General features: G+C 32.7%; 4 protein-coding genes and 1 long non-coding RNA gene across 10 annotated transcripts; 2 read left to right on the top strand and 3 right to left on the bottom strand.

Moving 5' to 3' along the window:
• The first annotated feature begins 8933 nt into the window (after window positions 1–8933).
• LOC130497730 (secreted RxLR effector protein 161-like) lies at window positions 8934–9698 on the top strand. Its single transcript, XM_056990795.1, has one exon. The coding sequence runs from the start codon at window positions 8934–8936 to the stop codon at window positions 9696–9698; it is 765 nt and encodes a 254-aa protein (XP_056846775.1).
• Window positions 9699–15725: 6027 nt separating this feature from the next.
• LOC130496381 (uncharacterized) lies at window positions 15726–18274 on the bottom strand. Of its 6 annotated transcripts, none has more exons than XR_008935489.1 (4): window positions 17834–18274; window positions 17587–17698; window positions 17434–17497; window positions 15726–16804 (listed from the first exon to the last, which is right to left on the bottom strand). It is a non-coding gene; the product is annotated as an uncharacterized LOC130496381 (long non-coding RNA). The 6 variants fall into 6 exon arrangements; XR_008935494.1 differs by having other exon boundaries at window positions 15726–16175; window positions 16282–16804; window positions 17587–18270; XR_008935493.1 differs by having other exon boundaries at window positions 15726–16172; window positions 16282–16804; window positions 17587–18270.
• A 3375-nt stretch (window positions 18275–21649) lies between these two features.
• LOC108857560 (AP2-like ethylene-responsive transcription factor PLT2) lies at window positions 21650–24658 on the bottom strand. The gene is made up of 8 exons (XM_018631552.2): window positions 24491–24658; window positions 23834–24281; window positions 23651–23733; window positions 23490–23498; window positions 23321–23409; window positions 23145–23218; window positions 22892–23019; window positions 21650–22671 (listed from the first exon to the last, which is right to left on the bottom strand). Exons 1-8 carry the CDS (start codon window positions 24627–24629, stop codon window positions 21941–21943), a joined length of 1701 nt encoding a protein of 566 aa, XP_018487054.2. The 5' UTR covers window positions 24630–24658; the 3' UTR covers window positions 21650–21940.
• Window positions 24659–41803: 17145 nt separating this feature from the next.
• LOC108834014 (uncharacterized) lies at window positions 41804–42756 on the bottom strand. Its single transcript, XM_018607378.2, has 2 exons — window positions 42630–42756; window positions 41804–42372 (listed from the first exon to the last, which is right to left on the bottom strand). Exons 1-2 carry the CDS (start codon window positions 42726–42728, stop codon window positions 41908–41910), a joined length of 564 nt encoding a protein of 187 aa, XP_018462880.2. The 5' UTR covers window positions 42729–42756; the 3' UTR covers window positions 41804–41907.
• A 16348-nt stretch (window positions 42757–59104) lies between these two features.
• On the top strand, window positions 59105–60533 carry LOC108829367 (serine/threonine-protein kinase UCN). The gene is given in 2 exon segments (XM_018603060.2): window positions 59105–59194; window positions 59196–60533. Coding segments are annotated over 2 exon segments (1230 nt in total). The 5' UTR covers window positions 59105–59119; the 3' UTR covers window positions 60351–60533.
• Window positions 60534–68048: the final 7515 nt, after the last annotated feature.

Here is a 68048-nt window from a genome sequence, read left to right as displayed (position 1 = left end):
CCATCATCCATTTCCATGGAACTTCCATGAAAACAGTTTCTGCACTGCATCCACCTTCAAGGCTGTTCATGCTTTGGAGTGGAGTCCGGCCTTCTCCATTCTCTTCTGTCCATTGCGTGTGTTACCATGATGTGTAGAGGAAGCCTAGGGTGTGTTCATCCATGATCAAACACCACCCAAGGGTCGTGCATCACATCCCACTTCAGTACCCATGAAACTGCCTTTCTACACACCACTGCCCTTAAGGCTGCTCTTGGACTTTGAGAGTGAATCCGGTCATCTCCCTTCTTCCCTGGCTATTTGGATGTGTAGTAGGATGTAGAGGAAGCCTATGGCGTGGCAAACCACAATCAACACACCAGAGGGTCGTTCTCAACTCCCCTCTTGATTGCCATCAAAACTGCCTCTTTGCTGCCTTCAAGCCTCTCTTGGTCTTGGATTGTGTAATCCGACCATCTCTCTGTTTTTCTCTGTTTTTCTTTGTGTTTCAGGAAGAAGAATGAAGTCCTGACGTGCCTGCAAAGGCACGGACTTGCCTTATATATAGAAGAATGGGCAGTTACCTTTCTAAAGGTTGCACCTTTTCGGTATTAATTCTGTCCATTGATTTAATCAATGGTACAGATTGCACCCATTCGCCTATGGCAGTTACCAGACGTCCTTGACATGTCTAACTGCTCCTAGACATGTCACACACAAGCCTTAGCTGGTTGCCCAAGCCCCTGGTCCAACCACAAGTGCCCACCGGCTCACCGGCACACCCGGGTGGTCCACATGGTCCGACCACTGTCCGGACCTGGCCCAACTGCCCAAGACTTGAACACTCAGTCTAGCTGAGTTGAGCTGATCCCCAGCTGACCCAGCTGAGTGAGCTAGTTCATCCAGCTCAGGGAGCTGACACACTCTTCAGTGAGCTACACTGAGCTTCACTACACTTCATCTAGCTGGTCGAGCTTGCTCACTGCATCGCCCAGCTGCCATACACTTTGTACAGCTCCTTTATACTTGTCTCCTTCTTGGTTTAGCTATATCTTAGCTTCCTGATGCCCTTAACCTTACTTCCAGGCCATGATACCCTTGTGTTTAGGTCACATGAGCTGACTGGTGCGTCTCCTTGCACCATGGTCGATCCTAAGGATCATATCTAGGATCAGGGACATGACAAGTCTCCCCCACTTAGAATGGATTCGTCCTCGAATCCAGTGGTGCTGTCATCTTGCTTGATGCCAAAGGTTCCACCGAACTCTTTTGCATCATCATCCTTGTTCCTTTTCACTGATCACCTTTTTGATCAATGTATGAACAAGTCTTCCCACTTGGACGGAACTCACTTGATTCCGAACCAAGTGGTCTTCTCCTTTTACAGATCACACCATAACAGACTTGTGTCACTGAACTCAACTTTCCAAGTTGCAGTCTACTATACACCAAGTCAATTATTCTCTGAGTCTAGTCCATGACTAGATCATTTTTAGTCCTTAAGAACTTACTGCATACTCGAGTCTTAGTAGATTTACCCAATCTCCAAGACACTCGATGTATCAGTCAAGTCTTTAAAGAACTCGATCACATTCCGGTCCTGTCCACTCCGGGACTCCACCGTTTCATTCAACCATAGGTCAATCTCCGACTTGGTTGTCCTGCGACTTTTGTCCCTCACTGGACTTGGTCGACTTCATTCCAACCCTAGGTCAATCTCCGACTTGGTTGTGCTGCGACCCTCGTCCTTTACTGGACTTAGTCGACTTCAGCTCGGCCATCTCGGCAGGAGCCATGCAGTATGGGTTCTTTGACATTGGGGCCGTCCCTGGTTCCAGTTCTATTATGAACGGGTCAGCCCTATCAGGGGGAATGCCCTGTAGCGCCCGAAACACATCCTCGAACTCACTGACCAGCGGTATCCCGTCCGGGCCACCAACCCCTACGACCTCCTTAGTGCTGGTTGTGGCCAACTAGGCTCAACAACCCCGCTCAAGCATCCTTTCTGCACGGACTGCTGATAACACTAAGCATCCAGAGGCCGGATTAATACCTTGGTACTTGATCGGGGGTCCACACCCACTCTCAAACTGCATCCTCTCATGATGACAGTCCAAGGTGGCCCGATTCTTGCCAAGCCAGTCCATGCCTATGATCACCTCGTGATTCTTAAGGTGGACTACAATCAGATCCGCAGGCATTACCCTGTCTGTGATCAACAATCAGATCCGCATGCATTACCCTGTCTGTGATCAACAATCAGATCCGCAGGCATTACCCTGTCTGTGATCAATACCAGGATGTCTCTAACTAGACAATCCCATGTTCCCATCTGGAACAAACCCTTTCCGATCAATCCTGGACTCACAAACCTATGTGTAGCTCCAGTATCGGAAAGTACATGTGTTTCCACACCACTGATCATTAAGTACCTAGATGAGTAAGACATCGGTTTGATCACACATTTGGAAAACGTCCCATACCATTCTCCAAAGTGTCACACTTCTGTGAATGTCCCATACCATTCACAAGAGTGTTTATAATATACCTCAATCCCCATCATACTAAGCCACTTAACATCATATACCCAATCCATCCAAATTGATCTAAGGAATCCTACCTTGGCTTATACTGAGTCCCAGCTGATCCATATGATCTCAAGCCACTCGTATACTAGCCATGTAACATTTCCCTTAAACCAACTTGAACCTCGCAAATGCTCACTTGTTTTGAATGGCCACCAAGGATAACACTTACCCCCAAAGAGTGCTGCACGTTTCTTTCAACCTAAGCCACTCTCAGGTTCATGTTACTTCCCTGGTCCAGGTCATCCATAACAGATCTTGCATTGCATCGATCCGTCCACTCCGTCTATTATTTCAAGATAACTGGATCAACCAACCTTCTGTTTCAGGATCTTGCCCTTGGAGAATGCATCTTGGCCAAGCCGGTTCACCTTGGAACTTTCCCGTTCACAAGCATGATACCCTATCTTGCCTCAGCTCCCTCTTGGCTCACCTAGTAAGGTTCCATGGTCGTCTCAGTTTCCAGAAATAATTTTGGTTTGGAACATACTACCTTTGAGCAGTGAGTTGAGCTGAAGTTACAACCAAATCAGAACCTCCACTCATCTGCCTCAAAAGGATCCACACTACCTGAGAAATACTTAATTCTCATCTGAGCTATGTGCTCCAGCACCCTCAGGTAGTCCACTAACCAAGCTGCCCTAGCTGGTGAATCAATCTAGACCACCTCAGCAACTGGCCCAGCTTGATCATTAGCTGCCAAAACAGCTGCCCAATCAACCGGTTAGTCCGCTCATTGTTTGCAACAATTGTTTGGATCAGCCCGGTTCACATCACAAGAGGATTCAGCTTCCCCTTCCAGCTGCAGCTCAGCTCTCCCCCACTAGAACCTCAGTAGGGTTGAGCGGACTTTACAGTCAATCCAGCTTCATTGTTAACTTCCTCCAGCTGAGTCAACAATAAAACTGGTGGATTAATCACATCAGCATCTACTTGTCCGGATGTGTGGGTGAACAACCACAACCCAACGATCCTAGAATCAAGCATGCTCTGATACCAACTTGTAAGACCCGAACCCGGCCGGCTAGGCCGCGGTCGATGCCTCACGTCGCTCGGTCCATACCCTGACCGAACCACTCAATTTTTCGATCTTTATCTATACTTTCGCCTAAGGGCGAAGTCTATCTTAGACCTTAGCTTAAGACTACCTTAGTCCTTCCCTAGCTTAGATCCTTTCAACTTATGCACAGCGGAATATTATCTATCAACCATTGGTATAAAACCAATCTAACACTTGTCAGGTCGAATCACCTTAGCCATGATCAGTAGACACAACTACTACCAGCTCCAAGGTTGATCCTGAACCTAATCCAAGTCATACAATATCCGAGGTTCTGTTCCCCAAACCATTCTATCTAGATCTATGCAAGAATTGCTAGATCATACCTTTGCCACATCCACGGAGCTTGTTAGCTCATTGCCTCAGCTATCCCCAGGTGTGTAAACTAGCTTGTCCAGCTCAGCTGAGCTGAACCACTTCACTTGAGGTTCACTCTCTCCCCGCTGATCGAGCTTCAAGGCAGCTTCGCCCAGCTCCTTGTCTACTCGTCCATCTCTCCTGTGTCTGCATAAAACCCTTCCCTTGGTTACTTAGTCATTCAACCAGCCATCCCCACTGACCAAGTACCTTTGGGAAGTCTTCAGCTACAAAAACAACCTCAAGCAAACATGCTCCAAAAACTAATTAAAATCATGATAATTCATGATAATTCATAACTAAGAGAATGGTCAAGTCAGATTTCTCAGAACTGGCCTCGATCATACTGATCTCGCCCATGAACAGCCCATATGGCCATAACTGACCACCTCTAAATCAATGAGATAAAACTAATCTTTCACCATGATAAATACCCATTAAGAGATATTTAAAGTCGGATCCTAACAATTCCCTCAGGAACTATCAGATCTCCACTTACCTGCCCAACCAAGGCCATGGAGAGATTTCTCTGAATCGGCCACTCCATGGTTCAGTACCTCCATGTCTGAACATCATAGAATAAGATTAACAATGCCCACCAGTTCCTGAGTCAATCAACCAACCACCCCACATGACTCAGAACTGATGAGTCTTCACACATACCTAACCGGCCATGGAACCATGTCCCAATGAACCTGGTCAGTCTTGCTCTTCTTCATGGCTCTCAGCCAATCCTGTACCAACCCAAGGTTGATACCTATCATACCATATGATTCCATTACCTCATTGCCACGGCCTGAAGCCATTGGTAATGCAAAACCATAGATCAGGTTCACTCATGAACCACCATGAATCACTAGTTGCTGTTATAGCATCTAATTACCATCCCATATGGATGAATTAGTTCAACTATGATCCGCCCCTTTCTCCAGGGTCCTGTATCCCTACAATACATCACAATATATGGTCTCCAAGGGCGTGCCACACTTGGCCTCATATGCACCTCAAGAGACACCAACATAAACCACAAAGTAATCATATGTACATGTTACCTTAGACTTGATCTTACTAGATCTTGCGCTTCCTGTATCATGTCTGGCCATGCTCCTCCATTGCACGCCTCTATCAAGTATTATCATATACCTCCAGTATTGATAAGAACCAATCATGGGTCGCACCCATCATCCATTCCATGGAACTCCCATGAAAACAGTTTCTGCACTGCATCCACCTTCAAGGCTGTTCATGCCTTTGGAGTGGAGTCCGGCCTTCTCCATTCTCTTCTGTCCATTTGCGTGTGTTACCATGATGTAGAGGAAGCCTAGGGTGTGTTCATCCATGATCAAACACCACCCAAGGGTCGTGCATCACATCCCACTTCAGTACCCATGAAACTGCCTTTCTACACACCACTGCCCTTAAGGCTGCTCTTGGACTTTGAGAGTGAATCCGGTCATCTCCCTTCTTCCCTGGCTATTTGGATGTGTAGTAAGGATGTAGAGGAAGCCTATGGCGTGGCAAACCACAATCAAAACACACCAGAGGGTCGTTCTCAACTCCCCTCTTGATTGCCATCAAAACTGCCTCTTTGCTGCCTTCAAGCCTCTCTTGGTCTTGGATTGTGTAATCCGACCATCTCTCTGTTTTTCTCTGTTTTTCTTTGTGTTTCAGGAAGAAGAATGAAGTCCTGACGTGCCTGCAAAGGCACGGACTTGCCTGATATATATAGAAGAATGGGGCAGTTACCTTTCTAAAGGTTGCACCTTTTCGGTATTAATTCTGTCCATTGATTTAATCAATGGTACAGATTGCACCCATTCGCCTATGGCAGTTACCAGACGTCCTTGACATGTCTAACTGCTCCTAGACATGTCACACACAAGCCTTAGCTGGTTGCCCAAGCCCCTGGTCCAACCACAAGTGCCCACCGGCTCACCGGCACACCCGGGTGGTCCACATGGTCCGACCACTGTCCGGACCTGGCCCAACTGCCCAAGACTTGAACACTCAGTCTAGCTGAGTTGAGCTGATCCCCAGCTGACCCAGCTGAGTGAGCTAGTTCATCCAGCTCAGGGAGCTGACACACTCTTCAGTGAGCTACACTGAGCTTCACTACACTTCATCTAGCTGGTCGAGCTTGCTCACTGCATCGCCCAGCTGCCATACACTTTGTACAGCTCCTTTATACTTGTCTCCTTCTTGGTTTAGCTATATCTTAGCTTCCTGATGCCCTTAACCTTACTTCCAGGCCATGATACCCTTGTGTTTAGGTCAGATGAGCTGACTGGTGCGTCTCCTTGCACCATGGTCGATCCTAAGGATCATATCTAGGATCAGGGACATGACAGTCTAAATCTAGGCCAAGGAATCAACCCAAAGCTAGAGAGTGTTGGGTATGTGGGAAGGAAGGACACTTCAAGAAAGATTGTCCTGAAAGGAAGAATGGGAGAGCAACTGATTCTGCAAATGTTGCTCAGGAAAAGGAGTTTCCTATGATCTTGACAGCAAGTGAAAAGGACCCCAAGAGTGAGTGGGTCATGGATTCTGGTTGTACATTCCACATTACACCAGATAGAGATGCCTTATTTGATTTCAAGGAGTTTGAAGGTGGAAAAGTATTGATGGGAAACAATACTTCAAGTGAAGTCAAAGGTATTGGCAAGCTGAAGATCATAAACTCAGAAGGAGCTACAGTTATCTTGACTGAGGTGAGATATATGCCAACCATGAGCAGGAATCTCATCTCTTATGGCCAGTTAGAAAAGAGCGGTTGCAAGTATGAAGGGGAAGACTTCATGGTTACTTTCTACAAGAATGGTCAAAAGGTGATTTCTGGGAAATATCAAGATGGGCTGTATTATCTGCAAGGATCAGTGGTAAAGGGAGAAGCGTCTGTAGTCAGAGCTGAAGTGAACTTGACGAACAGATGGCACTCAAGGTTAGGACACATGAGTCTGAAGAACATGAATCTTCTGGTCAAAGGAGGTTATCTAGACTCAAAAGAGGTCCACACATTAGATTTCTGTGAGGAGTGTGTACTTGGAAAGTCCCACAAGCAAAGCTTTCCAGAGGGGAAACACACTACTAAAGGTATTCTTGAATACATTCACAGTGATCTATGGGGTTCATTTTTGAATGAACCAACTCTGTCGGGATGTAGATACTTTCTTACATTCATCGATGATTACTCAAGGAAGGTCTGGATCAGATTCTTAAGGAGTAAAGATGAGGTGTTTGAGAATTTTTCAGAGTGGAAGACACTTGTGGAAAATCAAACAAAGAAGAAGATCAAGTGTATAAGGACAGATAATGGATTGGAGTTCTGCAACAATCTGATGGATAAGCTTTGTCAAGACTCAGGGATTAAACGGCACAGGACTTGCGTTTATACTCCACAGCAAAATAGAGTGGCTGAGAGGATGAACATGACAATAGCGGATAAGATCAGGTGTATGTTGGCAGAAACCGGGTTAGAGAAGAAGTTCTGGGCTGAGGCAGCGTCGACTGCGGTTTATCTGATAAACAGGTCTCCTAGTGCATCTTTGAGGTTTCAGATTCCAGAGGAAGCGTGGTCAGGATCAAAGGTTGATTACAGTCATCTCAGGCGGTTTGGTTGTGTTGCTTATGTACACAGAACAGAGGACAAGCTAAGTTCAAGAGCTGTTAAAGGATTCTTCATGGGTTATCCACAGGGTACTAAAGGTTACAGGGTGTGGTTACAAGATGAGGAAAGGAGTACTATCAGCAGGAATGTAGTCTTTGATGAGGAGAAGCTGTATAAAGATCGAGATCAGAAGGAAGCGACTAAATCTAAGAAGAAGAAGAAAGTCACTTTTAGCACTGATCTGATCCAAGGACCGAGTACAACTGGTTCAATTCAAGAGTCTACCGGTCAAGGTGGAGAGGCTTCAGGAAGTGGGGATTCTACTGGTCAAGGTGGAGATACTTCGGGAAGTTCACAATCAGAAACTGAATCAGAAGAAGAAGAGGAATCTGAGGAAGAAGAGGAGGAAAATCAGAGCCACGTGGAGTCTTTTGATGATTATCTGTTGGCAAGAGACAGAGAAAGGAGAGTCATCAGACCACCATCGAGATTTGAGGGATCTGATTTTGTAGCTTATGCTTTAGCAACAGCAGAAAGCTTGGAGATAGATGAACCAAAGTCACTAGCAGAAACTAGGAGAAGTAGAGACTGGGATAAATGGTACAAGTCTATGGGAGAGGAGAAGCAATCTCTGGATGAGAATGATACTTTTGATCTCGTCCCAAGGCCAGAAAACCAGAGGATAATCGGGTGTAAATGGATTCACAAGATTAAAGAAGGTATTCCAGGAGTGGAAGATCGCATGGTATAAGTCGAGACTTGTTGCTAAAGGGTATACACAAATTGAGGGAGTGGATTACAATGAGATATTTTCTCCGGTAGTCAAGCATGCTTCTATTCGAATCATGTTATCAATTGTGGTGAACTTCGATCTGGAGTTGGAGCAACTGGATGTCAAGACTGCTATCTTACACGGTACACTTGATGAAGTCATCTACATGGAGCAGCCGGAAGGTTTCATAGAGAAAGGAGATGAAGACAAGGTTTGTCTTCTGAAGAAATCTCTCTATGGTTTAAAGCAGTCACCTAGGCAGTGGAACAAAAAGTTTGATGATTTTATGAAGTCTCAAAAGTTCTGGAGGTGCAGGAAGGATCCATGTGTTTACACTAAGGGATCAAGTATTGATGATATGGTATATCTCTTACTATATGTTGATGACATGCTTATAGCAGCAAAGGATATGGAGAAGATCAAAGCGCTGAAAGCAAGTTTGAAGAAAAAGTTTGAGATGAAGGATCTAGGGCCAGCATCTAGAATCCTCGGGATTGATATCATCAGGGATAGAAAGAAGGGTACTCTGAAGCTATCACAGGAAAGTATCTTAAGCAGGTGTTGAGAACTTTTAACATGGAGGATTGCAGGGCTGTTGTAACTCCATCTAATGCACAGTTCAAGCTTAAGAGTTTGACTCCTGAGGAGTTGGTTGAGGAGACACAGTTGATGAGTTCAGTTCCTTATGCAAGTGCAGTGGGAAGTCTGATGTATGGTATGATTGGTACTCGTCCAGATTTAGCGTATGCGGTCGGTTTGGTCAGTAGATTCATGGCAAATCCAGGAAGATGTCATTGGTCTGCGGTTAAGTGGATTTTGAGATATCTTAAGGGAGCTTCAGATGTGTGTCTAAACTTCAAGAATTCAGACAAGTTTGAGATTGAAGGGTTTTGTGATTCAGATTACTCTGCAGATCTTGACAGGAGAAGGTCAATATCGGGTTATGTCTTCAAGGTTGGTGGTAATACTGTGAGTTGGAGGTCTACTCTTCAGCATGTTGTGGCTCTTTCAACTACTGAGGCAGAGTACATGGCACTCACAGAGGCAGCTAGAGAGGGAATTTGGTTGAAGATTTTCTGCAGTGAATTGGGGTTTAAGTCAGAGAGTTTCAAGTTGAATTGTGACTCGCAGAGTGCAATCTGTTTGGCGAAGAATCCAGTTCATCATGACAGGACCAAGCACTTTGAGAATAAAGTGCATTTCATCAGGGACAAGGTGGAGGATGGTTCAGCTAAGGTGCAGAAGATTCATACTTCTCTAAATCCTGCGGATATGTTGACAAAGAGTTTACCACGCAACAGCTTTGAGAGGTGCCTGGTGACACTTAATGTCACCAACTGAGTTGAGACAGCGGAAGCGCGAGATGGTTTGTCGGTTATCACCTCGCAGAAGCAAGAAGTTCAGATGGTCAAATCTGGGAAATCGACAAAGGGTTCAGATGGTCAATTCTGAAAAGGAAGTGAAGGGCAGTTTCAATAAGTTGAACAAGAGGTTGTGTCGAAAGTCTTCCTAGCAGTGTGTTAGGCGGCGTGTTCCATTATTACTGATGGCGGTACATGTTGAGTTCAAGGATTGATCTGTTAGTGCTGTGGGTCGCCGGTAAAGGTGACAGGACTGCTTATTTCTGGTGGTGGAGCTGGAAGGGTTGCAGGAATGATTCACTAGTTTGAGACTATGACGGAAGTCTCAGGTTCATCTTACGTTGAGGTAAATCGACATAGAGATGGTTATTTCAGTTACAGATTCGCAAGCACAAGTGACCAAAAGCTCAAGGTGGAGATTGTTGTATTATGGTCTGCACAAGACTTGATAATAAAGCACAAGACTTGAGAATTGGGCACAAGACTTGAGAAGCTGATTGTGAGCAATTTGGTCATGATTAGTTGGGCCTTATTATGGTCGAAATCCCATTAGTGATTAGGTTTAGGGAGACACTTATATAGTCTCTAAACCTAATTTCTTGCCACTCTAACACTCATTTGTCTAAAGGAGAGATTAGCAAAGGAGAGAGGCAAGAAGCAAGAGCAAAGAGAGAGTTTGAAGGAGTATCTACAAGGAGAAGGCAAGGGAGATCCGATCAAGAGTCTCAGGCTGTTTCTTCTCCAAGGAGAGTGGATTTTTCATCTCTTATACACACAGGTTCAGTGAGCTTAAATCTTTAGCTCATTGTTGTGTTGTCTCTAGGTGAATAGAGAGACACAAAGGTTGTTGTGTAAAGAAAGCTCTTGTAAACACTTGATACTAGTGAATCGTTGAGAGTGCCGTCCTCTCCCCAGATGTACCGAAAGGGAACTGGGTCAAAAAATCTCTTGTGTCTTTAACAACCTCAAACAAAAACAAGAAGTGTGCTAGATTAAATTAGTCAAGCGAGATATAAACAGGTCAATTGGTTTAAGGAATTATCTCAACACATATACTCAAACTGGCTAATATTACTCAATGCAGCTAACATGTTTGATACATATTTAATATTTTTGTTACACCTATAATCACTAAATAATTTCAACGCCAATGTTCGTTGGAGCCTCAAATTCTCCTCTCTGTCTATCTAGTGCCAGACTCTGGCATGAAACTCAACTCTCCAAATAAACACACCGTTCATTCTAGCCAGATTTTGTTTTTTTTTTTTTTTAAAAAAAGACTATACTTAAGAAAAGAACTTTACTACCAGATAACTGATCTAAAAATTATCTAGAAAAATTGATAACACCACCATGAGAAGAATTCACAGGAGCACTAGCCAAATTACAAAAACAGAAAACACATGTCATCCTAATTAAGTATTTATCTCAATGGAAAAAAGCACAACAGAAGAAAAAGAAATTGTAGCTTTATGGAACGCCTAAGAAAAACACAGATTTAGTAAACCATCAACAACTTCTGAACAAGCAAACAGTAGACAATCTTTTGACATCCGCTTCTGTCAGACATTCATACAAATTGTTTCTACTGTTTACTGTCTATAAAACACAAAAAAAAATCTTAACCAAATCTTTATAATATCTTCAGAATCTTTCCCCCAGCTATAAACCTAGGTCTATAAACAATCGTTCAAGAAGATTAGGAACACTAAGGTAAATTGCTCTACTACAAAAAAAAACTAAAGCCCACTATTTGTCTTCTCTTTGGTATTTTGCTAATTTCCACATTCTTTTAGATTTTTGCCTAAATTGCTCTTCTCTTTTTATTTATGAGTAGTATGATTTGGTTATGTGTAGTTATATGAAGTTTTTTCTTAAATACTTATGATTGTCCTTCAGTGTAGGTACTAGGTACTATGTTAGGCTCGATGAAGACTCACAATCTACCTTGTTCCGGTTCTGATTTCCAATGTGATAACTAGATAATCTGGTTAACCCTCTCCAGAAACTCCCAAAAATGTATTAATATAGGAAAGAACTAGTTTTCTTCAATAATATAGGAATACATTCTCCACTTTCCAAACTTATTTAAAGATTTAGAAGTCGATTAATGAGAGAGTTGAGAGAAAAAATATTGTAACTTTGTTTAAAGCTTTTGGGACCTATGAAGATGAACAAACCAAAGCATTTACAATCAAAACACAAAATCCAACAAAAGCAAGCTTCTATCATTTACATGTATGGAAATTACCAGTCAATGAAACTTCATTCTCGTAGCAGTCTGTCTCCTCAACCGCTCAGTCTAACTCCGCCGTATCATAACCACCACAACCACCATCTCCGTTAACCTTTTAAATATTTCCTCACCATGTAATCTCATTTGGTTTGTAAGATTTCATATATGAAATAAGTTTTACCGAAAAAAATCCTCAAAAAGTAAAATCATAAAAGAAAAGTTATTGTCTTGCTCTCTCATGTATCACCAAATGGGATTTTTTCCACACATTCTAGAGCTAATCTCGCCAAATGCAGTTTCACCATACATTATATCACCCACAATAAAAGAGAATGAAAGTTTTGGTTCCGACACATAAATCAAACAATTGCTACACAAAAGTGCCCAAATCCTGAACCCATAAAGTGATATGTCATTTCTTGAACCATTTAACATGTTCTTGGAGTATTTCCAGGTTAAATATAACTTTAATTTTGAGAAAATTGGATTTGTTAGTGATTTTGAAACAGTTTTGGTATCTCTATATAATCAGGACGCCAAAATGAGCAAGAGATCATTTTCTTTTGAAATATGGAGACTAATGAGAAGTTGAATGTATCACGGGTCCGTGAGATGGACAATAAGACCAACAAAGATTTTAAATATGTGTATTTTTGCTTAAAACATCAACAATATATTCTATAAGATGTATTTTGACCCAAAAAAAAATTCTACAACATGTGTATTAGTTATGTCTTTAAGGATATCTGTTTCTACAACCCTGATCTGTCTCCAAAAGATGAAGATGAAATACTCACTGACTATGGAAGAGTTTTAATGTGGAGGAACAATTGTGCTTTCAATCTCTTTGCTCCCAAAAAAGCTTTAAAAGACGTTACAAACATCCTCCTTGCTGCACGCAATAGCCCAAATAATAGTGAGAATATTCTCAAGCTTGGTAGTCTAGGAACACTCTAGAGGCGAGTACAAGATGCATCCAAGCACTTAGAAGAAGCCAGTGACTTAAGATCAATGATCGCGAAAAATATCGAGAAGCTTTATGGATATGATGATACCGGAGACATTACTGACTATGAGAAAGCTTCATCATGGGAGAAAGAGTGTATGGTGGAAGTACATCTGGTAAGGTTAGTTTTAAACCAGGTGGAAATTTTCCTTTTTGGTGATGCATGAGAAGCAAAATCTACAAACAAATCATGTTTCTCTTCTCGTTTTACTTTTTATTGATTATATATATTTTTTTGGTAATTTCCCTATATGTAAACGAAACTTTATACACAATTTACAATACACAATTTTCTCTCATTAATTTACTTCTAATCTTTAAGAAGTTGTAAAAGTAACTGGTGAATCCTCGTTGATTGTATTTTTTTGGTAATTTCTCTACATGTAATCGAAACTTTATACACAAGTTACAATATATTTTCTCTCATTCATTGACTTCTAATCTTTAAGACGTTGTGAAAGTAGCTAGTGAGTCCTCATTGATTGTTTTTATTTTGTAATTTCTCTACATGTAAACGAAGCTTTATACACAATTACAATATTTTTTTCTCTCATTAATTTACTTCTAATCTTTAAGAACTTGTGAAAGTAGCTAGTGACTCCTCATTGATTGTATTTTTTTTGGTAAATTCCCTACATGTAAACGAAGATTTATACACAAGTTACAATATATTTTCTCTCATTAATTGACTTATAATCTTTAAGAAGTTGTGAAAGTAGCTAGTGAGTCCTCATTGATTGTTTTTTTTTGGTAATTTCCCTACATGTAAACGAAGCATTATACACAAATTACAATATATTTTTTTCTTATTAATTGACTTCTAATATGTAAGAAGTTGTGAAAGTAGTTAGTGAGTCCTCATTGATTGTATTTTTTTGGTAATTTCCCTACATGTAAACGAAGCTTTATACAAAATTTACAATATATTTTCTATCATTAATGGACTTCTAATCTGTAAGAAGTGGGGAAAGTAGCTAGTGAGTCCTCATTGATCGTTTTTTTTTTGTCATTTCCCTACATGTAAACGAAACTTTATATACAATTTACAATATATTTTCTCTCATTAATTGTCTTCTAATCATTAAGAAGTTGTGAAAGTAGCTAGTTAGTTCTCATTGATTTTTTTTGTGGTAATTTCCATACATATAAATGAAGCTTTATTCACAAGTTACAATATTTTCTCTCTCATTAATTGAATTTTAATCTTTAAAAAGTTGTGAAAGTAGCTAGTGAGTCCTCGTTGATTGTATCTTTTTGATAATTTTCCTACATGTAAACGAAGACACAAGTTACAATATTTTTTCTCTCACTAATTAACTTCTAATCTTTAAGAAGTTGTGAAAGTAGCTAATGAGTCCTCGTTAATTATTACTAGAGTCTCTTTCCGCGCTACGCGCGGATTACATGTTATAAAAATTTTATATAATGATTTTATTTGTCTTATTGATATTTACTTTTTGGATTTACATTTTGTTCTAAAACAATTTCTTAAGCCAGTTTCAAAAATATGTAATCTCATTTAATAGTTTTTGTTATTGTTCTTTTTAAGATGCTGTGATTGGTAGACTTTTAACGATTTTTTTACTGTTGTGACAAACTCCAGAAAAAAATAAGATTGGTTGTTTCTATAAATATGAAATTTCATCATTTTAAACTGATTAGTTTTACGAATGATTTTCATGTAATTCTTTTTCTGTTTTAAATCATACTATTATAGTTTATACATATTTTATTTAAATATTAGATGCATCAAGTAATTTTAGAAAATTAAGTCATATATATTTGTCACTCCTTTTTGGAGAAAATATTTTGTCACTCTATATTTAATATTATTAATTATTATTAATTATACTTTGTTAGTGATTTTATATTTAAACAAACAAAATTTTTATACATAAAATATGTTTATATTTGAAATATGTATATGAATATATAAATTTTAATATGATACTTGATTTTAATAGTTTTTAGTATTTTACATAATGTATTATAAATTTTTAAAATAAAGTTAAAGTAATATTTATATTTATATTTACAATTGAAATATTCTATAAATAAGTTCCATTTTTCATTATATTAATTATAAATATTTTATATTTTTATTACCACAACACATTCTAAATTTTAAATCGTGTGCTGACTAAAAATCAAACTAAATATATTATTTTGCTAAAAATGTTTCTATACTTCATACCTAATCTATTTTAGTTTTTCATTCAACTTTTTCATGTTTTTATATTTATTTATATTTATTTTATTCAAATTTATATTAAATAAATGTAATAGTAAGATAAATTATATATATTAAATGATTTTAGTTTATTATTTATTTTAAAATTTGATGATGGACAAAAGAAAACTAATTATATAATAGATCCATGCATTTTCTAAAAGTAAATGAAAAAACAAATTATAATATAAGTATGAAATTATAAATTCGATAACTGCTAGCGATTAGCTTAATACATTCGAAAAAACAACATCAACAATAATACCATCAGGCATCAGCCAACATGATCACAATTTACATGTTCGTATAGAGATGATAGAAGTTGAAAGTGAAAGGAGATGTCTAAGCATACACACAGAAAATTAGTGTACAACACATGTACTCTCGCCATCAGATTCTGGTTCTGTCGTTGACGTTGTAACCCCGTTCTTGATCTCCATGATTCTGCTTCTCCCTCTTTTCCTCTTTTTATGTGTTGGGACTAAACCAACAAAACAAATGAACTGAATCAAACCCAAGCGGAAAGTAAAATGTCTACCAAACTGAAACCAAACCAGCTGTAAAGTTTTCTACGCTTTGTTCAAACAAACACAGAAGTAATGATTCTCACCTCCAACCTGAGAGATCTTTCAAATACATACTAAAAACAAACAAAACCGTGTAATAAATTGTTTCGAATAAGAAAGTTCTAAAGATTATACAAAATAACAAAAATTCACACCAAACAGTTGATAATGTTTGACATTGTTTTTGTTGAACCATGAGATTCTAAACGGGGACTCCATTTTTGGCCTGGTTTCTTTCTATTGTTTTTCATTCTCTAATCTTCGCTAAAATCTTCTCCACTTTCATCATACATGCTTCTAGAGTCAATGCTAGGTCCTCTATTGCAGTATTTATTTGCTTCAAACTTTCATCATCATCATCCTTCTCATTGGATCTCTCGTTTTCTCCACCTTCATGGTGAAAACACTCTGCTTTCCTGCTTTCATCAGCAAATATAGAATTTTTTTTCTCAGCCTTAATTTCATTTATATCAACCTAATAAGCACAGTTTTGACTTGTCTCAAATGGTGGTACAACAATGTCACCTACTCAATTAGCACCGAATGGAGGATCTGAAGGGTAGTTTTCCTGTTTCTTCTTTGTCTTCACTCCTTTGCTTTATTTCTTGTGGTAAAATCTGAATCATTTTTTTTGCCTCAAGTCTGTATATTTTTCCAAGTGATTCAGAAAAATCTCCTCAGCCTTGCTTTCTCTCTTTTTTTTTTGTCACTGTTCTTAACCTTTTTCTAGATCTTAACATTTGAGCTGCGGTAATTTCTCAAAATGATCCATACAACTATCATTATCATTGGCATGGCTCGCCTGTCTCCCAAATGCTTTTGAAACAACTCATTAAGTGGCAGCACCTCTCTTGAAGCTGATCGACCAATACGTAAGACAAACATACTTTTTAGGAATAACACAAACCTAAACATTTTGTCATCAGCTGTAAAGGAACTCGAACTTGTCTGCTAACGTCACCATTCTTAGTCTTGTTGGTGGCATCAACACCGACTGCCCAAATAGTCGAAGTTGTCGTCTTAAAACCAAGTTTTGAAGTTCCAGGTCCTGAAAATATTGTATGCAAGGAACCAAGTAAGTTCTATATGATTTTTGTTAAAACAAAGTCCATGAGAAAGATAACCATCCTACCGTTAATGAGATTCCAACCAAAAACATTCACCAAAGACTTTCTCAGATAATTAGAGACAGTCCACTAAAAAGTTTGATATTAAACTCTGCGAAACACTTTGTCCACTCATTCATACACATGGACATGCATACTGTTAAGCACTACGAAAAATAGCTCAAAATTCAGTGTTTTCTTATGTGATCAACTCATTTAACGATTAAAATTCAACAACTCTTAATGGAGTATGACACATGACATCAAAGAACATGATCATTTGATAAGCAACTTATAAAAATGCACAATAGTGTTGATGAAAACACCTCTTAGTCTTTGAGCTCTCGAGCAACATAAAGGATCAATTAGCCAGTCACTCATATGTTCATGTCGCTTACTGATTTTAATAGGACAAATAATCACACATCCAATGACCAAATTGAGTGTTTGAAAAAAAGAGACTACATTTCAGTTTGTTTGATGTCTCCTCATTGAGAAGAAAGAACAACAGAGCTTTTGAAGAGGAATCACAAATGTAGACCATGAATCACACATGAATGGAAGGGCTTACGATGGCAAGTCATTGAGGTTCAAGGAGTTGTCCTTGCATGAGCATAACAATACCGGCTTGGCCTCTGCATCACGCAACGTAGTGTTACAAATTAAACCGAGAATGTATGAACAATTGTTGATATAAACTAAAGGCTCTAGAATAAAGAGCTACCTCCCATCGTATCGACAAACCCCTAAAAAAAATCTTCTGGAGCTTCCATCACAGTTAACAAACATTAAAATGCCAATGACCCTGAGCCACCTCCACACAGCGTCTCATCCTCCTTCACCACCGATGAGTTCATGGAAAAGCCACCCAAGATAAAGTGTATAGAGAATATGATTAGAAGAGATAAATCATCACAAAAACTCTGTCTTTGAACGTTGATGAAAATCAAAATATATACAGAAGAACTTACTAAGAGAGATGAAGAAGAAGCTTATAAAGAAGAAGAAGGCTTCATGCTCTTCTTCTTGGAATCAGAAGATATGTACTTGGATTTAAAAGAGTCCATGGAAACGATGGTTGAGCACCAGATTCATCATCTGTGGAGAAGAGTTGTAGTCGTTGATGATCCAGTGGAGAAGCAAGCCGGAGGGGATCGGTTCCTCCGGGGCAAAATACAACACGGTTCCTTCCACCACCGTCGAGTGTTGGGTTGAAGTAATTCTCCACAAATAAATGGTATCCATTGATAGATGGGGAGAAGAGAGGGAGGTAAAACGAAACAATAAGGAGGAGAGGACCAAGCGGTAATGGAGTTACAGAGCAATCAGATTGAAGAAGAAGTGGAAGAGACGAAAGATGAACTCTCTACGCTTTAGGGTTAGAAGAGACTGGGATTGTCTTGGGCCAGTTTCGAACTTCACTCAGACCAAAGAGAAAATGACGTGGCAAAAATGTTGTTTCTCATTGGTTGATTATTTTTATTGATGTGGCATAGCTCAGAGGGCTTTATATGCCCCTTTTAGTATAGTTTTGATTTTGATTTTTTTGATTTTGATTTTTTTTGATAATATTCCTACATGTAAACGAAGTTTTATACACAAGTTACAATATTTTTCGTCTCATTAATTGACTTATAATCTTTAAGTTGTTGTGAAAGTAGCTGGTGAATTCTCGTTGATTTTTTTTTTTTTTGGTAATTTCCCTACATGTTAAAGTTCATGTCTACAAAGAAATAAATGAAAATGAATTAGAGCCTGACCAAATAACTCCACCGAAGGAAAAAGCATAAACTTATAATAAAAAAGTTTCATATAGCTAAAGACACGAACGTGATATGATACAGACACCAAGGAGTACTCATAACCGAACCATAGTGCTCATATGAGAGAGAAACACATCAAAGCACACTTTTTCTGCCTGCAAACACAAGACAATAGAAAGTTTCACACCAGAAATACTGCAGAGAGAATAGAAGAAGCTAAAGATCAACACAAGCTTCCTTTCTTCAACCATATATGACATGAGAGACACCTTGAACCAGACGCATACATGAAGAAAGTTTCAGATCTTGTCACGCTTATCTGCCCTCATAACTGGGTTGCTTTAGCTATAGCTTCTTGTGCAGCAACATGGTAATTGATAGAGCAGTTATGTACGTCTGCATAGCGGTGTGTCTTGCAGAAAAGATCACCACAGCGACATTTATATCCAGTCAAACCAACCCGTTTATTGCAACTAGTAGATGGTCCTTCCTTTGGTTTTGCTGCAGCTTCTTCTGGTGCTACTACTTCTTGCAACAGCTTGTACAGAGGATGGCTGAACATAGACAAGCCATTGGCTCGACAGATTTAGTTTCAGCATCAAGCATTTCCTTCATGATGTTGCTGGGTGATCCAGTCCATTTCTGCCCTTAATAAAGTCATCCTTTGCTTCAGTAACATAGAAAGAAGACAGAGTTCTTGACAATTAACAACTGAATTCAATCATTTTTACAGACGTCAGACACAAATAGGCACAACCCTTAACCATAAGCAAACGAAACATATTGTTTTCAATAAAGACTGTAGTCTACCAACATACCATATACATTGTCTTATAACCTATAACCAAACTTTTGATGGAGCCCTTTCAGTGATTCAAAATCTCAAACTCGGAGAAGGAAGAAAGCAGAAGCAAACCTAGAACTGATTTTCTGCTCACACCAAAACCTAAAACACACAAACAGATGCAACTTGTGCTTAAAACCATAAGCTATCCAGCCAGGCTGCAAACCTAAGCTAACTAGCAGCAAATTCCAATAAAACACATCTGATATTACGCAAATATGAGTAGACGAATCATTTGTAGACAGCAGCGAACCTAAACTCACTTCTATCCAACACAACTTTCTTTACAGAAAAATGAAATGAGCCTTTCATATCAGCATCTAGATAAGAACTTACATCACAAATCACTTTCATGTTCCCAAAACGTAGTTAAGATTATTTCCATGCAACACCACCATCAATCTTAGAAATGAATTGTTAGAAATGAGCCATTCATATCAGCACAAGGCTAGGAACTTTCAACGAAAATCACTTCTTCAATTTTATAAAATATCATTTCCATCAAACACTACCATCCTTCTTCGCAATGAACTGTTAGGAATGAGCCCCTTATATATCAACATTAAGCTAAGAACTTCCGTCACAAATCACTTCAAGTTTCTAAAACAGAGTCAACACCATTTTCATCCAACAATACCTTCCTTCTTAAAAATGAATCGTTAGAAATTAGCCTTTTATATCAGCATCAAAAGCTGAGAACTACCATAGAGAATCTATATTATTATTTTGCGAAGTGATTTTTCGCAACGGAGCTCCCACGTTAAAAATTAGAGTGGTTAATATCAATACTACCCTTAATCTATACTATTATTTGCGAAGTGATTTTTCGCAACGGAATTCCCACGTTAAAAGTTAGAGTGGTTAATATCAATACTACCCTTAATGAATTTTTATTAATAAAATAAAATAACTTATATATTGTGTTGTTATCTTAAAATAATTATTTTTGTTATAAATGTTAAAAAATAAGATTTTGATTAATAAAAAGAGTATTGCTTAAACAATTTATTAATAAATTTGTGAGTTCTATGACATACAATTAATACTTACCAGTTAGATTTTGATTTTAAATCACAACAAAAATATTACAACTAAATTTAAAAAAAAGAATATATATATATAGCATAAATTCTAAAACAAAAAAAAATACCGCTTTAGCCAATAAGGTTCATAATAGTTGTCTTTTTTATTAACCTACAGGTATCGTAGACCTATAGAAAAACTCATACTAATCTTCAGGAGGTGTAGTCCACATATGGATTCTCTCTCGAAGTATTCAAATGGACCGTAAAATGAGTACATATCTGTATGGTTACATATGAAACTAATAATTTTGCAATAAAGAGAATTATATCCCTCGCTTAAACCAAGAGAGTAATTCTTCATCTAATAAAACCAGTAAACCACAACAATGTAGTTTCATAATAGTTGTATTTTATAAGGAGGATTTTAAATTTTTAACCATAGTAGTGAATAAGACAGATTGATTACCGGTAGCATCATATGACATATAACACAAAGTGTTTTACATTGGTAGTTGGAAGGGATCCTAAACAATATATAATACAGATATGTTAATTACCTATCATCAATCCCTTTTAAATTGGAAACCAATCTAACTTAATATGGTATCAGAGCCCGATCCACCTACTCCAATCTGATCCACATCAATCTGCCCCAAAATTAGCCAATCGATTTTTGTCCGAACATTCTAAAATTAACGCTTAAAACCAATACATGTGTAGTTGAAAAAGATCATAAACAATATATAAGATAGATGAATCAGTTCACCTATCACTAATTGATTTTAGATTGAAAACTTATCTTGATACAAACTAACTAGAAGTCTAAAATCGCATTATATTACTAGAAGTCTAAAATCGCATTATATTACAGTTTCAGTTTTCACATTATTTAAACGTTAAATAAGAACAATACAGATAGACTCTACTTCGACGTACTACTACTCAATTTAATAGTTATACACTTCACCACACAATTGCACATAGTTTTTTAGTTTTGAAGTTTCGTGAAAACTCAAAGTTTCAACCAAATACATTTTCGGTATGATGGAGAAGCGAATTTTATTCACATACAGTAAGGTATAGCTAAAGGGTAGACAAATAATAAATAAGATATAAGGAAATCAAAGTAGTTGAAATATAAATCTTGAAATTATAAAACGAATTACAGGCTTGAGAAAGTACTAGTCAGAAGGGTTAGCTTTTAAACAAAATTTGGGCACTTATGAATCTTGTTTAAATGCCCATAAAACCCTAACCCTTGAGGACTCTGTTAACCGCCGTCTACAAGTTCATCATCTTTGCCGTCAAAAGTAAAAGAAAAAATCCTAAATTCTCTGCTAATCTATAAGACTACAGTCGATCCGATTACTTGCGAGACAAGGGAATAATATAGCTGTTATTTGGAACCTACCTTGTCTCGCAAACAAAGACAGAGAAGTCAGCCTTTTATTCATTCCACATTGTGAATACACCTCCTGGATTCGATCCCTGACCAGACACTCCAGTTATCCATCCTCTATACCCTGTGGCAACACTTGAAGGAGGCATATCATAATCAACTTTAACGGTGGGAAACTCATACTCAGCAGATGATCCAACGGTCGAGGTTGACCCAATACCTATCCCAATATTGTTTCCAAGAACTGAAGTGTTGTTGTTGTTATCATCAGAGACAAATCCCTGAAGCAAACCAGGGTTGCTCTGAAGATAAGCATTGTACAGCTGCGAGCTGTGACTAGAAGACTGCAAGAAATCGTTGGTTTGTTGTTGGTGAAGATGAAGCTGCGTCTGGATGTAACTATAGGAATCGTGAGCGTTAGTATTATACTGAGAGATATCGTTGTCGTTCTGTAGAGTAAGTAAAGGCTGATGATGAAGATGCTCAAAAGGTTGTTGAATGCTTAGCGGGTAAGGTTGAAGCTGAAGCCTAGAGCTCGAGGCTGCACCATACTGATGGAGATTTGAGCTTAGGGCTATCATTTCCTCGCGTTTTCTTGATGATTCAAGAGCTTGAGCCTCTTTGAGCCGTTTAGCCGCACCACCTCCTATAGGAAGTGTGTTACTCTCTAGGATGGCTTTCACGTCGTAGCGGTTTATCTCAAAGTTTGTAACCGCGTTTAGACCTCGAAACTTTATTGCAGCTATGTCGTATGCTTCTGCTGCTTCTTCCTCCGTGCCTGAGCAAAACAGATTAATATAAGCATGACAATCTTGTATTCGCATAATTTTCTATATGCATGAAAAATATTAAATTGATCTCTAAATCTACTGAAATCCAAATAATTTGAGACAGATCGTGATAGTGCGGTTCATATATATAGGAGAAAGTTGTATCAAAATTCGGTTTAGAAATAATATTCACATATATATATATATGATAAAATAGTATATACTCACTGAAAGTTCCCAAATAGAGATCTTTGTTTCCGGCAACTCGGCCGATCCTTGCTTGCCATCTTCCATGTTGATGATGCCTTGTTACTCCACGATACATCGATGCACCACGTGAGAATCCACTACTTTTCCTGCAATGGATGACGAAATTCTTTGTTTAGAAAAAAAAAAAATATATATATATATATATATATATATTGTATTTTTATATATGCAACGTAATAACGTATATGTTGAAGAATAACGTTATGACAACCTTCTAATAGCAGCCACAAACTCTTGTCTCGTCATGTGTTTCATCTCCTCAACTTCCTTTTCGTAGTTAGTAACCTAAAATAAGCAAAAAAATAGTTGGAAAATAACAATTTTCACAGCCATTATAACGATTAGAAGAATATGCAAATATATCCATGAGAATTTAAAATAGCTTACAGGAAAGTTGGTAGTAGTAGAGGGGCCCCAATATTTAAGTGCAGCTAAATCATATGCTCTTGCTGCTTTCTCTTCTTTGTCATAGCCACCTGAATTTAGTTATAACCCTCTTAAACAAAACAGTCTTATGATCGAGACCCAAAAATAAGAGTAAGATAAGTGTACTCACCTAAGTAGACTGTAGAGATTTCGAAGAATCACAAGATTCAAGCAACAAATACATAAGAATGATGAGAAGCATAATTAGCAATACGTAGTCCAAAATAAAGATATCTAATGAGATGAGAACAAACGAGGAGACTAATTAAGTAACTAATCAAGTATACTTACCTTGTCTTCCTTTTCTTGATTGTCCTTCTCTTCTGCAACTATTATCCCAAAGATGAGCTTCGTATCTACCGGTCCATCTATGCCTATAACACCCAACACAAAAAGATAACATATTTATAAACTCATATATTTACAAAATTAAAAAAAAAATTAGACGTCTTTAAGAGTTGATCTTTTTAAGACCTTGTAACGCCACGATAGATAGAAGTTCGCTGTCCAAAAGTTTCCAAGGTCCTTCTCGGTGTAGCTTCAACGATGGCTCCTCCACTTGCGTTAGTAGTGCTACTACTATTATCGGCGCTAATCTCGTCTGGTGAGGCTTTAACAGTGGCTGCTGCTGCAGCAGTAGCTCCGGTACTTCCCATGGAAAGAGTGAGAGATTGTAAGTTGTGGGCACTTTCTTGAAGCTCATAGTTATTAGGAGTGTTAGATGCACAAGTAACAACGGTAGGTAACAAGCTGTTGGTTTGAAAGTAGTAATCTGAGTCATTGGTTTGATGAATGTCGTTGAAAGGTACGAGGTTGTGGTCGGCTTGATGATTCTCTGATTTGCCAACTCCTAAGAAATCAGCCACTTTTGGAACCCCTCCTCCTTCACCGCCCCCACCGTGTGGATTGATCATATTCCATTCTGAGAAAGCATACCATATTTATGAAAATAAAAAACCAAAAATCTGAATAAGAGAAGATTTAATATGAAGATGACCTTTTTTAAGTATGTGCAACTAGTACATTCAAATAATTACTATAAATACAAGATTCACATATATTTTCAAAAATAAAGGAATGTCATATTTACATGAACATATATATAGAAATAAAATGTGCATTTACGTATACCTTGGTTTTGAAAAGGGTTGTCCATATTGTCGTTGACCAAGCCCAGGTTAAAATGAGAGGTTTGTGAAGAGTGGATGTGAGGAGGCAAAGGAGAGTGGGTTGGTGATATAGGAAAGGCAAGCCAGTTGTTTGAATTCATTTTCTTCTCCTCTACAGATTCAAAACTTAAATCAGTACGATATATGTGATCCTGCAAGGATATGAATTGAGAAGAAACAGAAATTGATTAGAGGCGTATAAAAGAAAGAGGGATTACTTATCAAGGATTGAGGAGAAAAAGAGATCCTTTTTTGTCTCTAAGTATGGCTGCAACAATCTTTACCTTATATTTACTCTCTCTCCCTCTGGTAACTTGAGGGGTTTAAACAAAGGAGAAGAAGAATGTGTTAAAAGTCTTAAAGTTAGTTTTTAGGAAGCCAGACAGATTATAAAGTTAAACCTATCACATGGCTCGCTTAAAAATACAATGAAGTGCCTTTATGTTAATGTTTGCTAAATTAATACCAAATACTACAGTTCACATGTTTGACTGTATGTGGGATATGATATTGCAATAAAAAAGGACACGAGTGTCGTGAATAAGACAAATCTACGCTTCCCACTGGAGAAAAGATCCAAACCCTAAAAGCAAATTTATCACTTGAATATTTTTTTTTCTTTTGATTAACCTAGAGATATTCAGAGTTATGAGAGGCTCAGATTAATTATCAAAAGGAGATGTACCCCCACGTATAGATATTCTTTTCAGGTATTCAAATAGGTCATAAAGCATAAAGCATGGATTCATATCCTTCTGACTAAGATAATTGTGATTTAGTTTCATGCAGCAAATAAATCAAATCTGAAACCTGTCAATGCCCAACCTCATCTCCTTGCCACTCAACCAGTCACCTGGTCACTTGAATATATTTAGAATCTCATATATTTAAAACCAAAATAAAATTGAACTCTATATCTCTCTCTAAATTACACCCACTTGGACTATTGGAACTCACGTCCCTCGTTTATTGCAATTAATGACACCCAAAGCCCAGCATTCCCACACTCTGCAAATCATATCTCAGTCTCTTACCATTGACCACATTCTCTCTCTCATCTTTACATATTACATATTCATATACATGTGTAACCGCAAGACTACGTATTCGTATACGTCTGTGTGTGCACATACATGCAATCACATTGAAATTTTTTTTGAACTTAATCGCATTGAAATTAATCAAAGATAAAATACATAATAAATGGATCGATCCTCTAAACTATAGTAGTATAATTGTAGATCCCCGAGTTTACTCATCTTCTGCATGTGTGTACGGACATGCAATATTATACAAAGCGACGTAGTTAATTAAATATTTTCAAAGCGCATTGGAAAGAGTAAAAGTCACTCTTTGTTCAAAATAATTTGAATATAAGGGAGAAAGGAGAAAAATATAATGAAGTATAATCTTCGTTCTCGAATAACAGAATGTATTTGTTTAATTAGAAGAATATAATTCCATTTTATATATTTTATCATGTAAACTGAAATTAGAACATGGAAAAAGAATTGGGGTGAGATTTTATTTTGCCTTCCCGAGTTAAAATCTGTTGACCAATTAATTGGATTCCGCACCCGTCAAAGCAAAATATTGTTTGGAAATTTAAAATTAAATAACAAATAAAATTTAAGTGTTAAAGTTACATTAGAAGCTTGTCTTGTGCTAGGAGCCAGGCCTTTGTTTAGTCGCGTGCATTTGTTGTATCATCCATGAATCCATGATCAATAAGACAACAACACCGACTCTACTATCGTATGACCAAATATTAATTTATGCACATTCACCGTAAGAATTTATTTTGTGCACCAAAATCTTCATTAGTAGAGATAAGTGATTATAAAACTAGCAACAACATCGTACGAAAATTGATTATTACTTGTCTCTTACTGTGAAATTTTTTGGAGCTTGCTTGAGACAATAGTATTTAACACTAAACACTGCTCCTCAAGAAAAGAAAGCGAGTTCCCATGTAACGAGTGACGACAATGCGTTGGTACTGATTTTTTTTTCCTGTAACTGGTTGGTAATGAATTTATGGTCTTAGTTTTGATATTCCACTTCTTGAGATAAATTATTATATTCATACATACGTTGTACTAGATGGTTGGCCCGCTCATATGGATTTAATAGTTTTATAAATATTTATTGATACATATATTATTATTTCAATAATTATCATGATAAGTTATGTTATACTCTTAAACTTTTAAATTGGTGATATGTTTATCTATAATTAAGTTTCTCATTACAATATATATATATATCTATAACTATTATTGAAATTAATTTTTAATATTTATGACTAAAAATATTATTTTCAGATAACAACATAATATATATTAGAACTATTTTATTTATTTTTGACCAAAATTTTATTATATTAATTTATGTTCAATTATCTAATCTAATAGATAAACATAAAATTATTAAAATAAATTTTTAATTATAGTACATATAATATATAACTATTTATTATATACATGATCATATTATCTCTATTCATGTTAATTAATACACATGCATTTGTCACTAAAATTAACTTTTTATAAAACCAAACATATAAATGAGGTTAGACCATTATCTGATGTCGGCTCCTAATTGCTCTATGTAACGAATTCCTAGGTGTTTCGTCTGCCCGTAGGGACAAAAATATTTTAGAATTATTTATTAATATATGCATTACTAATGAAAATATTATAGTTATAAGTCATAATTTATTTTTTTCAGTTGAAAATTCTTACGTATTATAATTTTTAAAAATGTTTCATTCATTATATTCATTGTTAATAAATAAATCTTAAACATCACTTAATATCTTTTTTGATTATATGTGTCTTTTTATAATTTTGAACTTTTTATTAAAAGTTTTTTCGAATTACAACACAATATATATATAATTTTATTTTTATTTAACATCTATATTTTAAGATTTTGGATAAATCTTACTATCAGTAGTTTTAAATTCATTTTTATTTTTTGAAAATTCTTACGTATTATAATTTTTAAAAATGTTTCATTCATTATATTCATTGTTAATAAATAAATCTTAAAACATCACTTAATATTTTTTTGATTATATGTGTCTTTTTTTAATTTTGAACTTCTTATTAAAATTTTTTTCGGATTACATCACAATATATATATATAATTTTATTTTTATTTAACATCTATATTTTAAGATTTTGGATATTTCTTACTATTATTAGTTTTAAATTCGTTTTTATTTTTTAGGTAATATATTTTTTTATCCATTAGAGTACAATTGATATTAACCACTCCAACTTTTAACATGAGAGCTCCGTCATGAAAAATCGCTTCGCAAATAATAGTATAGATAATGTAATGTGTACATATTATTATTATTATTCAATATTAACACAAAAATATATTTCTTCAGTTTCAGTTTAGTTATCATTGTTGAATTTCAAAATAAGTAATTTTAAAAAAATTTAATACAAAATTTATAACCAAGATTTTCTAATTTTTTTCTATTGGTTGAAATATAATTAGGTATATAGATAACAGTATTTTTAATTTAAAAATATGTAAAATTAAATGTTTTTAATATGTTTGCATAAATATAAAACGATAAATTAAAATGAAACGGAACGAGTAGTAATAGAAAATGTTATATATATATATATATATATATATATATATGTGCATGCCAAACTATGTAATAAAAATATGTTGTTTGTATTTTCCATTAATGCCAAAAACACAAAGAAGGTTAGGGTGCACATAAAATTATGTATACATCAATATCCTAAATGTATATCAGTATGCTTCAAAAAAGTTATCGTTTTCTTTCCTAACAATGATATTGATGATGATTGGTTGGGGTTTAATTTAGTACCTTATCTTTATTTACTTTTTTTTAAAATTACTAACTCTAAGAGCATCTCAGACACTATATAACTTCATATTTGAAGCTTTTTGTTCTCCAAAAGAAAATATTGAAACTTCAAATTTAAAGTTTTTAATATTGAAACTTCAAATATAGAGTGTCACTACTCAAATTTAAATTTGTAGTTTCACATTTTTACTTACATTTTAGTCTTTACAATTAAATATTACATTTTATGATTCTTAGATATTTTGTTGTTTATCCTTTTATTTTTTTTTAAAAAATCATCTTATAATATTTCACATATTTTTCATAAATTTTAGTTTTACACATAAAACTAAATATAAACCTTAAAATAAGAAGATTTAAGGTTTAAAAACAACTTTAGACTTCAAATATGAAGTTTAAAAACATCTTTAAACTTCAAATATGAAGTTTTGCAAGCTTTAAAATATAATGTATTTTTCTTGTTGTTTAATATTTAATTATGTATTTATATTTATTATTTATATATTTTACTGTAAGATTTTATTAATTAATATTAATGTGATATTTTTTATATATGTGCTAGTTATTTATAAGTTTTATGGATTTATATTAGTTATAACAAATATAGAGATCATAGTGTAAAATACAAATAATTTTAAAGTTAGGTTTGAAGTTTTTCTTTTGGAAAAAAAAGTTTTTCTTTTGGAAAACAACACACTGGAATTTCAAATTTAGAGTTTTGCAAACTCTAAAATAGAGAGTCCTCTTGGAGATGCTCCAAGTCTCTAATCTATGCTGTAGTTTTATTTCAAAGTTAAAGCCCACAGAAAAAATTATATTTTTCTATAATCAAAATATAGCTTATTTTTTTTCAGGATACATAAAAATAAAGCTTTATTTTTCTACTTGCTTTAGAAAAAAGTCCTACATCCTTATTATTTGGGCTGTATAAAAACTCATAATTCAAAATAGAAATTATTAATTATTAGTTATAAATAATATGCAAAACTAAAAGAAAGGCACATCCTCTTTTTCGTCAAATATATGAGGTACGTAATTATTAAGCCACTTGAATAATAAATAAACTCCATCTAATATATGTATAAATTAGATGATTGTTAATGAATAGATCAGTTGTATATGTATAGTTAAATAAATGTTTAATATATTCAAAGATATCGTTAAGAAATAATTTTAGATAGTTTTTTATTTTATTTCAAATAAATTATATGAATTGTTATTTTTAATAACATATAAGTTTTATACAGCTATAATATATTTTATCTAATCATGTTATATTTTATAAAAGTAAAACTAATAATTTACAGAGCTGCAGATATTAAACTACAGCAAAAAAAACTCTGCAAAAAAAAAATCTACTTGCTGCTGGAAAAAAGGTTGGGACCCTTTTCCAGAAAAAGTGGAAGCCTTGTCCGTTGATTATCAGATGCTCAACAAGATAACTAACTATTCTATAATTATAGATTTATTAGTATTAGAAATGAAATGCTTAATTTTACATTCAATATGTACTCTTGAATAATTTCATTTTTTAATTATTCAATCATTTCATTTTACTAAGTTCTAAATATGTTCCTTAACTTTATTTACGAGTGCATATGAAAGGTTCAAATTGTGTAGAAATAATTAATAAGTTTCCTTTTTGCGCTTTCCTCCAAATTTAACTTGCTCAAAAAGAAAAAAAAAAACTTGCTCAGAGTTCAGACTGGTGCGTCTCAGATAGTTAATGCTCCTAGAATCTAAAGAATATTAATCAAATGACGAAATCATGCAACTGTGATCATATGATTGTAAGGACAGTGGTCTGACATTTTACTCTTTTATTTTTGCGAAAGCTTCTTTCCTAAATTTAATAGAGCAAATTAATTCAATATACTAAAATAATTGGGATACCATAGAATGGAAGAAAAATGATAAAAATAGAGAGAAGAAAATTGGGAGGGAAATAGGATATGGAGTGCAAATAAAGTAGATTTTTTGTGTATCGCGTGCAAATACTCAATTTAATATATAAATACAAGGTTCTAAAAATCGATCCAGACGACACATAAACAGTAAGTAACTTGATCTTATCTAAAATATTTTTTAAAAAATTGATTTATACGATTTAAATTAGATTAAGTTATTCTAAATCGATCCAAAATTAGTTTAAATATGTTAAATTAAACGATAATATTATTACAAATCCATAAATTTGTTTTGTTTCTTTTTCTTATCAGTCATGAATTAAGAATTCTTGCAATAAAACAAAACTTTTGTGTATCTGATTTTGACAATTCATCAAGATAATTTTATAATTAAACTTAAAAACTAAAAAATGTCATATACATGTATAATATATATATATATATATATATATATATATATATATATATATATATATATATATAGATATCAAATGAATGATTTGTTAACGTTTAGCCTTTGTCTAGGCCCAGAATAATCAACCTAATCGATAATTTCTTATAAATCGTCTAGTTAGCATTTAGCGATTGTATAAATAACTTGAATGTGACTGAGAAAATTTTGCAAGACAAAGTTTAGCCCTTGAAGCTCCAAAGACGAATTTATTTTCTTGAAAGGTTCAGTCGTAAACTTAATTATGTAGTAAAGTACATACCAAAGCAAGTTGGATTTTTTTCTTTCTAAAGTTAGATTACGGAAATTGAATCCAATAACAAAAAAATTATTATAGTTCACTGTCTAACAAAAAAAAACTGACCATGATATTCAATATATTTTCTATTAAACCTATAAACTAATAGTAGTATTATTGCAAAAGATCAACCGATTTCGAAAGGATTTTTTCAGGTTTTTTCTGAAAATAATAAAAAAGAAGAAAATTTACAGACGTCCGCGGAAAAAAAAAAAACAAAAACAAAAACAAAACTTGCAGAAACTGGAAACAATATAAGAGCATCTCCATTGAGAACTCTTAAGAGCATCATTAAAGGGGGTAGCTTAGGGGTGGCTTAGAATTAAAAAAATAGGAAAAAGAGGAAGAAAGAGAAGGAAGAAGAGGCATCGACGCCTGATTAAGCACCAACAAGCTGTGTTGCTTGTCTTTTTCGTGGCCCCACTGACACGTGGTGGCCCGCGATTGGTCCTTTTTGTTTTTTAATTTTTTTTTTTGAAAAAACCAAAAAAAAAAAAATAATAATAATAAAAAAATTTAAACAACCCTATTTAAGCTACACGTGGGTTGATGGTGCTCTAAGGGGGTTCACACGTTTTTCAAAAAAAAAAATATTAAAATAATCAAATCTTGTGAACCTTTCTCTTGCAAAGTTCTTCCTGGTGAACCCCTCTCTCCTGAGGTTCATCACTGTAGCGTGGATCCCACATGTCGCGGCGGCCTACGATTGGTCTATTTTTTTTTTTTTTTAAGAAAAAAAAAATCGAAAAGAAAAATAAAAAAAAATAATAATTAAAAATTGAAAAGGTGAACCCCAGGAAGGGGTTCACCAATGGAGATGCTCTAAGAAGTTGAAATGTGTGTCAAGACGAGTGTATGAGATTATGCAACTTGCTGACTCTAGTCACCGGCTATGGAATTTCTATTTTTATTTGGTACAACTATGGCATTTTTTATTACTTGCGATGTTTTAGTTTTTGCTGCTTTATTTCTTATGATCTCTTTTTACCCAAAAACAAAAGTCTTCATCATCACGTATGGATTTTTTTTGCACGCGATCTAATAAAACATATCAGATACACAAAAAATGAAATTACTAACCTTTTTTTTAGTAATCCAGATATCCGGATACTCCGATGGAAACCCGACTAATTACATCTCTGCAGAAAGCACTTTTCTGCACTTTAGAGGACCGTCTTTTTCATTCTATTTTAAGTAATGGTGGTCAGCGGAATTCAAACCCGAATCTGTATTAAGGCCGAAGTTCTCTAAAAAAACACTGGACCGTCCTCACTTGGTTTAATCAAAGGTTTTTACCAAAATGCATGTACAAGCATACAATCCCAATCAGACCAGTCCATGGAACATTCGTCTAGACCTTAAAAATTTTAAAGCTAATATTTATAAATCGGGTGACCTCGAAATTTTTTTCAAAAAATGTTTTAAAAATTTGTTTTAAAATATTTATGATCCACTAAATCTCACATCCGGCCTAAATCCTGATCCACTGTTTTGTTTTTCGTTGCTTTGTATTCTAATGCATACATAAACTTAAGGTTTAAGAAATCATGTGAACCAAAATTGATATTTTAAATCGTCTGTAGATCCAAATTACTATGTGGTACCATTTGAGCAAATTAGAATATTTATTTCAAGAAAATACTTCTAGTCTTTTCTCTTACTTCTCCTAACTTTTATTACTATTTTTTTTAATGTATGGTTGTATAAACTGGAGACGAACTGAACTCACTAAAAATAGTAATCCTTCCGTTTTAAAATGATATATTTTTTTTTAAATAATTTTTTTAAAAAGATAGATATTTTACATTTCAGTGCATGTAATAATGATAAATTTCGGAAACATTAATTATATTTATTGAATTTTTATTTGTTAGAAATTGTGAAAATAACTAATCACGGAAATAATTATTATAATCAAAATTTTACGTGTTTTTCAATATGTGTGAAAACTCTAAAACGCACATTAATTTGAAATGGAGAGAGTATAAACTAAATAATACTCTCTCCATTTCTATATAAATGACACTTTGATATTTTTTATACAGATTAAGAAAGTGGCGGAAATATATGTAGTTTGTTATTAATTATAAAATTTTGACCAATAGTATTTGAGATAAATAAAATTATTTATAAAATCAATGTAGTTTGAAATTAATTTTCAGCTGAAAGTAAGTTTAATTTGCATTATGATTGTAAAGTGACATTTTTTATGTAATAAGAAAAAAATGTTAGAATGATACTTATTATGAAACTGAGAGACTAGAATTTTAATAACCATTGCTACATACTTGCATCATAGTATTATCTTAAATTATAAACAGTCTTGGGAAGCCAGCATATTTAGAATAAAGAGGTAACTAATCAACTTGAATTACTTAATAACGAAACATTAGCTAGAACTCTAATATTTATGTTTCGTGTTTTTCCTCATTTGGCGAGTATGTTATACAATTATGTCAATGGTGACTTTCATGCTTGAAACCTTATACTAAGAAACCACTTAATTTCACATCTACAAAGTCGAGACTAACGAAATAAAAAACGAAAATGTTAGTATATATTACTATGCAATTTTGTAAGTTTAGGTATTAGAATGCCACTTATTGTAATCACCCACTTTACTCGAACAAATCGTTTCGTTAAGTGTGTCGTCTTATAAAGTGCTGTCCATCGAAGTTTTGACAACATATCAGTAATTATACTGATATACTAGGATAAGACCAGGGTAAATCTTTTCGATTTTTTTTAAAATATATAATATTAACAAACAATGTCACGTTGGTTATTCGATTTTATCAGGAGGGATATTTCAATTTAACTATGGGTTCTGTTTAGGTTCTATTCGATTTGGTTATTTGAGTATTAGAGAACCTTAACCTAATCAAGTCAAATTAATTTAGTTTGTGTTTGATTTGGTTCGGTTTGATTTTGTGTTCAATTCAGTTTTGTGTTTGATTCGCTTTAATTTGGTTTTGTTTGTGTCTGTCCAATTCAGTCGAATTTATTTATTTTTAGTAATGTTTTAGTTCAGTTACAAAATATAATTTATAAAAACATAAGAAAACCATCATTTAATATTAAAAAGATGAAATTCTATAATTTTATATTATTATATTTAAACCTAATATAAATATAATAAATAATTATTTTATAAGTAATTATTTTTAAGAATATAAAATCAATGATAATTTAATTAATATAAATTATTTTTAAGTAAACAATTTCCTATTAATAACAAAAAATATTTTCATCTTCTAATAAAGGTTCTCTAAAATATTTATTTTAAAAATGTAGAGAATTTATATTTTCTTACATCAGCAATGTTTTTATTAATTTTTCATTTTCTGTTGATTTTCTCTTTTTATAATATTTATATTATCAAGAATTGTTTTGTCCAAAAGAAACAAAAGAATAGAAAATATTATTTATATGTCGGCACAAAATATGACATATAAATTTTACACATATACCGTAGTTTAATTGTTTGTCTGTGTAGACTTCCTTTTGTATAAGACAACATTTTAAATTAACTAATTTGAGCGTAGCTTTAAATATTTTGAGTATATACTATCTTACCATGGACACAAAGTTTATCATTAATAATATACTATATTTTATTTCCTAAACAAATATATGTATCTACTTATATACATTACAAATAACTACCGACTCATAGTTATGAACGCAGACTGATATGAGGAGATGTTCATTATATAGACAATATTAATAGATACGTGATATTTTGTATTTAATGCTATCATCACACGTTAGTATTAATATAATGGACACACCTTTAACAATGAATATAAACGTGAATATCAATATTAAGGAGAGGTTCACTTTCATGTGGCTCCCAATCCGATTCCAAGGAAACTTAATTTTACCAAACTATACATGATCAAAAATCTGTACAATTTTTCTCATAACATATACGAATTCAAATTCATTAACGTAAATAGAAAAAAAATGGACATTATCATGTTTCCTATGCACTATATTGATAAAAATATTATCTCATATTGGTGAAATCATTGAACTCAAACTGAAAAAATATAAACGCATTAAACAATTTTGCAGAGATGTTTAGCAAAAAAAAAAAACAATTTTGCAGAGAAAGAGAATAGTAACATCGTCCAAGTGGATTGGTAACAACGGAGACGGCTTCGTGGAGCCAAGCTTGCTTAGTAAGATCAGAGGTGTATCAGGCCCTCGAGGTATTTTTCTCACAAAGGTCGCTCCTTTATCATCTTCCTCTTCAACGCATTGTACCAACTGTTTACCTTGAGCCCCAAGGTTAATCCTTTGAGCTGAAGAGCGTAGCTACCAAGGATCCCATGGCCAATCATTTTGCTAAGCTCTCCAGAAGCTAACGTCTTAGGCTCGAAAATATACAGGAGAGGTTCGAGGATAATCTATTAACGAAAATATAATGAATATTCAAAAAACTATGAAATCGCGATGACAAACTATTAACGTAATATATTCAACGTACAATAACGGTTGGTCGTATTAATTATAATACTATGATTTTATCAAATCTCCTCTAAGAGTGACACGTAGGATTTTTGACCTCTTAAAAACTTGCCACGTAGGAAGGGATTTTTTTTAATTAATACAAAAATGAGGTTCTAATTTTTTAAAGTCTTCCCTTTTAATATATAGGGGATGATCACTATCTACATGCGATATAGTAATGTTTTCTTTTAACCATATTATAGAGTTTAGACATAGTTATTGATATAGTAATATTTTACATTTGAATATTATATAGTATTTATATATATTAGTATTCTTGTATACTAGTAATGTGTTATTTTTGTCATAAACTTAACTAATTCAATTAAAATTCTGCAGACCAAACCGAAAATTCTGCATCTATATAAACGACAAATGACGGTTGCTTTCTGTCAATATATACGAGATTATCCACCTTCTTATTTTACGTTTGTAGTATATGAATGAACTCAGAATAAGTGAAGTTTTTTCTCAGTAATTTGATGTCTTTTAGATAACTTGTAAAAAGTGATAATTCCTCTGATTCCAAAATTATTTTCACCAATTAAAAACAATATATTGCAAAAATAACATGATATTACCGTAGATTCTATATGCATTTCATTGCCGAAATGAACGTCTCAATCTCCGAATGTAAAGGGTAAAGAGTGGCTGTTGTATTCTTTTCTCCCAACAGACCATCATAGTCTTCCAAAATGCTAAACCAGCTCTTGCCGCAATAGATATCTTCTTTTTTCTATGATCCATTCAAAAACACCATTTTTTGTATGGAAGATAAACCAGGTGCAGATTTTTCTCTTGTAGGAGAGACCTTTGCTATGGTGGTTTTTGTGCTTCAATCTAAAGTAAAAATCCTGTTTCAGTCAATTTGAGAATATTTCTAGAATCTATATCTAAACTGTTACAAAAATTCGTTGTTCCTTGCTTTCAATGTGTACCATAAATTTTTTTGCAAATTGATGATTTTCTATTTAGGGAAAAACTCTCGGAAAAAAATGATCAGTATTTAAAAAAAACTAATTGTAAAAAGAAAAATCTCTAGGTCTGATGAAATTTTCGAAAAAGTCCAAACTTGGACTGCTCCACAGCAACACAAATAATATAACATAGCATACTTTACATAACATAGTAATGTGTTTATTTGAATAGCATACTTGATTATTTAAAAAATTAGTTTATGTAAAGTTTCTTTTAGAACTATGTTATATATAATTTGTTCAATATAATCAATAATAAATATTAACATAGATATTACGTGAAAGTACGATTTGATAAATAAATATAATTTTGTTTATACTCAGATTGCTACAATGATTAAACCTAATAAAATATGGTATAGTAACTACATGTTGAAACGAAAAATTTTAATACAAATATTAAAATTTTAATATAATATTAAAAGTTAGCTTTAGAAAAGTAAAAATTGAATATATAAATATGATAATATAAAATATTTTTGTCTCCAGGAAAGGTATTTATAGATCAGCCACTGTTTATACCCACTGTTTATAACGATAAAAATAATACTCACATTGGAAATGAGAGAAAGGTTTTCATTAAACATAATAATTTACACACATCAAGGATATATCTTCTTTTTCTTGATATCGAACATATATTATTAGGTTTAGAATCTTTCCAATGTGATATCAACGTTTTAATCGGAAAGAATATTGGTCACAAACTTAGGTCTAACAGTTATTTTTGCTACCATCCGTAAACACATATTTTGTGGTTAATATATAGTAGTTGTTTGGCATTTTAAAATAATCACAGAAAATTTTACAATTTGCACTGAACCTTTTAAAATCTAAAGGTTGCGGTTGCGGAAAATCACAAGTGGATAAATAAATATTCTAAAAAATATTTAATATTTTAAATTAAATTAACAAATATTATCATAAATTATTTTATAAAACTTTAAACAAAGAATATTCATTATAAGTTTTTAAATCTGATATATATATATATATACATATTCAATTTTTTTAATATAAATCTATGGAATTTGTTTATTAAAATTATAACTTTTAACTAATTTAAAATTAAATAAATAAACATAATATCATTATTGATCATATTATATTAATAATTATTATATTTTATCACAAAGTATGTTTTATATTTTATAATTTTATAATATGTTAATATTTGATAATTTATTATTAAATTGTTGTAATATCTCATAATCAGTTAGTCACAATTACACTAAAATAAACCAATTTCTAACCGTTACACTAATCGTATCAATCGCTTAAAACGCTAGAAATTGCAACTATCCATATTTGTAAACTCCTGCAAGCGCATCTACACGACTATTGCATTTCAATCAGTCAAGCCCTTAGTTAGGATCTCATTTAAAGTTCTTTGACTATTAAAAAGGAAATATATGTGTAGTCAGATGATGTTAGTTTTATTATATAAAAATGTATTTTAATTTTAAGTTAGTACGGTTGGTATAATTTGACATGTATCAAGTCGTTCGATCAAACTTTCATGTGTAAAAAATATTTTATGATTAGATGAAATAAAAAGAAAGAAAATAAATATTTTTAAAAATAAATGAAAAATAAAAATTGGGGTTTTTCTATTTATAAATAAAAATAAAATATAAAATATAGGTAAGCTAAAAACTAAATTCAGTTTTTTAGAAGTAAGTAATAATTCTTTTTGATAAAAGGAAAAAGTGATTTATATGCATGATTAAAAATAAATACAACTATGAGTCTAACCAAAAGAAAATATTGTCAAAATTTTTTAAAATTATATATAAATATTTAAATAATTAAAATGAAACTGATTCAAATAAAATAAGATATATTAATGTTTTAACAATGCCATAACTTTTTATTAGAAAATACATAATTTATAAAAATTGGTCTCCTTTTATGTCATTTTAGAAAATAAAATTTAATTTTATTAAAGCGATAAAGCTAACCTAGATGGAAATACAAGAATAGATTCATCAATGTTTTTTAAAAATATTTTTGGACGAGTAAAAATTAATTTAAAAAATAAAATTTAAAGATAATGGAAAAGGCTAATTATTATTTTTATTTTGTTATAATGGCTTTAAAAAGACTAGATATCTGGAAACATTTCACAAAACTCATCTGGAAAATAATGGAAAAGGCCAAATAAATAATTAACGTTCAATGTCTTAACCTTTTCTATTGATGAATAACTCCATACTTTCAGTTTAAGTTTATTTATTTTCATGGATCTCTTAATTTTTGTTTTCTACCTTCTACTTACTTCACAAGTAATTTTTGATCTCTTAATACTGAAATTTTCGTACATGCATAGTCTAATATGGTTTCTGAATAAAGTTAATAAACTATGTAATGAAATCTATAATAATTCAACAAAAATATTGTTTCGATCAAACATAATTCTAAAGTTATGGCGTTCTGTTTTATAAAATTGTTAAGTTTTAAATATATATTTTATCATTAGAATTTAATTTTATATAAATCGCTATATAAATTCAATATAATTTAAATACTAAAATTGGGATGCCATAAGATTTATAAGACAATCTCCAATGTATTTTCCTATTTTTACCTCTAAATAGAGGAATTCTATAATAGAGATGTGTTTTGATCCAATGTATTTGTTTAAAATAGAGATCTCCAAATATAGAATAAAATATAAAAGAATACTATTTCTTTCTCTATAAATAGAAGATAAAATAGCAATTTCTATTTTAGAGATAGAAATAGAGGCGGGTTTGAGTGATTTTGTCTCTTTGAATGATTTTGTCTCTAAATGATATTATAAAGGTAAAAGTAGGGAATGGTTGGAGATACTCTAAAAATATAGAAAAGTGAGATGCCATGAATGCAAAATATCAAATTTTAGCACTTCATATATTTCAATTCTGAAATTTTTAATAAGCAAAATTTTGGTGATTTAGTACTAGGGAAATTGGATGAGATAACTATAAAAAATAATATATTAACTAACTAAAATCACAACCCCTTTCAACCACATGGTGGTGGGTTAGTGGTCTTGAAGAAGTTACGATTCCAATACGAACCCGGTTTCGAAACTTCGTGTGGCCACCCAGATTAGCATTAAATCGCAAGAATACGTGGAGTACCGTGGGTCTCGTGGGATTAGTCGGTTGACCTCGGTCGCCAGACCTCCACGGTTATCAAAACAAAAAATTACATCCTCTCTCCTTTTTTCTCTTCCTATCTCTCTCTATCCTCTCTACAAAACTAAATTCCATTCTTTTAGCTATTTCACAAAGAAGCTCTTAGTACTATTGTATGTAGCTTAGTTTTTTTTTTATAATCGGAATGTCTTTTAGTATGTAATGTTATTTTAAATTGGAATTTCTGAGGACTAGTTTTATATAACTGAAAAGATTATAGATTTGTAAGCCTGGAATTTTCACATTCTTTAAAAAGTTTTCGTTTTTTGTTTGGTAAATATTTTTTAGAAAAGTTTTCTTAATAAATAAACAAATGAAAACACGAAAACCCGTGGACATTTCTTGAGGTGGGCGAAAGAGAGAGAGGTTCACGGGAATCCAAAGAAAGCTTTGGAGAGTTTCAATGGTGTGCAATGTGTGGTGGGAGGAATCGCCGGGAAAGTGCTCGTGTCGCCTCGAGATGGCACTTCTCTCCTTTTTAATATTATACCAAGTCTCAACTTTAGTTATTTGTTTTTCTTTTTTGCAAAAAACTTTAGTTATTTGTTTTTGTTTATGTTTTGGAAGTTGGAACTATGAATATTGAAAATAATAGAGTTCGTAGGGTTTGTCTCTGTATGAGCATGATGTCGCATCATAGTTGTTATAGACTATTAGATATGTCTATACGTTTAGCGTCTACTATATTTGAATGATCCCCAAAAAGTGACTTAAGTTGCCTTTTTGTCAAGAATAACTAACGTTGCAAGTGTTTAAAAACAAATAAACTAACGTTGCTAAGTTTGGTGTTAATTTATGTTTGCTTTAGGGGTTTTATTTGCTTAATTAACATAGGTGGGCTTTGTTTTGCAGGAGCTCTTCTATTTCCCGCCATTCTTCCCTAGTGACCTAGGAGTTGGGTTATATTAAGGGCTTCTTTGCTTAATAACCAAATAAAAAAGGTAATTAGATTTTGGAAGAGAGAATAGAGAGAGATAGGAAGAAAGAGTATGAGAGAGGATGGGTTTTTGGTTAGTGAGTGAATTATAGTTTTTTTGGTTACTACACCTAATTTCCCTTGTATTAATTATATCAGATTGAAGAAAACTTCAGTGGAATAGTTGCTAATCAACCAAATTGTGACGTGTTACAAAACTCCAAACACTATTTCGCAATACAAACATGTGAAACAAACAATTGTCTTACGTGACAAACAAATAAGGCTTTAAAAGGATGACACATATTAAAATATGCAGATCAACAAATAATATAATTCAAGCAGAACAAATGCAAATTAAACATATATAAAACTAGAATCTTTGACCGCGCTACACCGAAAAAATCCGTTTACATATCATTTTTGGTCAATTAATAGACCAGAAAATAGTTGCTCTATAAATTTTATAAGTTTTTGTGTATTTTTAAAACAATTAAATGAATTTAGAATTTATAAATCAGAAAATGTCTAAAACAGTAAAACAAAGATAGATAGGCTGATTTTTGTTTTTGAGAAAACTCTTTCTATAATTTTCCGTCTTCTCTTCTAAACTTCTTTCAAGAGTTACAATCCGATCTCTGACTCCGGCTGTTCTCACAGAGCCATAGTCGGGTTTACACTAGTAGAAATCTGGCGCATAGCCACTACAAAATCGTGGCTATAGAGTAAAAATTCGTGGCTACTAGAAAAAGAGCCACGCCACAGGGAAGAAAATCTAACATGGCTATAGCCTCGTGGCTGGAAGAAAAGCGTGGCTATTCATGGCTTGAGGCCACGGTATTACCATGCACCTTATCGTGGCTTCTTTAGCCACGACACTAATTAAAATAGCGTTGCTTTTTGTAGTGGCTAGTATAGCCACGATGTTGCCAGTCAGTTATAGTGGCTAATTTTAGCCACGGTTTTACGATTACGTATTCGTGTCTTTTCTTAGCCACGGTTCGTTTTGTCTAGCCACGCCCTAACCAGTATTGTTTTAGTGGCTTGTTTTGTAGAACCACTTTTGAAAGTGCTCCTCATTTGATCCGGTTTAAATTGCAAATATTATCAATTTATGATTCCATTCAAATTTAAATATTGCACATTCAAATGAAAACAGAAATTGCATTTATATAAAAGATAAGATTCAACATTACAGAAACATAGATAATAATTATACAAAGAGAGAGTTTTTAAGAGTCTAAAAAGACTCTACAAAAGATAGAGTTAAAGTCTTAAAAGACTCTACAAAAGATAACAGTTAAAGAGTCTAAGAAGACTCTATTCCGAATAGAAAGACTAGCTAGAGTTTGATTAATCTTGTTACAAAAGAGAAGGATGAACAACCTTCTTCCAAATGCCATCGACAGTTTAAGGCTGAGTAGTTGGGACTGAGGCTGAGCAGAAGTCTGTCCAGTTGCTTGTTGGGGGCGCAGTGTTTGGAGGAACTCATTGATTGCATCTCTTGTTGATGCAAAGTCCTGCCTCATCTGAGACACGTCCTCCTTCAGCTCAGCAACGGCATGCTTCACCCCAGCAACATCAGCAGTGACAGTGTTGAGGCTTGTCTCAAGACCTCCCACACGCATCTCCATCTCCAGGTTGCGGGCAAGACCATTAGGGTCGCGAGAAGAAGGTGCTTGCTCCCTGTATTGGGCACTTCCCAGTCCATAAACATGCCCCCTCTTACCCTTAGCATTCTGTGAGAGGAAATTGAAAACAGTCAAAACCAACACCAACAAATCAGACTGTAAATAAACAGCTCTGTTGCTCAAAAAAATAAAATAAACAGCTCTAAGTCATTAATGATTCTTAAGCAGCTCTAAGTCATACATATTTCTTAAACAGTCAAGAACTATTTTAAACCACATTCTTAAGCAGCTCTAAGTTAAATCTATTTCCACAACAAATCAGAACATAAAAAAATTTATAGAATTGAAATCGCAAGTAAACATACCTTCAGATAAGCTTTGTTTATCTTGAGGCGAGAAGGAGCAGATGATGCACTTGGACTCCCGGGTGATCCTTCAGTGTTAGAGAGCTGTGTGGCTTCCATCTCTGCTTGAGTAACCAGCTCTTCAGCACGATAGCTGTCGTGGCTATGCGACATATTTCTACTAGTGTTAATCTTTTGCATCTGTTCATCCTTTTGGTTTAAACCGATTAGATCTTTACCTTTTGCTTCTTCCTTTCCGGAGGTTTGAGGCTGGTTTTGATCTTATTGGTTTAATCGTTTCTCGGTGCATGCACGATCTAGTCGGTTTTGTTTGTGATCTGTTTTTGATCGAACTATTTTGCATGTTGGCCTTGAGATTTCTTTGAATCGTCTCTGGTTCGATCTTCTTCCTACCTCGGTTTCTTGAGGCCGGTTGAAACCAGAGTCGTTTGATTCGCTCCTTGTCTTCTACATCGAGATCTATATCATTTAATATGCTCATATGGCGTTTCTGGTATCTATCACTCCGAAGTCGCCTCTCCCGGTCAAAGCTTAGGAAATTGAAGAATTTCTATCGCATCGGTGAATGGAGCTGTGGTCTTATCAAGTTTGGGCTATTCATTATAGGAGGTCTCCTTATCTGATGGGTTTGTCCGTGTGTTGGCTCCATCATTTATTCTCGCAAAGAATCTCGGTCAAAGGTGACATGCAAATTTGTTCATAGCTTCTAGCTATTAGATCCTTCTCTATCTGTCTAGATTATGTATGTTGTTTTTTACTTTGTTTCCCTCTTGTGGGCTATTGACTCTGGAGACTATTGTGTAGTCTGCCGGCATCATCTCCGGGATTTATCAATCGCCGGCTCATGTAAAAACGCTTTGTTAATATAATTTCTTTCAGTGTTAAAAAAAAATATAGGCTGTTTTTTTAAAGTAAATATTGTTGCTTTTTGAATGTGACATTAGTATTTTATAAAATATGTTTTTATTAGATTCTCAGTGAATTAATGTGATTCATCTTAGGTGAAGTAATAGTAATGTTTTATTCATAATATTGAAGTGAATAAGAATTTTCTTTTATTTTTTTTATTGGGCTTAGGATAGCTAGGAAGCTTTAAATCTTTGTAAATACAAACAGCCTCATTCTAGTAATGAAATTCAAATACTTAGCAAAAAAACAGCTTAGAATCTTCAACTTCAGATTCTATACGAAATGTGTAGTCGTTAAAACTCTGTTTTCTTGTAGTGCATGGAAAAGGCTAAACTCTAAACCTCAACTATTCTCCTTCACCTTCTAAATACTTAACCCTAAAATCTAATCACCAAATTCTTATCCAAATATAAATTCTAAACTCTAATCAGTATATCCTATATCAAAATATAAACCATAAACCCAAAATCCAAATAAATCAATATAAATAACATAGTACATATTGATAAAATTTTGAATTGTCTATTATTGCATGGAAAAATTAAACCCTAAACCCCAACAATACCCACTCACCTTCTTAATACTAAACCCTAAGTTCTAATCACTAAATCTTTATCCAAATATAAACCCTAGACTTTAATCAGTAAACCATAAACCCAAAAATAGACAATAAATCCAAAATACTAAACTCTAAACTCTAATCAGTAAATCATAAACCCAAATATAAACCCTAAACTCAAATAAAATAAAATAAAATAAAATAAAATAAATAATATAGTATATATTGGTGAAATTTGAAATGTCCATAACTGCATGGAAGATGTTGATACAGACTCCAACCATTGCCCCTCACATTCTAAATACTAAATATTAAATTCTGATCACTAAACCTTAAACCCAAATATAAATTCTAAACTCAAATTTAAATCATAAACCCAAATATCAAAATCGAAAATATATAACATCATATAATATTAAATTATATTATATTATGTAATATTAAACTATAAAATATATATTATAGTACGATTTTACAAGTTCAAAAACATATTATGATAGTTTGAACTTAAGCAAATTACAAACTATATTTTTAAACGAAATAGAACACTCCTTAGTAATCGTCAAAAGGAACGGAACATAACAAAATAGTTTAGCAACAGAATGCATTACATAATATGAGTAGAACAAACATGATACATATGGTTTTACATTTCTATTATATATACATAAAATAGTACATAACACAATTAACAAAATTTTGTTTATCTTCTCCGATCAAATTTGGATCATTTACAATGATAAAATATAAGTCTATCTGACAAAATCAGTGGATATAATACATGTAACCGAATCGGAGAGAAGAATTTTGTATTTGATACAGTAGATGGTAGGGATAAACACACGGTCGTAGAAATTAAGGGAAGAAGGACAACTGCGGCAGACGGTGAACTTTAGAAATAAGTTGGAGGAGATGGTGTGGATGAAATCGTCGTTGGAGACGGTTCGAATTAGAAAAAGTTACGAAAGAATTAAAAAAAAAGATGTGAAGTTAGGTAAGCCACAAATTACTTTTATTGAATTAATAATTAATATTTTAAAAATTTTTCTTTTGCAGGTTGTGCCAGTTAATGTCAAGGGAATTGTAACATTTATATGTATACAGTGAAACCTCTATAAATTAATAATGTTGGGACTATACCAAAACTATAACTTTTATTAATTTATAGAGATTATTAATTTATCGAGATACTAATTGAACCAAAAACTCAATTTGGGACTATGAAATTATATTAATTAATAGAGATATTAATCTATCGATTATTAATTTACAGAGGTTATACTGTATATGACAGTGTGCATATATCTATTAGGAAAAATGATTACTTCGTGTATTATGGATTTTTCCGGTGGTTAGAGGCCCTAGTTTCCCTTATTACTAACCATAGGTTGTCGTTTTTGTTTCAAAACAAGAATTTGTTTTAAGATTATGTATTTTAACGGCGTTTTTTTTTGGTAAAGGGTATATATGTTAACGGCGTTTCTGTTACAGTTTCTGAAACGACTTCGTCTCTTTGAATGTATTTCATATTTCTATGAGACGTAATCTCTGTTAATGGTGTTGAGACGTGATTTCAGTAGCTGTTATTTTGTATCGGACATGAATACGTGATACCAATTCTTTATAGACACTTTTAATAATGCTTTCTTTTAATTGCTTTTTTTAACTTCCGAATGCAACGATTCGCATGACTGGGCTTGTAGATTTCGGTCGGAAATTGTCCAGACGTTGGAGGTACGCTTGGATTCATTTTACCTTTCTCTTAAGTCCATTAAGTTTTTCATTTAGGGACTAACATTTTTGGTGGGCTTATTCCATCTTTAGTATTTATTTGAGCCTACATGAGGCAAGCAAAAATTCTTAGAGAAACCAAAAATCAATGTCTAACTTAACTTCTAATCAAACTTAATAAATGTTGTTTCATAAACTCTCAACTAATTGGTAATGGTAATGGATTGGTGCATACCTTTCAAATATTTTCTAGGTCTTATCTCACATTTTGGTATAATTTGTCTAACTTAATCTCTAATCAAATTAATATATATATATATATATATATATAAAGTTCATAGATTAACAACCGAAAATAAATTAGTTATAAATGAATTGATGCATTACTTGCATGTGGTTTTTAGATCTCATCTCATTTTAGTATAAGATCCCTCAAATATGAAATCCCTTATTATACCAAGACTCAACTTGTTTAATTAGGGATAAGTATGTGATCCGTTGAAACATTATCCACTACATTTTTATTTTGCTACTAGTGAGTAGTGATTAATCAGACACCGTTAAACATATTACTATTACACAGCTTGTGGGGTTGATTATGCATACTTTCCCATTACAACCTTAGTGTTTATTCACTTTGTTGTCTCCCTTAAATTGTGCCATTACCATATAAATATTTCATGTTAGCAATAAAGTTTAGGCTATCTTTCATGTTCTCATATTTCTTTGGTAAATCGTTGTTGAGGAAATCATGGCCGACAAGCGTCATCATGGTATCGAATTCTCTTTTTTTTTTCTTGCTAATTAAATTTATAAAGTATATTCTTTTCTTACTTTGATAATATATGGGTGGAAGCAGAAGACGAATGTGATTCATATAATGACATTATCTCTTTTGTATATCTCTTAAAATTTCTGATTTTTACTTTCATTCCGTGACCGAAAAGCATTTCTTTTCATCTACTTTTTAATTTTAAATTACTTTTGGTAGCTTAGGTGGAAACTTTAAATTGTCTTTTGGAACTTAAAACACTACTGAAATCTTCCCTTTTAACACGAGTTATTCTGAACCTATAGGTTTACCCAGGGAAGAATGTAGAACACAATATTAGTGGGCACAATTCCAAAAATATCACATATTAAAGAGAAAATTATAAATTTATAAAATGAAAGGGCATATACAGAAAAACAATGGGTGCACAAATAGGTTTTGGTTTAAACTTTTCCAAAATTTAAACAAATCTCTTTATAAAAGAAAACTTCTTGCCATTGAGCACCTACATAATGATTTACATAGCTTTGTCATTGGGTTCACCTACATATTCACCAACCAATAAGATTTTATTATTTTATATTCGATATATAATATTGTCAAGTTATATTATGCTGTTAAAATAAAAAATAATAAAATAAATTAAAATTGATAGTAGTTACAAAAAATAATTATTAAAAAAATACTTTTAACATCGTCAGCAAAACACTAAACCCTAAATCTTAAATTCTTGGGTAAACCTTAAACTTTGGATAAATCATAAACACTAATTAAACACTAAATTCTAAACACTAAATCTTTAAAAAAACATTAAGCCCTTAATCTTAACCTTTAAACTCTTGGATAAAAATAAATAAAAATAGTAGTAACTGCTAAAAAGAGATTTTTTAAAAAATACTTTTAAAGACGTGAACCCATCAGAACACATTAAACTCAAAATATTAAACATTAAACTCTAAACCCTAAATATCCAAAAGTTTAGAGTTATGATTAAGGGTTTAGTGTTTTTAAGATTTAGTATTTACTTTTTTGATTTAAAGTTTAAAATTTATACACTAGTTTAGGGTTTATCTAAAGGTTTATGGTGTATGATTTAGGATTTTTGTGTTTGCTGATAAAGTTAAATTCTTTAAAGAATATTTTTTTGTAAATACTACTTTATTTATTTTTTAAATTTTTTATTTTAAAAACATAATATAGTTTGATAATATTTTGTTTTTTTTAAATCTTTAATACGAAACAACAAAATTTTATTGGTTAGTGAACTTGTAGGTTCTTTTAACACTGCTGAAATCTTAAAAAATATTTCCTTAAATATAGACTTGTAGAGTTATAGTTAGTACTCAGTACTACTAACACATTTTTCATCGTAAAGAGTGATATCTTGCATTATATCATAAGTTTGTAATGAGATTTGTTTTTCTAGAACAAAAGTCCAACGTACTATGCTTGAACAATATACATATTGTTTGATTAAGTTCAAAAGAAAAAAGAAATTTGAATTATAAATTAAAGACGTAATCTTACCGAATTATGATTATTATGGTCTAATAAAAGATTAAAATGAAATATAAAACATGTTAAGTTCATAGAGTTTATGAGAAAACTAATCTTTATATAATGGTATTCCAATGCGTTGTATAACTTATGAGTTTTGTGATTATGTGAGAACATAAGATTTTTTAGTGATTTTTCTTTAAGAAATTAATAATAGAGTGATTCTTATTATTGAGTTTTATGCAATTCGTGATTCTATAATTGATATCCTAACATCTATATTATTAAAACTGAAGTACTTTTGGTATTGTTTGGAAACTTGGATAGCAGATTAAATGAGAATGTTTAGAAGCACGGATAACAGATTAAATATTTTTTTATTTACACAATTAGCCATTCCATTTACAATAAATTAAGTATTTCTTTTGTATTTTTTTTAATTTACAGATTCTACAACTGCATTTAAAATAATTTTAATTAATTAATTACAATTCCAAAAATTATCTAAACAAATCAATATTCATATATTGACCAAATCGAATATTGTTTTCTTTGTGATGTAAATAAAAACACAAACTGAAATATATAGTATATATTATATAAAACAATTTTTAAATATAGTATTATCTTATTTAGTTTATTCAAGTATAAAAATTTCAAGAGTTTAATTTTCAAAAAAAAAAATTATAAAATTAATAATAATTCATAATTTACTAATGCAAAAATTAAAATTTATAGTATGTTGTTTCATTTTAAAATAAACTAACAAAAACAATAGGTTAATATATGAATAATATAATTAAATCAAATTGCATCAAAGATATTATATACAAATAAAAAATATTATTATCAAACATCTATGTTATAAAATAATATATTCTACTCAATATGTAAATTACAAAACATTAAAAATATACATGAGATTTTTTTTATATAACCAACGGTTTATGAGTTTACGTCTAACACAAGTTAAATCGAATATCGTCGCGGAGACGCGGGTCAAATTCTAGTTTAGTTCTTAAGATCACTATTTAGTCGGGATACTGTTCACCGACGGCACTGCTGACAGCAAGGGTGGAGACAGGGTGTTAGGAGGGGGTCAGGTGACCCCATAAATATTTGAAAATTAGTCTAGCTATTATCAAATATTCAAATTGACCCCAATCCAAAATCATTAATGACCCCTATTAAATCAGGTTTAATTGAAATCAAGTTTAGTTGAGAAATTTAGGATAAAAATTATATCCTTATTTTATTTTTATATACCTTTAGAATTTATTTTTAATTAGAATATTACAATTTCATATTCTGAATAACAAGATAATAAGGAAAAGTACTATTACATAAAAAATCAGTTTTACGTGATCCTTTCAAAATATTATTCTAAATTTAATAATAGATGTAAAATTTAAAAATGAATTTTGTTAATATTAAAATAATATAATATATATACATTAATAATAATTATTAAATAGGTTTTTAAAAACTTAAAATTTAGTATGATCCCGATAAATTTTTGTTCTGGTTCCACCACTAGTTCACATCGAATACTGTTCATCAGTGGATCTTAAACCTAACATCAACCCGAGCGATGGGAGACGAACTTGTAATGACGAAGACACATGAAGGAGGACATTCTTCTATGAAGGGTTCAGTGTTAAACTCAACGAGCTACACAATATGGACCATTAGAATGAAGAACTTGCTTAAAGTTCATAAGGTGTGGAGTATTATAGAAAAAGGAATGGAAGAAGAGCATTCGAGCTTTGAACTTCTCAGGGCGTACTCCAGAACATCGATCAATGTTAACAAACAGGTTGATAAGATGTGAAATCATCAACCGTTATTAGATCTATAGACCCATAAAGAGAATACAATGTCAAGGTATTCCTCTGATGGGTCATCACAAAATCACTTCCATGAGGGACATCCATCACAATCGGATATTTCAGGTTCATCTCCATCACCTAGAACCCCCCCCCCATTACCTCCAGATTTCCCTAAATTTGATGTATGATGCGAACGATTTTTCTTGAGCCTCATGATGATTCATAGTCTTCAGCAACATGCAACGCGTATTCTCTCTCACTACGGTTCAAATAACAGAAGGATCAGAAGGAGCCAGCAGATCTTCACTCGAAGATATGTGTTGATATTGGTAGAGGAAGGATCTTGGTGAACCGTGAGACTAGGTTTGCGAAGATGACTATGGTGGGGAAAGACGGCTACAGAGTCAACATGAAATTTCACATGAAGGTTTTATCGGAAAAGAACATGTTTTGCATGTAGAATATGAGTTGTAGAAGAGAGAAAGGAGTTCTCATATGGTGGAGATTAGCGAGTGTGATAACGTTGATATCTATGTAGACTGTGGTCTTGATGTATTGTAATGATCTCAAGAAGAAATTGGTCATGAAAACGTCATCAAGATCTTGGCTTTACTCAAGGTTTCTGCTGCTATATCGTTTGATGAAAGAGTGATGTCATGTGTGGAGCCCATGGAAGCTGCTCAATGGTCAGAAGATGAAGTATCAATGTGTCATGTCTTGATGAGCTTTATCTTCCTGAAGTTTCAGTCACTTTGATTCTTTAGAGCGTTTCAGCTGAACCGAGAAGAGCTAGAACCGATGATATATTCTTGAAGCTACTCACTGGTGTTTTACAGACATAAGATGACAAAGCTAGGCAAGCGATGAAAGTTTTGATCTTTAAATTACTTAGAGAAGAAGCTGTCCATGAAGTCTCTAAAGATACTCTCTACGGCCGTGATCACACAGATGAATGATCCATTGGAAGACCGTGGTGCTCTCATGAGAGAGATTGCCAGAGAAGCTGATAACATGCTGTGGATGTGGATAAACTGATCAGGAAGAAGTACAACAAAGACATAAGCAAAGATCACAAGGTGCTTGGTAAGCTCAGATGTGAATGCGAGCGTGCTAAACGAGCTTTGAGCAATCAACACCAAGTCCGAGTTGAGATTGAATCTCTTTCTGATGGAACTGAATTCTCTGAGCCTTTAACTAAAGTAAGATTTGAAAACTCAACATGGACTTGTTCAAGAAGACGATGGAGCAGTGAAGAAAGCCCTTAAAGATGCAGGGTTGGAGAAATCTGACATAGATTAGATAGTTCTAGTCAGAGAAAGCGGTGAATCCCTAAAGATCAGGAGATGCTAAAGGATTTTTTGACGGCAAGGAATCTGATAAAGGGACTAGCCCTGATGAGTCTGTAGCATATAGCGATGTGGTTCAAGGTGGTGTATTAAGTGGTGAAGAAACTAAAAATATTCTTCTGCTTGGTGCTGCACCGTTGAGCCTCGGTATTGAGACAGTGGGAGGCGTGATGGCGAAGGTTATTCCAAGGAACATGGCTAAACCGACAAAGAAGTCTCAGGTTTGTCATATATCCGGGAGTGAACAGAGAACCAATATCTTGATGAGAGCACTTGGGAGATTGAATTTCAAAGAGATGATAAATATTGTTGGTGATGAAGACTTGTCGAAAATGAATTTCAAACTTAATGGGGAGAATGTCGGATTAAACTTGAAAGAAAAGGAAACTTTAGTTATAAGTTAAAGACCTTAATCATACCGAGTTATGGTTTAGTAAAAGGGTTAAGAAAAGAAAATATAAAATATGTTAAGTTCATAAAGTTTAGGAAAAACATAATCTCTATATAAGGAGGTACCAATGTGTGGTATAACTTATGAATTAATTTTGTGATTGTGTGATAGTTTAAGATTTTTGAGTGATTTTTCCTTAAAGATTAATGTGAGCTATTCTTAATATTGAGTTTTATACAATTCGTGATTCTATACATATAAGAAAAAGGATTATATTTTTATTGGGAGTTTTACAAATCAATTTTCAAAAATTCATTCCATCACTTGGAAATTCATATGATTAACAGCAAGGTAAAGGCAACCCTAATAAGTATCTAACACAATTTTTACTAATTAAAAAATGAAAATATTGAAAAAATTGGTGTCAGAAAACAAAACGGTTTGGTACATAGAACCTAAACAATAAATGGGAACATACTCTTTTCAGATGTTGCTGATACATTGGTTTACATTATTTTGTAATTTTAAATTTAACTATTAATTAAATTACAAAAAAAAATATTAAAGTTAAATTAGTTAGAATTCCATTGGAAGAAACTTATTGATAATCATGCTCTGAACCTGTATCTAAGAATATCTCTAACCAATTGCTATTTTCACCTCTATAATAGTATTTAAAAGTGAAAATGCTTCAACTTACCTCTATTTCTTCCTCTATAATAGATATCTCTATTTTTTTCTCTATTTATAGATGAAAAATTAATATTCTTCTATTTTTTACTCTACAAATAGAGATTGCTATTTTAAAGAAATACAATGGAGTATATCCCACTTCTGTTATAGAGTTCTTCTATTTTAAAGGTGAAAATAGCTTCTGTTACAGAATTCTTCTATTTTAAAATTGAAAATAACAAAATACATTGGAGATGGTGATCAATCAATCTGTTTGCCCAAAAAAAAAATTGGAGATGGTGTAACATAGATTTAACACAACATAATAATCTCTCTTGCTTGATTTTCTAACTGTTTCTCTTGAGTCTCGACATTTTCCTAGTTCTAAAGTTACTGTCCCTTAAAACTTCTTGTTTACTTTTTCTGTAAGTAAGTGGTTTGCAAACTCGTTTCAGAATTCATCAATGAACAATCTCTAACCGGTTAGTTAACTCCAGACTATTCTAAAGTCTAAAGAGAACAGATCCAATCTAAATGAAAACAAACTTTTGGTGTGTGGGGGTAATTATGTTTCATAATTGAATATGAGGCGAAAGAAAAAAAGGTGAGAAATACTAGTGGCAAAAGCACAAGAATGTGCCCTAAAGTTACAACTCTTTTACAATTTATATTAACCTCTCTCAATCATTCAAAGAGCATGTCATTTGTATTTGTATGGTACGTCCGGTGACACCCCACGTGCCCCGACGCTCCTTCTCCCTAACATCTACACAAACGAAAGCGATTAAGAAACCAATATATATTCGTCACAAAAAAAACAATATATAGATATATAAATCAACTCGAGAACAAAATAATAATAATTAAGAAGAGATGTAAATTATGTGGTGGGATAAAAACAAGAGAATCTTGCATGTCTCGTGGACATAATTCGTTGATTAATATTATGTACGGAAGGAGGCAATCTTGCATACTAGGAAGTTTCCATCTTCTAATTTCTTGGTCTTCTTTAGATCTCTTTGGATCTTATAACCATTTTCATTTTCTAGATTTTCTGATATATATTTAGATCTTTTTGGATCTATGGATATAATATACAACTAACTTAGCTCTAGCCTTTACGCGTAACAAATATGCCCTGGTGAAATGTTACAAGCAAACACTTTAAAATGTAATCTCGTGATATAATTTTATTTTGTATGCATCTCTATGCCTGGAGGGTTTCGCAAAGAATTTATTACCTAACTATTATTTAGAGCATGTCTAAGTCAGAGTGTGTCAAATGAATTTGTTTAAATGAAATAACTAAGAAGTTTTATTTGCCATCAATTAATGAATTTTGTATAAATGAAATAACTAAGAAATTTTGGCAAGTTTCATAACTATCTGAAACTAATATCTATTCAAGAATATAAATATACAAATATTCTTATTTGTGAAAAGTTCCAAGTTTTTATTTGGTCTAAATGTTTAAAAAGTTCCAAGTTAGATACTTGTATTAACAAGGAGGATAGCAAATTTCTATAAGGTTATAAATATAATGGACTTGAAGTTACAAGTCATAAAAGTATTTGACAATTATATTTATTTACCATCAAAAGTACAAAATTAGTTGACTTATGAAAATTACCACTTAATTTGCAAAATACGAAACCTTTCAATCGAAAAATCACAAGAAATCTATCATGTAATTTTTGGGCCCGTATATCTCGTCATTTAACCATTTGATCAATACCATGTTGATTACACATTTTCCTTCTAAAGCTACCATGCATGTTGATTAAGTAAGTACCGGATCTACCTAAACCATCGTCGATCATAAAAGCTTTTATAAATATACAGGATTATTGGTTATAGCTTAGTTAGGTTAGGTCTGTCTATTTAGCTAGAAATTAAATTTTCTAATTCAATCACCAATAGTTAATTTACATGTGATTTATAAAAAGTACATTTCAACCAGCTTGTGTATAATATAAATAACACTTTATTACTAGGTATGTAATAAAAAGGAAAACTCACTCTTTATATGAAAGTAAGTTAAAAACACTCATTAGGACATGTAAATAGCAAATATATTAACCAATACTTGATATAATCCACACAAAATTATGTAAGCAGATTAATAATTGCAAGAGACTGACACTTTGAACTTTGAAGGTTTACAAAGAATTAATGCAGCTTTACATATAAATGTGGTGGTTGCGACTATCCAGCTTGGCTTGTCGACACATTGCTCTCAATTGCATTATGATACCGCACGTGTTCCATTTCATATAAAATCTTTTTAGTGTAAAAATAGAACATATAAAAAGATATTGAATTGTTGATCATTATTCACTTTTTCATCGTGGGCGTGGGGAGAAAACAGTTTTGTATTATAACAAATAGATAAAATGAAAACTAAATAAAAATTTGTGAAAATAATTATCATAACTAGGACCAAAAAAGCATTTAAAACTTTTTCTACCACAGTACCACGCGTACGCAACAAGAAAAAAACAGATAAACTTGCACAAAATAATCGTTTACAACTAGTACCTTATTTTGTTTTCGTAGATTTTATATCACCAATTTATTTAGCATGAATTGATTTAAATTTTTTCACCTGTCTTGACAAAAAAAAGGAAAAAGAAAAAATAATTAATGGCTAAATGAAGTATTGAACACCAAATGATTAATTATTCAGAATAAACTAATGGATACCTAATACCTAACTATACGAAGTATATGTTATCTATATCGATATTTGTCAAATTAATGTTCTTAACATCATATACTTGTTTCATCAATCTAAAAAGTGACATAGAAGTACGAGACATTAACCCGTTTAGTTTTTTCGTTGATCAATTAAATCCGACCAATTCAAACGTACTTTAAATAAAATTTGATCCAACCCAATAAACAAAATGAAATTTGGTTACAAATTTTAAATTTAGCCCAAAAAGTAAATATAAGAAACTTCATCTCTTTGTTGCGATAAAATTGAGAAATATAAAGGATTAGGATTTCAAATCAAATTTATGAAAGAGAAAGACAATTGGAAAATCATATGGGGTTGTGGACCAAAACCGAGAGAGGGGAGTTAATCAATTTCAAAGTCGATTAACTCTCTCTATGTGTATATATATATAGGTCAGTAAACCCATAGTTTCACCAAAATGTCTTTCTCTTTCACTTATTTGGCGAAACTATACTTTCTGATTTTTCTTTATTGTTTTTCTCTTTTGTCACAATGGTCAAACTTCAGTTAAATTTCGGTTAGATAGATTAGATTTTAATTAATCAAACATGAAAATTAATTGAAGCTAATGTCTCTGATGTCTAAATCATTTCGGCTCTAACCGGTGACCAAGAAAATGAGTGGGAATAACTAATTCCTCTTTATTCCTTGAACTTGACATCATTTATAAGGAATGAGAATAATTAATTTATCTTCATTCCTTAAATTTGACACAATTTATAAGGAATGTTTTTTCTTCAATATTCTTTCTCACTCCTTTTAATTTAAGGAATCAAAGAATAAATATATTCCTTATGAAATCCGGGAAGGAATAACAGGAAATAATATTCCTATTATTTTTTTCCTCTTCATTCTTTTCCTGGTTGTTCCTTTCGTGTTACTAATGAAACTAAGTTTGTAATGTTAATAACATAACATAATTAAGTTGAAATATATTTTTTATACGTAACATATATTTTGGGGAAATTTGGGAAAAGAGAACTAAAATACTAGTACTTTGTCCCCTTAGAACTAAATCAATTTTTTCATTTTTGGACTTTCACTACCCTTGAAGGTTATAAAAATTCATATAAAATAATCTGCAAAGCAAGAAAATAAATAAAAATATGAAACATGAAGTACTCATGTATGTGTATATATGAAAAATATTATTTTTATAAAAAAATATTTGGAATAACAGTTTGCAAAATGGGCTAAAGTTGTTAATATATCAGATCTACCATCTACGGCGTTTCAGAATATACAATCTACTACAACCACAACGATCTACACATGGTAGACTGCGAAATACACCAAAACCATTTAAATCTACAAAAGTAGAGTACATAATCTATATTTTATACTCTTGTCTCAATAATTGGAAGATCATAAAACCTAATAAATGTTCTTATGTCTTCCTTCGAAGAATATAATTTCTTCTAAACTCTCATTTGTCTACTTTCTCTGTATTCACTATCTACCAATTCATATATATTCTACCAGTTGTAGAAAGTATGTTCTACCGGATTCGTAACTAAATCCGAAAATCTTGGAAATAACTGTCACAAAATATTTTCTAAATCTATTAAATCTTTTTTATTTTCTTTTTTATTTTTTTCCCTAAATTCAAGTTCATCGTTGCCAACCACAGTTTAGAAAAAACGTGTGGTTTCTTCTCCTTTTCATAATTCTTCCAAATTTTTGTCAATCAAATCTTCAAAAATGCACATATATGTCTATTCTGGTTTTTGGAAATCATCACGAAGAAACAGTTGGAAATTTCATATTGATGGAAAAATGGAAGTAGATTACTTACTTTGGACACAAGCAAACCGTTGAGCACCTTGGAGTTATGGTTTGTGAGGAGTTTGGAGTCGATTTAAATATGGTCAATATCGAGCTGAGTTACTTACCTTCTGATTTGGTGAGTGGAAATGACTCACCACCGGTTTTCATCACCAGTGATCAGCAACTGAAAAACTTTCTTACATGTGTGAAGAACCAAGCTTCAAAGCGGTTATGTGTGTGTATTCGATCTAAGGTCGGATCTAACATGAATGAAGAAGCTGCTGAGTCGCCTAACAGAGAGGAAGAGGCTATGTCGTATGAACTTTCAGATGCTGCTATTGATGGTCAAACCACGCATGAAGAAGAAGATGACAAGGTTGATGAAAGTGATGATAATAACGAGCATGACAAAGATATGATCAGTGGAAAGTATGTCCGTTTTTCTCTGGTAGATGTTGTGAAAAAGGTCAACATTTTACTAGCAAAACAGCTTTGAAGGCAACAATGGAGATATGTGGAATAAAATATAATTTCGACTACAAGCTTGTGAAATCGGATAAAAAAGTGAAGCTGCTTGCAAATGAAGCTGTGGATAATCCTCCCTGAGAAAATGAGCTGGTTCTCTATGATTGCCAGAATCAGACCGAAGACAAGGTCTTTCAAAACTTCATCATACTCATCTTTGAGAGCACTCTTGATGTCGTCAAGAATTCCACATCTACACATGTTGTTAATCTTATCTATCTGGGGCTCAGCTCCTTGTTGAAGTATGCATTTTGGAAACTGGTACACCATTCCTATATATCATAAAAGCCAAAAATTCAAATGTTAGTGATGTCTCTAGGAAAATCGAGGAATGAACAACAAACAAAACATGGTAACAAAATCAATTTCACTACTCCATTATACAATTCAAACTACATAAAAAACAGATTCCAAATAAAATATAACTCAATCTCACCATGAACACAACCGCAAACTAGAATGACAACCATCTACATGAATTGAATGGTTTTTAAACAATTCAAACTCTTCCTGGTACATAAGGAAAATATAAGGCCATCTCATCCTACCCTCTTAGCCAATATAATGCATAATTGTTCACTTAATATATCAAAATATATGAATTTCAAACAATAAACTTGATTCACTTAGAGCTTCTACTCGCTATCAATTGACACATCAACTACAACCAAACTCCTAACATTAACAAGCTTTAATCGATTGAACATGTTAAATTGTATACAAAAGGATCACAAAAAAACCTCAAAATTGACCGACTTTATTGTAATTAACAACAATACATGCACATCAGTATGTAACCAATACATGCATCAACAAAAAAAAACAAAATCGAAAAGGGGATCTCAAAAACCCTAACCTTCAATTTTAGGGAAAAGAGGGACGGAGATTAAAATCAAAGACCTTGTTGTTCTTAATGGTCAGTAGATGCTTCGTCCTCCTCGCGCCAACTCATATATACGCTGTCGGAGAAAACAAGGTGAGTTAAATGGCAAAACAATTTCGGAGAAAACAAGGAGGAGAAAAAGAAAAATACCAAGGAGGAAGGAGGAAGGAGTATGAAAAGATGGATCGCCGGCGTAGAATTTGTCGGCGAATCAAGACGCGCCGGAGAAGATGTGGAGAAGGGAATCACTTCTTTTCGAGCATGCAGTTGTCGAGAAAAAGACTAATCTGTTTTTTTTTTACCTTTATTTACTTTTTACTTTTAATATTTTACTACTATATCGATTTAATTAGTATAGGATTACTACTTATTTAAGAAAATTAAATTGTTATTAATTCAAGGCTTAAATCAATCGGAGAACTAAATTAGATTTTATTAAAAGTTTGTTCTAAGGGGACAAACATTACTAAAATTATTCTAATGAGACAAAGTACTAGTATTTTAGTTCTTTTTTTCCAAATTTCCCTATATTTTGTGTGGCTAGATATATTAATTTAGTTTTCATGTCTAACTATTATTTCACGTAACTAACAATCATTTTTCCAGAAAAAAAGTTTGAAACCGGAGATGATGCTATCAATATAGCAAAATATGCAATTCCTTTTCTAAATAATTTGTTTGAGTGCCTTTTATCATCAAAAATCAAAATCGTAACGTTTGTCTTTCTTCCCTTGCTGTGAATTGATTTGTCATTAAGAAACAACAAAATAATTACAATATTAATTTATTAATATTGCATAGTAGTGCAAATAATTAAAGAAAAAAAATAAAGCAAAACAATCGAATTTATTATAGTATATATAAAGAGCATGGACACACAGGAGACACAACCTCAACGTTTCAGACCCACTTCGTCTCCTTCCTTTCACAACATAACTCCCTCCTCTCTTTCTCTCAATGGAGACATCAACAACGAAGCTCGATCTCGACCAGATCAGAGCTCTTAAACTTCTCGGCAAAGGCGCCACCGGAACCGTTTTTCTCGTCCACGACTCTGTTTCCGACTCCTCTCCCTTCGCCCTGAAACTCGTCGATAAATCCTCCGCCTCTTCACTCCGCCGTGCCAAATGGGAAACTCAGATTCTCCGACGTCTCTCCGACGAACCGAACCCGTTTCTCCCGCGTCTCCTAGCTACCTCGGAATCATCTGAGTTCTTTGCGTGGGCCATGCCTTACTGTTCCGGCGGCGATCTTAACGTCCTCCGCCACCGCCAAAACGACGGCGTTTTCAGCTCCTCTGTTATCAAATTCTACTTAGCTGAGATCCTCTGTGCGCTTGACCACCTCCATACCATGGGGATCGCTTACAGAGACTTGAAACCTGAGAACATCCTCCTTCAGGAATCAGGTCACGTGACTTTAACTGACTTCGACCTCTCTTGTAGCCTGAATAAACCCACCCGACCCGAATTCTATCTATCCGACCCGGAACCGGATCCGACTCGTAAAACGAGTCTGAGATTTTTCCGGCGGAAGAAGAAGACGAAATCCGCTCGGGTCAACCCGATAACCCGACGGAGAACGAGTTTTTCCGGCGGCGAACGCTCGAACTCCTTCGTCGGAACCGACGAGTACATATCGCCGGAGGTAATTCGCGGCGACGGACACGATTTCGCCGTCGATTGGTGGGCTCTCGGCGTTTTGACGTACGAGATGATGTACGGAACGACGCCGTTCAAGGGACGAACCAAGAAGGAGACTTTTCGTAACGTGCTGATGAAGGAACCCGAGTTCCCCGGAAAACCGTCGGATCTAACGGATTTGATCCGACGGTTGCTTGTGAAAGATCCGACGAGGCGGTTAGGGTTCGGGCGCGGCGCGGCGGAGATAAAGGAGCACGCTTTCTTCAGGGGAGTGAGATGGGACTTGTTGACGGAGGTGTTAAGGCCTCCGTTTATTCCGCTGAGAGATGACGGAGAATCGACGGAAAACGTGACGGCGAGTGGGTTTGGTGTAAAGGAATATTTCGAGAAACTGAGAACGCCGCCGTTGCCGTTACCGCACGAGTGCTGTGAAAACAATCCGTTTGTTGATTTCTGATCCACGCGTGGGAGAATCTAACACTTTTATTAATGTTGGATTTTCCTTTTTTCTGTGTCATTTTAGCTTTTCTGATTTTCATGTGTATAAAAAAATAATTGTTAGAACGAAAATCAAGAAAGTGAAATCTGATTGTATAATTTGAAACTAATATTATTTAAAAAATTAGGTTCGTAAAATCCATATTATATCTATTTGTCTTTTTTTTTTGATCAAAATCTATTTGTCTTTCACTAGAAAAATATCAACAAAAAAAAACAATTGTGTTAAACATTCAGTTAAAGATCATTAATCCAAATAACTATGAAGGGGAAACCGATTAATAATATATTTAAACTCTTGAATATGATAATAAAATGATAAATAAGTAAAGTTTTGGACACGAAAGGTATCTCTATAATAAGAGGCATGATGAAGCAATTGGTTTCTCAGTCATCAATAACATCGATGGGATATGTGTTTTCGATCATATATAAAGTTGATGACTTGCATATACTGTCCTATCCTATCGATATCCCAATAACGATCATTTTTTGGAAATGGTATATATTTTATTTTCTAATAAAGAGAATAGAAACGTCAGATATGCATGTACGTTCACGAGAAAAACTCGAGCGTTAGATATAAGAAAACGAGAAAAAGTTAAAGTTGTTCACGAGTTTTTTTTGGTTAGTGATTGGTTAATAGTTTTCAGAGTTGCTAAACTAAAATATGAGGTTCAAATTACGCTAGTGGTTAAAATAGTATTTCTTTTGAGATGTTAAAACATACATTATAAGTAATTGGTAGAACATATTAATACCAAAATGTAATAAACAAAACTGTTTTCAATACATTTTAATCAAAATAGTATGTCATTTTATCTTTTTAATTTTGTTTCATTATAAGTATCGTTTTGCATTTTCAAGACAAATATTAAATATTTCCCAGATTTTATCCTTATTCTTAGGTAATTAGTTTATAAAATCAAACAAATCACGTATTAAATAAGAGTAAAAAAGAAAATTTAGTTATTTTCTTAATATGTGTGTAAAAACCTTAAACGACAATTATTATGAAACGAAAAGAGTAGTGATCTAATGATAGTACATACAATAATAAAATTACTTTTCTTTTTCCAAGTTTACTTTTTTCTTGAATTTTTTAGTCTGGACTTTGAAAGGATGAGTAATTCTTTTTTTTTTTTGTCATCGACTTTACAGACTCAAGAGGACTCTGTAAACCAAACTGGTAACTCCGCATCCATATGCACGACAAAGGTCGGTTGATTCCTAGCACATCTGGCGAGGCTGTCGGCCTTTTGATTCTTCGTGCGAGATACGTAAATAATATCTGAACTATGAAAGTTTCCTTTCAAAGTCTCGATATCTGCTAAATAGGTTGCAAAAGCAGGCCATTCTTCTGGTTCCGAAACCATCTTCACCAATTGAGAACAATCTGTCGCAAATGTAACCCTGTACTGCCTCAGATTCCGCATACACTCCATTGCCCAAATTAATGCTTCTATCTCTGAGTGAAGAGGAGATAGAGAAGCTCTGACATTCCGTGCTCCCATAAGTCCATCATATCCTTCAAGAGTACTATACCATCCCTGTCCCGAGAACATAAAAGGATGAGTAATTCTTTATACTATTTTTGTATATACATCATAAAGCTAATTACTAATGGCTATTATTTTAAATGACTACTCCGTATAACTTTCTCTGTTTCATAAAGAATATCACTTAGGCATTTTTAACATATTAAAAACTGATTAAAATATATTTATGTTTTCATTAGTGTCATTTATTCAATCAATAGTATTTTAAATAAATAAATTTATTTACAATATCAATACATTTTACAATTAATATTAAACTGAAAAGTAAGTATAAGTTATATTAAAATTGTAGAATAACATTTTTTTATGAAATAAGAAAATGTTAAAATGATACTTAATATTAAACAGAAGGAGTATTTCTTAAGTTTTAGACGTTTGTTTTCTTTGATAAATTACTTTTTCATCGTATATGCTACTACAATGACATTGGAGATATATGTCCATGTATGGCTAGAATGGATCAATCATTTTTATTTTAAAAACACAGGCCGAAAGTGTTCTAGGCGCATATGAGCAAGTCACGGGGAAGTTGAACCTTAGCGGTAATAAGAACACACCTACAAGCTAGAACCTTTTCTGTGGGTTTTGCAAATGACGTTGTCCTTTCATTAGTTGCTTAGCCAAATTTGATATAGTGATCTATATGATAGCATATAGAAATTTAAGAGCTAGATGCTCTTAATTTGAGAGATAAAAAAACGAAGATTGGGAAACACATCAATCAAAGTGAAGATATGGTGACTCGGGATTGTTATAGCGATACGAGAGGCTAGTCACAGAAGTTAATTAGAATAATATGATTATCCTTTTTTTCAGGCTCACTTGATTGTTTAGGTATCAGAGAGGACATCCACCATTGACTTGATAATAGTGAGGAGCGAGAGAAGACAAAAAAAAATGGGGAATAGACTGTTGACATTTACACAAATGACAAAAAAGAATGGGGGATTTTGGAAAAAAAAACATTTATGAAATAATCTAATTAATAAATGAATTATATATAATAATTAGAGAAACAAAAGAAGGACAAAAAGGGTTTAATGTGTTGAAGACCAACTCATGTGTTGTGCCAAACCCATCACAGCCCCAACCCCTTACCAAGTGCCTTTTGTTTTGCTGAATATTAATCTTCTATAAATATAAAACATATACTCTTTCACTCAGAATAAATTAACCTTTCAATAGTTACTAGATCTCGACCCGCACAACCGTGCGGGTTTTATTTTAATTTTTATATGTATATATATATATATATATATATATATATATATATATATTTATTTAGATCATTAGTAGTGTAAATTTTTAATTTTAATCATATATTTAAATATTTATAAAGCTATTTCAAATACAATAATGTATAGTTTGCATATTGTAAATAATCAATTGTTTAAACTGTCGTACGTATTTATTACTTCTTATTACATATTTATCTTAATGTATTTACATTTAGTTATTAAACATATTAACATGTGCATGAAAAACATATTTGACAATTATTTTTTATTTAATTGATGTTAAATTTTTACCCGTCTTTTAAAACTGGATTTTTAGCATTATTTTCTACGTTTATTCATTTTACACAATATATTATTATATCTACAAAAGTGAAAGATATGTTAATTTTTATACCGTAGAATATAGTCTGCTAATGTTAAGCCGTTCTGTCATATTATATTTTTAACATAAATGTTTTCTATTATGAAAATAAAATTTAGAATTTTATAATTTAATTCAATATGATATTATCATATTAAATTCAATATGATAAAAAATTAAAATGATTGATTGTGATTATATAATAGATAAAAATAAGATATAATATTTTATTTTTCATTTTATAAAAACCAACTGAATATATTAATGTATAATAATATTTCAAAACTAATTACGGAATTAGTTAAAATATTTACATATAATTTTGAAAACTAAGATCTTGTTAAGATCTTTTAATAGATTTTTCGAAATTAAAAAAAATATATATATTAAAATTTTTAATGCAAAGATATCAAAAGATATCATTTATTTAATATGAAGATTAAAAATGATTAAAAATATAATGTGACCAAATCTAGTACATAGTCCATTTTTTAAAAAATCACACATGAATTAGAAGTCATGACTTCTGTTTTAATATAATAGATAGTTAAATAAACTTTAAAACCGATGTCACAATAACCATCTTTGAAAACAAGCCAATACAGTGAACTGAAAAGAAGAAACGAACGTATATTTGCACAAGAAATCAGGATAATCGAGATTTAATTTATCTTTCTACTACAATTCTCTCTTCTCTTTAGAGTTTGTTCAGAAGAAAGTTATGTGAAGCAGAGAAGTTCCAATGGCCAAATCTTGTAATTCACACACTATGAGATGCTCCTCACATACTGGTCAAGTGAAGTGTTGAACAACTCTGACCCCAAAGACCAATGAAACATAGTCAGGACTTAAAATTTGCTGACGCGATGCAATAAGACGTTCATGATTCAATTGAAAGCTTACTGATTGGAGATCTTGTCTCAAGAAACTAATGAGGTTATGAATGTGTTTCTTATTATTCATTGAAGGAGGCGTTGCCTCTATATACAACTTATACAGCGACATAATACGGTAAACCTATTTACAAGCTATGTGGGTCTCGTATGTGGTCCAATACTTCCTCTCAAGGTGGAGAGTGAATGTTACAAACACCAACTTGATAAGAAAATCTTCGAATTCCCGACGTCCCAACGCTTTAATCATGATGTCAGCTAACTGCGATTTTGTTGAGACATGTTTCGTAGCAATAAGACCTTTGATGATCTCATCCCGTAAAAAATGGCAATCCATACCAATTTGCTTGGTCCGAGCATGATATACAGGGTTAGCAGCAAGATCGATAGCGGATAAACTATCTGGATGAAATGGTATCGGTCCTGAGCAGTCAATTCCAAACGCAGGTAGAAGTTCCCGGATCCATAACTGTGTCTGCCATTGCCATGTATTCGGCTTCCGGCGAAGAACGAGAGACGCGATCTTGTTTCATTGTTTTCCAAGAAAAGGCGAACCTCCCAGTTGTATGAACTAACCAATAAGTGATCTGCGGGTTAGCGGACAAGCACCCCAATCAGCGTCCCACCAGGCAGTAAGTTTCAGCTCCATATTTGCGCGTAGCAGTATGCCTTGCCTTGGACTATTTTTTAAATACCTCACGCCCCTGAGTGCAGCATTCCAGGTGTTCAGACCTCGGAGAACCCATGAACTGCGAGAGTATGTGAATAGGATAGGACAGTTCAGGGCGTGTGGTGCCAAGATAAATCAGTTTTCCAATCAAATGTCAATAACTGGTCGGGTCAGAGAGTAACTCTCCATCAGCTAGAACTAATTTGTGGTTCTGCTCTAGAGGAAACGATACCGGTTTGACTCCTAGAAGTCCTGTTTTAGAGATCAAGTCAAGTGTATATTGTCGTTGACAAAGGTATATACTTGAGGGATTTCGAGTTACTTTGATGCCAAGGAAATATCGAAGAATACCCAAATCTTTCATGTGAAAACAAGAACTGAGATATTCCTTGAAATCAGCAATAACTGAGACTGAGTTTCCGGTAATGATCAGATCTTCTACGTAAACCAGAACATGAATAGTAGTGTATTCTCTTGCATAAACGAACAAGGAGTAATACGACTTGTTCTGTTCAAGTCCATAGTCTGTTAAAGCCGAAGTCAGTTTTGCGAACCAACAGCGGGAGCCTGTTTCAATCCGTAGAGCGACTTGTGTAATCGACAAACCTATTTACAAGCTATGTGGGCCTCGTATGTGGCCCAATATCTTGGGCTGTAGATAGGTTTTTTTACCACATACTCAATGTATAAACCATAGATGTACTTGAGGGATTCACATACATAAAATTAGTCTCTAATTAATCCACGACTAACCTCTGATTTTCTAACTGCTAGGTCCCAGTCCACCGTCCGACTAACGCTTAGCATAGTTTTGAACATCGCTATAAACCATATATGTTCATGGACTTTTAATGTAAAATTTTAACTATCGGCAATTGATTAGTTGGCATCAATAAATCCTATTAAATGAAAATATTATATGAAAATGATTTTACCATTTAGTGTGATTTATAGGAAATGTCACTAATTTTTAGTGTTTATAAAACTTTCCTTAATCATGTTTTGGTCAATATATTCTAGGACTACTCTACCACCATTAAATAGCTCTTATATATTAAAATATAAACATTTAAAAGGTTATAACATGTACTTTGTACTAATTAAAAAATGTCATGCTGAGTTGTCACGTAATTAGAATGCTAATTTTGCTTATGTGGCGGCTGAGAATCAATTAAGAATTTTGTTGGTTCAAAATTAAATTACTAGGAAATGTTATATAATATTGTACGTACATTATAGACCATTTATTTATAAAACTGAAATTACTTATCTATTCTTTCCTTAAACAAAACCTACATAATTACCTAATGTAATTAAAATATATATATGGAAATTAATGATTTTAAATAATAAAGATTTGCTAACAATATGTATATTTTCTATCATTTTAATTCGTTATTATTATAATAAATTATACAATTACATTAATCATATAATAAATATTTAGATTTTTTGTATATGTTGTATTTTGAATTTTTCAAAACGAGTACAAATTAGTAAAATTATGAAAAGTCTCACATAAACTTTTGTGATTAGGGTTTAATTTTTTTTTATGTAATAAGATACAATGATTATAAAATCATATGAATAAATAATTTTATTTAATAGGTGTTTACGTTAATATACTTTTTCATATCGTTTAAATTAAACTATACATCGTATGAAAGTACATAATTATATTTTGATATTTGCATTGAACATATATTGAAAAGTTAATATTTTAATTTTAAAATATTCATTGTTTTTTAAAGGATTATAAATTTTTGAAACCACTAAACATCTCACATTAAAAAACAATTTGTTGGTGTAAAATTTTGTTGCACAATATGCAAATAATCATAAAATCATATGAGTAGAAGCCTCATTTAATAAATATTCATATTAAAAATATACTATATATCTGTGTTAAATTTCATTTAAATTTAATTATACATCATATACATAAATAAGATTGGTTTTGATATATTTACCCAAAATTATTTTTTACCAAACAAAAATGATTGTTTTATTTATATGTGCACCCCAATTTATTACATAATAGTAACTGATATCTTAGTTATTTAATATAATCATTATTTTATTATTTCATAATAGGCAAAAAGTAATAAATGTAAAATATTATTCTACACAATAAGCATATCTTAATCTAAGTATGTATCTCTTTAATAATTTTAAATCTTATAAATTTCTAAATCTCATGCCAAAACAAAAAAAAAACAAAATGAAAATAAACTCCAAAATTAATATTTATATCGAGCAATAACCAACATGAAACATTGAAGGATTATTGTTGCATATTGTTGGTTTAAGCTTGGAGTTATCTTGAATCACAAGCTATCATAATCCTAAGTTGTTGTGGTCATCTAAAAAGATTAGAAAATATTGAATGTGTTATTACTAATAAGATTAGGAGTTATCTAGTCTTATATATATGGATGCATATGTTGTTGAATCACTAACGAATTGTATGAGTGATTAAGTCTTAGTTTTTAAGTGGTTTCAGTAACAAATTTATTTTTAAGATACATGCTAAAAATGTTTAGGTGCATATTGTTGGTTTAAGCTTGGAGTTAGCTTCAATCACAAGTTATCCTAATCCTAAGTTATTGTGGTTAATCTAAAGGGATTAGAAAATATTGAAAGTGTTATTGCTAATAATATTAGGAGTTATCTAGTCTTATATATGGATGCATATGTTGTTGAATCACTAACGAATTGTGTGAGTGATTAAGTCTTAGTTTTTAAGTGATTTCACTAACGAATTTCTTTTTAAGATATATGCTAAAAATGTTTAGGTGCATATTGTTGGTTTAAGCTTGGAGTTAACTTGAATCACAAGCTCTCAGAATCCTAAGTTGTTGTGGTTATCTAAGGGAATAGGAAATATTGAAAGTGTTATTACTAATAAGATTAAGACTTATCTGGTCTTATATATA

Source organism: Raphanus sativus, chromosome 1, assembly GCF_000801105.2.
Source record: "Raphanus sativus cultivar WK10039 chromosome 1, ASM80110v3, whole genome shotgun sequence".
Classification (NCBI taxonomy): Eukaryota; Viridiplantae; Streptophyta; class Magnoliopsida; order Brassicales; family Brassicaceae; genus Raphanus; species Raphanus sativus.
The sequence above is the reverse complement of the archived record's forward strand: the minus strand, read 5'-3'. Positions and strand labels throughout refer to the sequence as shown.

Excerpts from the sequence above, each read along its gene's own strand:
- LOC130497730 (XM_056990795.1), top strand. The coding sequence starts at position 8,934 with ATGGAGGATTGCAGGGCTGTTGTAACTCCATCTAATGCACAGTTCAAG.
- LOC108857560 (XM_018631552.2), bottom strand. The coding sequence starts at position 24,629 with ATGAATTCAAACAACTGGCTTGCCTTTCCTATATCACCAACCCACTCT. Across the intron at positions 23,219-23,320 it reads CTACTACTACCAACTTTCCT|GTTACTAACTACGAAAAGGA; the intron begins GTAAGCTATTTT and ends TGCTTATTTTAG. Across the intron at positions 23,020-23,144 it reads TTTGTGGCTGCTATTAGAAG|GAAAAGTAGTGGATTCTCAC; the intron begins GTTGTCATAACG and ends CATCCATTGCAG.
- LOC108834014 (XM_018607378.2), bottom strand. The coding sequence starts at position 42,728 with ATGGAAGCCACACAGCTCTCTAACACTGAAGGATCACCCGGGAGTCCA. Across the intron at positions 42,373-42,629 it reads TAAACAAAGCTTATCTGAAG|AATGCTAAGGGTAAGAGGGG; the intron begins GTATGTTTACTT and ends TTCCTCTCACAG.